Genomic DNA, 72,089 nt, shown 5'->3' on the forward strand with positions numbered 1-72,089 from the left:
TCTCTTTCAGATGAAATATTTCATTGCAATCTTTAGCTCAATTACATTTAGTGTATTTTTAATGCTCATTTAAACCTCAAGTTTTGCATTACCACGTATTATTATTAGTTATGACTTCCTTATGAGTAAAGTGTATTGACTTGAGATGTACTTAGAAGTTCTGTTTTCCCTTATGAGCAAGTATAAGACATTTCTCTGGGGTTAATACATTTGAAACTGCATAGTAGAGATTGTACTTTGCAAAAGTTATCAGCTAGGAGTAGGAAGCCTTTATCAATAAGTTAATTTCCTCATACACTAATTTCCTCTAAAAAAGGTCATTCCACAGCCAGATCCACTCAAATGAGAGCACTTCACTTGGAGCTCTGTGAATTTCATTGTTCCAGAAGAGGGAAATGAAGATAAAGGCTTTGGTTCCCTTGTTGCTATTTAATCTCTTCACAGATTTATTTTGTCTGTTTTGTCTAATTCTACTAATTTTGCTCTACCTTTGTGTGCAACCTTATATCTATGTGCTTTGAATCTACCCTGAAGGACTGGAAGTTCTGGACTAGGGTATCTAAGGTGAATCTCCCACTTGTGGCCATGAGTATCTCACTTTTGGTCATTACAGATTGTCCTTAAAAAGAGTTGACCAGAACATATGTAGCTGAATTAATCTAGAGACAAAGTATACTCTGCTTACTCTCCTTGGTTCATATTATTTATCCTCATATACCTACAGGAATAGAGAGGTGACAATGCCCCCCAAAAATCAATGTGCAAGCAGAGATTTCTTTTCTGATTTCTAACTAGAGGGGTAAAAATCCCAGAGCATCTTGTGCAGGAACACAGCTGGTGCCATGCTCTTCCCCAAAGCATTCTCATCACCAAACAGACCAAATTAGTGACATTATCCAGGCCACATAACACAGAAACTATGAGTTAGTAACAAAAAGTAAATTAAATTATTCATCTGTTTGTGTTGCCATCTTTCAAACTATACATATTTCAGAAGGTTTACTTGAAAGTTGTTAGCATGGTCCCCTATGATTACAACACTTCAGATGCTCTCCAGGAGTCTATCTCTGAGTTTAGTTTAATCAAAACCAAACCAAAACAAAAGCAAAACAAACCACCAAAAAAACAACAAAAAAACCCCTGGCACATGCTCTAAGAGCACTCACAATAACTTGGGGCCCATTTATGGGGGTTAAGCAGACTGATGATGAGATCTGCTTGCAAATTGTGTTTCTGAACTGAAGTAAAGCAGTTGTGTAGGTGCCCCCATAATGTCCCAGACTGATGTGCACCAAACAAATACTAACCATTCTTGCCCTGTAAAACCTTGACTAGCAGAAGTTAAGAAATAAATAGGTGGTGGTACCACTGTTGCACATGAACAGTAGCACCTCAGTGTATCTCTACATGAAAGCTTATTTTATTATCACTTAAGGAAGTCATTACCCTTTTATGAGTGCTTACATGCTGCTTTACAAATATGTCACTACAGCTACATTATAAAAGCAGCATTATTTTTGCCAGTGGCACTTTATGAAGCAAGGAAAGTATTTTGAAAGTAAGTTTAAAAAATGCCTGTGCTTTTTTACTCTGGAGGAGCAGAATTTATAATGTTTTCCCACACTAAAGTTAGATTTTCTTAATAAAGTTTTCTTTTGTAAATGTTACATACCGTCTGTAAATCATTAAAATGAAGTATGTATGATAAATACCATAATGTAATTTTACAGACAAGGAAAGAGGCAGATCATCTTTATTAGATCACTATTTAATATGGACTAAACCAAAACTTACTTTTTATACTGCTTGCGATTTTGTTTCCTTCTAAGTCTAGGTAATCCTGTTGGAATTATCTTCAATATCACCATAAAGCTAAATGAAATTACTCTAATGAGTAAGTTGCTGTTTGGTTGTTTGCCTTTTTTTTTTTTTCCCCCATCTGCAAATAGAATAAGAAATGCTGATCAAATAAATAAATATTACAATTCTTTTATCTTTCAGCACTTTGAGCTCTGTATTTGGAGGATCCTTCTTTAAAGAATCCCTCATGTGCAATTTGAGAGAGACTATTACTTCATTTTCTCAACCTGACTACTCAATAGCTTCCACATTTTAAAGGGTAATGTTGTCAATGATGGATACTAGGGTTTTTTTGGCTTGTTTTGTGGGTTGTATTTCGATTGTGATTTTGTTTCATTTCAAAGGGTTTTTTTGTTTGGTTTGTTGTGCATTTTTTGTTTCTTTGTTTGTTTGGATTGGTTAGGGGTTTTTGTTTTTGGTTGGGATTTTTTGTTTGTTTTTTGAATGGAATTTATGAGGCAGGAGATTTTTCCTTTACACTGCATTTAATACCAAGTTACATTTCCTGTGAAATTTAAAAGGTGGTAAATGACATATGTTTCCCTACATAGAAAATCATTGCTTTAGGAGAAAATCATTTATAAAACACCCAAAAAAACCCCCAGACATAAGTTATTCTGAGCTCCTCAAATCTGTTATGATTTCATTACTGACCACTTCCACTCAGCTTAGCAAAAAAATGTGGGTAGGCAACTGTAAAGATTTTTTTTTTAATCTCATAAATATTCATTCTAAAATTACACAACACTCATTTTCAAATTACCTTAAATGTATTCTGTGTACTTGATTCTGAAGTTTGTAATACTGAGTGGTTTGAAATCCCATAAAAAGCCAAATGCACCTCTCTCTATAAAAGTGCAAATAACGTTCTGGCAGATGAGCTTAAAACTGGAAACTGGTTTACAAAATAGTTCAAAATGTTATGCAAATTCAATTATCATAATCAATTAATAAACTAAGATATAGTGAATTATGTCTTTCAAACTGTAAGCTCACTCAGGTCTAGGCATATCTGGCAAAAATACCATAATTACATCAGATGCTTTCATACATATGCATTTAAATCAGTAAATGTCTCAGGTAATGTACTGTGACTCTCTATATAAACGTTTTTATCCTTGTTAAAACCACACAATTCAGGAATGAAAAATGCTATTTATTTATGTAAGGCTGTGCTTTCAGTTAATTACAGATATTTGTGCATCATGGCATAGCAAGCTGGAGTAGCTGGGTTAGTCTTTTAGAATTTTATGCTAAAAACCTCAAAAAGGGCTGTTGCAGGAAATGTCTTTTCTCTCAGTAGATAATGAAAGTGGGTACACACTAAGATGCAGGTTTGGCACTCTTCTGCCATATTCCTTCTCTCCTGAACAAATCCAGATCAGCTGGGGGGAAACTGAGATAGCCTTGTTGACTCTAGGATGGCTTGGATCCCCACAAGTCCCCACTTGGATCCCCATAAGTCCATGGGACCAGATAGGATCCATCCTAGGGTGCTGAGAGAGCTGGCAGATGTGCTGGCCAAGCTGCTCTCCATTATTTTTCAGCAGTCCTGGCTCACTGGAGACATCCCAGAGGACTGAAAGCTGGCCAAAATGGTGCCCATCCACAAGAAGGGCCGGTTGGATGAGCCAGGGAATTATAGACCTGTCAGCCTGACCTCAGTGCCAGGCAAGATTATGGAACAGGTCATCTTGAGTGCGGTCACACAGCACTTCCAGGATGGCCAAGGGATCAGGCCCAGCCAGCATGGATTTAGGAAGGGCAGGTCCTGCCTGACCAACCTGATCTCCTTCTATGATCAGGTGACTGCCTGGTGGATGTGGGGAGGCCTGTGGATGTAGTCTACCTGGACCTCAGCAAGACCTTTGATACCATCCCCCACAGCAAACTCCTGGCCAGGCTGTCAGCCCATGGCTTGGAGGGGAGCACACTGCGTTGGGTTAGGAACTGGATGGAGGATTGAGCTCAGAGAGTGGTGGTGAATGGTGCCACATCCAGCTGGCAGCCAGTCACTAGTGGTGTGCCCCAAGGATCAGCGCTGGGCCCCATGCTCTTTAACATCTTTATTGATGATCTGGATGAGGGCATTGAGTCCATCATCAGTAAATTTGCTGATGACACCAAGCTGGGGGCAGGAGTTGATCTGCTGGGGGGTAGAGAGCCTCTTCAGAGGGACTTCAACAGGCTGGACATATGGGCAGAGTCCAAGGGCATGAGATTTAACACATCCAAGTGCTACAGTGCTGGGGTCAGAGTGGCTGGAGAGCAGCCAGGTGGAGAGGGACCTGGGAGTGCTGGTTGATGGTAGGCTGAACATGAGCCTGCAGTGTGCCCAGGCAGCCAGGAGGGCCAATGGCATCCTGGCCTGCATCAGGAACAGCGTGGCCAGCAGGAGCAGGGAGGTCATTCTGCCCCTGTACACTGCACTGGTTAGGCCACACCTTGAGTACTGGGCCCAGTTCTGGGCCCCTTAGTTTAGGAAGGATGTTGACTTGCTGGAACGTGTCCAGAGAAGGGGCGACAGGGTTGATGAGGGGCTTGGAGCACAAGCCCTGTGAGGAGAGACTGAGGGAGCTGGGGTTGTTTAGCCTGGAGAGGAGGAGACTCATGGGTGACCTTACTGCTCTCTACAACTACCTGAAGGTGGGTTGTAGTCAGGCAGAGGTTTGTCTCTTCTCCCAGGCAACCAGTACCAGAACAAGAGGACACAGTCTCAGGCTGTGCCAGGGGAGGTTTAGGCTGGAGGTTAGGAGGAAGTTTTACACAGAGAGAGTGATTGCCCACTGGAATGGGCTGCCCGAGGAGGTGGTGGGGTCGCTGTTGCTGGGTGTGTTCAGGGCGAGGCTTGACAGGATGCTTGGTTCCATGGTCTAGTTGATTAGGTGGTGTTGGATGATAGGTTGGACATGATGATCTTGAAGGTCTCTTCCAATCTGGTTTATTCTTCCAATCTGGTTTATTCTATTCTATTCTATTCTAGAATGCATGCACTTCCCAATTACAAACCACCAGTCACTTATGTTGGGGAAAGTCTAAGGTTCCCTTGATTCCTTTGAAAATGTTCTTATTTAGAACTCAATGCGGCCCTGAGAAAAATATGTTTAACCCTTCGATTATGACATCTTCACAGGAAGATCAGCCTGTTTCTTATCTTTATCAATGATGAACTCTATGTTTTGTGTCAGATCTGCATATGAAATCTGGGATGTGGCTGCTCAGAGGTGCAGAGATTTGAAAATGGGTTAGATTCATTCAGCAAGTGTTTTGATAACCTGAAAGCAATGGTGATACAGAAATTTTTCAAAGCAAAAGTGCATATGTTAATACCATTCTAGATATCCTTAGGGTTGTGTAGCTAATTGCATAGCTTTTATAGAACACTACTTACCCTTCTAATCAATATCCAATTAGCAATTGCCATAGCAACTGTAAAATATAGGATGCCCTAGTATGTAAGGTATGTTAACTTCTAAGATGCAAAACACCAGTGGGAAATGCAAAGATGTCAGAGGAAAATTTATAACTTTTCCCTTAGTCTTCTAAAGGGAAGAAATTGATGCTGCAGTTCAGTGTTCAATTCGGAGACATAAAAATACTGATTCTTCATTTTGTTTTCATGTTAGAATCATAATAGGACCCCATTTTAGATTAATTTGTGGGGTTTCTGTCTGCACATGCATAAAGAGCTACAAAGATAATAAAGGCTCTGAAGCATCTCTGTGAGGAGGGAAGACTGTTTAGCTGGAGAAGAGCAGCCTGAGAGAGTATCTTCTCAATGATCAGCAAGAGCTAAAAGGTGGGAAGCAAGAGGATGGAGCCAGACCCATTGCAGTCATGCCTGGTGACAGAACAAGGGGTAATGGGCACAAACTGGAACTCAGAGGGTTCCACCTGAAAACAAGAAGAAAATTCTTTGGTATGAAGGTACCAGGGCCTTGGAGCAGGCTGCCCAGAGATGTGGAGTCTCCTTCTCTGAAGAGATTTCAGACCTGCCTGGACCTTTTGACCCTGGACAACCTGCTTGAGTGACTTTGTTTTAGCATGGGCGTTGGACTAGAAGATCTCCAGAAGTCCCTTCCAACCCTTACCATTCTGGGACTCTGTGAAACAGTAACTAAAATCATAGCTCAAGAAAGCAAAACCTTGGTCTGAGTAGATGCAGGAAGTCAGTTTCTTCTCAGGCCCTGTGAAGATGTTGCAGCATGACTGTTTGCAATTCATGTTCATGTAAATAAAGTCTCTTGTCTTGGCTAAGTGAAAGAGAACAGACCAGTGGGAAGGATGTTGTAGACAGATGGGGGCTGGTCTGTTCTCCGAGGCAACCTGCACCAGAACAAGAGGACACATTCTCAAGCAGTACCAGGGGAAGTGTAGGCTTGAGGTGATAAGAAAGTTCTTCAGAGAAAGAGTAATTTGCCATTGGAATGGGCTGCCCAGGGAGGTAGTGGAGTCACCATCCCTGGAGGTGTTCAAGAAAGGATTGGATGTGGCACGTGGAGCCAGGGTTTAGCTGTCATGAGCTGTTAGGTATTAGGTTATAGGTAATAGGTTGGACTTGATGGTCTCTGAGGTCTTTTCTGACCTGGTTGATTCTGTGATTCTGTGAAGTGTCATTCCCCTGTGAATTTAGTACAGCATGTAACAGTTTACTCAGGAGGTTTTTACATCTCTGCTGTCAGAGATCTGCTGGATCAAGCCATGGTTACCTGACCAAGAATCACTGCTGGTTCCACTTTCAGAGGTGATTTGGAGCATCCTGATACAACTTTCGACCAGTACTTCTCTGATACTATAAATCTGCAAAAGTATGTTGAGTGTTACAGTTTTTAATTAGTACAAAGAAATGTGAATCATTATGACAAAATCACAGGGATATTGGTCAACAACTGTCTATATGCCAGCTAGCAGGGTGCCCAGGTAGCCAAGAAGGCCAACAGCATCCTGGCCTGTATCAGGAATGGTGTGACCAGCAGGAGTGATTGTCCCCTTGAACTCAAACCTGGTGCCATACCTTGAGTACATTTTTGGGACCTTCACTCCAAGAAGGATGTCCAGTTGCTAGAGCAGGTGAAGAGGAGGGCAATGAAGCTGGTGAAGGCTCTGGAGAACAAGTGTTGTGAGGAGCAGCTGAGGGAAATGAGGTTATTTAGTTTGGAGAAGAGGAGGCTGTGGGGACATCTCATTGCTCTTTACAACTCCTGGAAGAAGGTGGCACCCAGTCTCTTCACCCACATAACAGAGACAGAACAAGAGGAAATATTCTTAAATTGCACCAGGGGAAGTTTAGAATGGATATTCGGAAAATTTTCCTAATAGGTGGAAAAGGCTTGGTACAGGCTGCCCAGGGCAGTTGTGGAATCCCAATACTTGGACATATTGAAATGTCCTGTAGATTGTTTAGTGGTGACTTGACAGTGCTGGTTTAATGTTTGAACTTGATGATCTTGAAGGTCTCTTACAACCAAAAGGATGCTGTGATAATGCTATGATTCTATGATTCTGAGATCCCAAGGTGAAGAAGGGGAACTTTGAGGAAAAGCTAGCACATTCCACGGAGAGCATTCATGGAAGCCATATGCACCATTTAAGGATTTCATTGTCTTAGTCTGACTACTCTTTGAATCCTTTTGCATAGTCCTTTTAAATTATAATCTACTTGAGCACTTTCTTAAGAAAGTTTCTCCTACCTACCATTTCTCTTCTATTGCTTTTAATAGCATCAGAATATGCTTGTATAAAATATCTATGGAAAAATGTCCCTTTGAGTTTAATTCTGTATTTTTCAGGAAGGTATCTGCTCTGCCAGGATCTCCAAAAGGGACAGTTACGAATTGTATCACCAAGACATATCTTAGGAAATTTTCAAGACCTTTTTTTTCTTTTTTCCATGTTAAAATTTTTCATTCTCAGTCACTGTTTCCCTTCAGGGCTTCTCCTCATTCCTTCATTATAAATCATGAAATAAGTATCTTTTCTTGTCATGTTAACTAAACAGTTATGGATGTATCACCAAGCAGCATATGATTTATGGATGATGTTGGATACCTTTCAAACATTACATTTCATGTGCCACATTCCCTATTTAGCTGTTTCTGAAAATAAATATTGAGAAAAATCCTTCATGTTAATGAACAAATAAGAGTTTTTAAAGGAAAATATACAAATATATGTAAAGAGCACATCACAGCTTAGGAAAGGAATATTGGTCTAATATTTTGGTTAGTTAGCTTTTCTTCACGGGGTTCTACATACGGTACTGTTGAATGTGAGCTACCTTCACACTAGAGAAGGGCAGATTCAGACTGGATATCAGGAAGAAGTTCTTTACTCTGAGGGTGGTGGAACACTGGAACACCTTGCTCAGGGAGGTAGTTGAGGCCCCATCCCTGGAGATATTCAAGGTGAAGCTCAGTGAGGCCCTGGGCAGCCTGACCTAGTTGAGGTTGTCTCTGCTGACTGTGAGAAGGTTGGACTAGATGACCTTTGGTGTTCCCTTCTGGCCTTCACCATTCTATGATTCTACAATTCTATGATTCTATGACTATGATTCTATGATTCTATGATTTTCAGATCCACTTCATGCTTCGCCCTTTTGACAAGATTTACCGCTTTTACCCTCAAAATCTATCTGATCTTGAATGTGATGTTTAACTTGCTTGGTAATTTGAGGCACTTCTAATTCAAAATTAACGAATTTAACAAAATCTAATAGAACATGCACTCCATTTATTTCTATATCTGGGGGGGGAGGGAGGGGAAGAGAAAGAAAAGGGAATTATTTACTGTTTCTTGTCATCCTACAAGTATTCTACACTAACCTTGGCATTATAAAAAACAGTTAAGGTTTATGCAGATTAAAAATGAGCTTAAGACAGAACAGAATTTCTAACTGGATTTTCACTAAGTTGTGTCAGAAAACAACATAACTTCAACTGAAAAAAAAGAAAAACAAAGTAACTTCAGCTGAACTTTGTATCCATTACTGCTCAGAGTTCAAAAATGCTTGGGAGGTGGAAGGGTTATGGTTAAGTGACATGAAGGATCCATATGGAGCTGCTTATCTTGAACTTTATCTTGACAAAGTTGGGACTGTTTCTAAGTATTGTTTCTGAGCAGTCCCTGTGTCTTTGGGAGTGAACTTGTCAGGGATAAATATCGGTATCTGAGATACACTAAGTTCATTTAGTATTGCTCTAATAAAGTCTGTTTGACCACAGATGATGTAAATCCATCGAGGTTTGTCTTCTTCAGCATCACAGTTGAAACAATTTGGGCTTGCTGATTTCTTCAGTGTGGTCTACTTCCTTACTTTCTTGTATTTCCTACTTGTTTACACCACTGTTAATACAGTGATGCTAAAATATGGTAGTATGGGGGGAAAAAAAAAAAAAAGAAAGAAAGAATTATTTAAATTCCTATACAGCATAACTTCTCATCTTATTTTGGGCTGTACCTTGGATCCCTCTCACTAAAGTCTGCATTCTTTCTACTTCTCTATTAATTTTTTTTATTATTTTCCACCTTATGGTAAACAGGTCATTTTGAATCATACAAGAATATATTTTTCCAAATGCCATAAAATAAGAATTTATGTGCATCCTTATACTATTTATTAATTTTTGTAACAGCTGTTGAATACTATAAGTACATAAATATGAGTTTTACTAACCCTGATGCAGACCTCAAGGCAATAGATATTTTCACGGACTGATAAAAATCAGAATTTTTCACATATTAAAAAAAAAACAAAACAAAACATTTCAAGAGTTTGCAATTAAAAAAAATAACTGCATACTTGGTAGAAATCCAGTGAGGATTATTGAAACATCCTATATATTTCCCATGATAATCTATATTCTTGCATGCACAAAGAATTATCCCTTCTCACATTTGCCATAATTCATATGTAAATTAGAAAGTTTTATAAGAAACAGTTAACTTTATTTAAAATAACTTTAAATGTCAGCTTCTCAGTTTGGTGTCATCTCCAAATTCAGTGAGCATACTATTTAGTCTGCTTTGTATATTATTAATAAAACTATTGGATGGTAGTTGATTCAGTCCAGAATACATGCAGGATGCTTTTCAGTAGAATTCTTGCAATTAGCTTCATCCAGTTCCCCAATATAGTTCCCCAGTCCTGACTGTCCCACCAGCTCATCAAAGACACTTAGAGTTTCCTTTCTTAATTGTCCTATATTTCTTCTCATCTATATGACATCATTTTTGCCTATTCCCAAACTTTCTTACATCTCAAAAATAATTTTGAAAAGCAACCTGAAAAAAAAAATATGCTGTGGTGTTACTAAAGCAAAAACTAACCGAGATGTTGTATTAAATAAAATATTTTCATGTTATACAATTCCTTTTGCATCTCTATGTGTGGTCTTCTCTAGACTATCTACTTGTGTTTTTATGCTTAGAGTTTGCTATACTGTGTCTTAATCTCAATAAAGAGGAAATGACAGCAAGAAATGTTTTGCTACACCAAGCACAGAAGAATGAAAAGTCTGTTTTCTCCATTCACGCTCTTCTTATCATCCGTGTATCTACAGTATTTCAACCCTGCTGCCATTCATTGGGTAAAACAGTTAATATGTCATGTGTTATTGGACCTTCTGGTCATGAAGGAAGGCATTGTTTATACTAAATTGTATTATTTTGTTGGGGTAGGATTTGCATCCTTAATATAACAGAGACTTTCTGCTGACTGTATTAGTGAGAATAAACACAACATACATGTGTTACACTCAAATGGAAGGTAAGTGGTTCTAAATTTTTTAGTCTCTGTGACCATGCACATTCTTAGGCTAAACAAAGTCTAAGAGAGCCTATTTTCTCTTGCTTCTGTCTGGTGCTAAGTATCCACATCTTGTCAGAAAATCATCCCTTGCTTTGATAAAACTTTACCCAATACCGGAACACTAAACACTTTGAAGGGGATTTGCCTGTTACAAGACAGGTTTGCTTAGCTCATGGAACATCTCCTGATGAGTTCTCGGCTTTCTGAAATAAGTGGTGTTTCCTAAAGGTATCTAGTATGCAGAAAGAAGAAATTGGGTGGCAGAGGTGTAATTGGGCATCACTGCCTTCAGGGTGACCAGTTTCAGCAGGAATTTGCATCATTCTGGTGTACATATCTGATTCACTGCCACCTCTGTGAGGTAGGCAATATCTTGTGGTTGAAAATGTCAATTGTTACAAGAGCAGTCTGAAAACATAAGAATGGATGTCTGCCCTTTATCCATCAACAACAGCTGACCATCCATCAGTGTCAGTGATTCTGTTTTGACCCTGTGTCCTGTCCTTATTATGGATGTCTAACTGCTTTTGAGCAGATTTAAGTAAAAAAAAAAATTTAAAAAGTTATATCATAAAGTATAACTTTATTCAGAAAGATATTTAGACTAACAGTCCTACACATGACCAAGAGATTTATTTAGGAGGTTGATTTTGTGCATTTATGTGCTACTTGTGACTCTATGCTTTTCTATTTTTATTGCAGTACTGCGTCATAACTCAAAAGAAAAGCCATGTTTTCAGATTATTTCACTACTGACACAGCTTTTCCACCACTTTCTGCCTAAATAATATAGTCACACAAACACTAACCAGGAGTAGTCACTTCCAGCTCTAGATCTTTCATGTGTTTTCTCTTACTACGCCATATTTACTAATGCATTCATTGTGAATGGGTAATATAGGGCTGGACAATACTGTGTCTTTAGAGCAATGTGGATGCAATAGATGATAAAGCATTAAATTTGGGTAAAGGAGAGGACATCATGTCATGTTGATGCAACAGTGGATTTTTTTTCAGTTCTTAGACTTATATATGCAGTGTCTGCACCCACAGGGACAGTTTTAAAAGACCTTTTCCTTATTTAGTTGTTTGTTTGGGAAGTCTGTAACTTTTAAAGAGGAATTATTTTCTCCTTCAGGAGAGTTAAGGAATGGCACCTCATTTACTGAGAAACAGAATAAATGAGTTCATACTGGGCTACTAGGACTGAACTGCTGACCCAAGCTAATTCATTTAAAGCTAGCTTTGTCATCAAGTATCTGGAAACTAGATACATTATCAGGAGAACTGTGAAGTTGCTGAAATATGAACCATGATGGAAAAAAGGCCCTGGGTCACCAACCCATTGAGTCACCAAAGAAGGGAGAAGGCAGCTGCTGAGAAATGTACATCCCAAAGGCACAGGGTATCCAAGAGCTGATTGCTGTAGAGAGTCAGTGAAGAGCTGGAACTAAAGACATCCAGTCCAAGCTTTGCTCTAAAAAGTACTAAATGGAAAACATTTGAGTTCTCCACTAGCAGACAATAGCAAACTTGTAATTCTGAGGCTAAAATGTGTTTAAACAGGATATGCTGTAAGGCATTAAAATATTGAGGTACCATCTGAAACTCTATTTCTATTATCTGATATGGTTGATAAATCCGAGGGATGGGTTGCCATCCAGAGAGATCTGGACAGATAAAGAGGTGAGACCAGGTGAAATTTACAAGGTTCAACAAGGCCAAATGCAGCGTGCTGCAACTAGGTCAGAACAACCCTTACTATCAATACAGGCTGGGGGATGAGATGATAGAAAGGAGACCTGCAGAAAAGGACTTTGGGATGTTGAAGGATGAGAAACTGGATGTGAGTCGACAGTGTGAGCTTGCAGCCCAGAAGGTAAATCACATCCTGGGCTGCATCAAAATTATGTGTCCAAGAGTTCCAGAGAGGTGATTTCTCCAATTTGCTCTGGTGAGACCACACCTGGAGTACTGCATCCAGCTCTGGAGCTCTCAGTACAGGAAGGACATGGACCTGATGAAGTGGGTCCAGAGGAGGCCACAAAGATTATCAGAAGGCTGGAACAGGCTGAGAGAGCTGGAAGAAGAGAACTGAAGAACAGAAGGCTGTGGGGACATCTAATAACAACCTTATAGTACCTGAAGAGGGCCTACAAGAAGTTTGGAGAGCAATTGTTTACAAAGGCCTGTGGTGATAGGATGAGGGACAATGCTTTGAAAGTAGAGAATAGATTTAGATTGGATGTTAGGAACAAGTTTTGTCATGAGGCTGGTGCAACACTGCAACAAGTTGGCCAGGGAGGTAGTTGAGCCCCCATCCCTGGAGACTTTCAAGGTCAGGCTGGACAAGGCTCTGAGCATCCTGATCTAGTGGAGGATGTCCCTGTTGATTGCAGGGTGGTTGGACTGGATAACCTTTGGAAGTCCCTTCTAACCCAAACCGTTCTATGATTATGTGATTAATACATTTTGCTATTTGTGTGTTATTGATGACTTTGGATTGCCCTGTGCCAAATGCACTTTGGTGTGATATTGAGAGGAAGGTTCACATTGCTACATTCTTCTGCTATGCTATTCTCTTAAAAGCCCTATAGTCAAGTGAAAAAACTTTTTACATGATTTTTAGGTGAGAAACCTGAATTGTGACTAGGCTATAAAAATAGAGATAGTGATACTGAAATGTTCTTTTAAAAAAATGCTGGTTTTTGTATGTATTTATGCACACACATAAATACAAAAATGTTCTCAGTGGGATTATGATAAATATTTATGCCTGCTAAAGCAAATTGCATGCCAACTTTTGTGTTCCTAAATGTTGAATGGCTGGTTGAAACTCTGGTACACATTTAAGCTTTGGAGGTTAAACTTCAGTCCCTCCTATGCAGTTGAAATCCATAAATGTTGAAATCCATTAATTTTGAAAAATATATTTAAATGCTCAATATTTGCAGAGAGGTAGTTGTTCTTAAAAGAGAGATAATTTTGTAGAAATGCATATGGAGAGGGTCTGATTTAACTCATTAATATTATTGCTATTACTATTAATTACTATTTCTATTATTACTGTTACTGTTACTATTATTATTGTTATTAATTTCATTCCATCCTTCCAGGAACTGAAATTATGGCTCCTATAAGCACCAAGTTTTTTACCACTTGCTTTCTAGTTTAGGCTTCAGAACAGGTACTATGATGCTCTTTAATAAGGCTTCATTCTTAGGTAATTAATTGCCTCATTGATAAAGTAAGCTTCACCAGTGGAAGTTGTCAGGATAATTTTTCTAGTTACACCCTTCTATAACATGAGATGCCTTTTTCTCAATGAAATGGTAAAGGGTCCTGCTTAGAAGATCAATAATTTTACAAATAATTTCTTTGTTGTTTCGAGAGAACAACGCTATTAATGATTGATCTTCACCCTTGTGCACTCTTCTGAAGCAGTAAAAACAGATTTTGCTTTGTTATGTTAATTGTCAAAGCCCTTTTCTCTCTATGTCCTTTGTAAACCAGAAGGAAACATTTTCTTATATTACTATTGATGTAATTCAGAATGTCTAGACCTATTTAAACAAAAAACCAAACACTTTTCTTGCATGTCTTATTTTATGGTCATTGTGGTCAGCCTTATGAGATGAGTTTAGGGTTTCAAATTTGTACCTCTCAAAGCACCTGCATTGGGAGGTCTAACGTGTGGAGCTGTCAGTATCAGCTTTGTTTCCTCCAAATAGAATAGAATAGAATAGAATAGAATAGAATAGAATAGAATAGAATAGGCCAGGTTAGAAGAGACCTTCAAGATTATTGCAACCAACCCATCAACCAATCCAACCCACCTAAACAACTAAACCATGGCAGCAAGCACCCCAGAAAGTCTCCTCCTGAACACCTCCAATGATGGTGACTCCACCACCTCCCCAGGCAGCCCATTCCAATGGGCAATCACTCTCTCTGTATAGAATTACTTCCTAATGTCCAGCCTAAACCTCCCCTGGTGCAGCCTGAGACTGTGTCCTCTTGTTCTGGTGCTGGCTGCCTGGGAGAAGAGACCAACCTCTGCCTGACTACAACCGCCCTTCAGGTAGTTGTAGAGAACAATAAGGTCACCCCTGAGACTCCTCTTCTCCAGACTAAGCAACCCCAGATCCCTCAGTCTCTCCTCATAGGGCTTGTGCTCCAAGCCCCTCACCAACTTTGTTGCCCTTCTCTGGACTTGTTTCAGCAAGTCAACATCCTTCCTAAACTGAGGGGCCCAGAACTGGACACAGTACTCAAGGTGAGGCCTAACCAGTGCAGTGTACAGGGGCAGAATGACCTCCTTGCTTCTGCTGGCCACACTGTTCCTGATGCAGACCAGGATACCCTTGGCCCTTTTGGCTGCCCGGGCACACTGCAGGCTCATATGCAGCCTACCATTGACCAGTACCCCCAGGTCCCTCTCTTCCTGGCCGCTCTCCAGCCACTCTGACCCCAGCCTGTAGCTCTGCATGGGGTTGTTGTGGCCAATGTGCAGAACCCGGCACTTGGATGTGTTAAATCTCATGCTGTTGGACTCTGCCCATCTGTCCAGCTTGTCAAGGTCCCTCTGCAGAGCCTCTCTACCCTCCAGCAGATCAACTCCTGCCCCCAGCTTGGTGTCGTCAGCAAGTTTACTGATGATGGACTCAACACCCTCGTCCAGATCATCAATAAAGATGTTAAAGAGCACAGGGCCCTGCACTGATCCTTGGGGCACACCACTAGTGCCTGGCTGCCACTCTCTGGGCTCGGCCCTCCAGCCAGTTCCTAACCCATCGCAGTGTGCTCCTATCCAAGCCATGGGCTGACAGCTTGGCCAGGAGTTTGCTGTGGGGGACTGTGTCAAAGGCCTTGCTGAGGTCCAGGTAGACTACATCCACAGCCTGCCCCACATCCACCAGGCGGGTCACCTGATCATAGAAGGTGAATTGGCGAGGCAGGACCTGCCCTTCCTAAATCCATGCTGGCTGGGCCTGATCCCTTGGCCATCCTGGAAGTGCTGTGTGATTGCACTCAAGATGACCTGTTCCATAATCTTGCCTGGCACTGAGGTCAGGCTGACAGGCCTAGAATTCCCTGGCTCATCCAACCTGTCCTTCTTGTGGATGGGCATCACGTTGGCCAGCCTCCTGTCATCTGGGACCTCTCCAGTGAGCCAGGACTGATGAAAAATAATGGAGAGTGGCTTGGCCAGCTCATCTGCCAGCTCTCTCAGCACCCTAGGATGGATCCTATCTGTTGCCATGGACCTGTGGGGATCCAAGCAGCTGAGGAGAGCTCTAACGATCCCTTCCTCCTGGAACAGAGGAAAACTATGCAGCTCCCTGGCTCCTTCTGCCAGCTCTGCAGGCCAGCTGTCTGGAAGATGGTCTGTCCTGCTAGTAAAAATTGAGATAAAGAAGGTGTTAAGTATCTCTGCCTTTTCCTCATCCTTTGTTACAACGTTCCTCTCTGTGTCAACCAAGGAGTGGAGGTTGTCCTTGCCCTTCGTCTTGCTATTAATGTATTTATAGAAGGACTTTTTGTTGTCCTTCACAGCAGAGGCCAGTCTAAGCTCCAAATGTGCTTTTGCCTCCCTAATTTTCTTCCTACATGACCTAGCAACATCCTTAAACATTCCATGGGTTGCCTCACCTTTCTTCCAAAGATGATACACCCTCTCTTCTTTGCTTAGTTCTATTAGACGTTCATTGTCTATCCAGGCTGGCTGTCTGCCCCAGTGGCTCATTTTCCAGCACATTGGCACAGCCTGTTCCTGCGCCTTCAAGAGCTCTCCCTTGAAGCAGGTCCAGCTCTCCTGGACCCCTTTATTTTTAAGGGCTTTATCCCAAGGAACCCTCTGAATTAGTTCCTTGAGTAACCTGAAGTCTGCTCTCTGGAAGTCCACAGTGGAGGTCTTCTTGCTGCCCCTCTTAGCTTGACCATGATCTTGAAGGTCTCTTCCAACCTGGTTTATTCTATGTATTCTATGTATTCTATGACCAAATACCGAAAATTCAGTTATCTCATGGTCATTGGCCCTTAAACACCCTCTGACCACCACATCACCCACCAGCCCTTCCCTATTGGTGAAGAGGAGGTCAAGCATAGCCTTACCCCTGGTAGGCTCATGCAGCACCTGGGATAAGAAGCTGTCCTCCATGCACTCTAAGAACCTCCTAGACTGTCTCCTCTCTGCTGTGTGGAGATCCCAGCAGATATCAGGCAGGTTGAAGTCACCCATGAAAACAAGGTCAGGTGATGTTGAGATAGCCTTAAGCTGCCAATAGAATGCGTCATCAACATCTTCATCCTTTTTGGGTGGTATATAACAGACTCCAACCAGGATGTCTGCCCTGCTGATCTTCCCTCTAATGCTCACCCACAAGCACTCAACCCAATCGTCTCTGATCCCCAGCTCAATGGCATCTAGTGCCTCCCTGATGTACAGGGCCACCCCTCCACCCCTTGAGTACATCTAGACAAATATGAGATGCACATACTGTCCATCGTATTTCCATTTTTCCTCATCCTTGTTTTTAAATTTTCTGTAGAAAATCGTGTTCTGCATGTATGATATTGATATAATCAAAATATTACAATTAATTCCCCTGGAGGTTAAAGTTACTACCAGCAATTTCAATGTGCTGTTCAAATTTTGTTTGAAGTTCATATATATTTAAGCCTTTCTATTATTCAAACAGCTGTCACCCAATAACACCCTGAATTACTTTTAGATATTCAGGGGCTTCAGAGTTACTTTTGAGGTGTATCAGGTCATGAAAGTTCTGCTCAGCATGAGCTACAGATTTTTTTGTTATTGTTGCTGTTCTTAAAATAATATAAAACCATTTACTTCTCTATTCCTAGTTTTCACTTTCATGATAGTCAGATGTAACTGTTTGTAATATATAAAAGTATACTAGCAACATAAAAAATTAGTCTCACAGGTTTAATTATTAAATATTACATTATTTAATATAAAATATTTTAAAATAGCATTTAGTTGCTACTTGTAACTTCTAAGTTTCCAAATACACTTTGAGATCTATCTACAAAGTTTAGAGATCTGTCTGGTATTAGATTGGGACACAAATATCATAAGAAAATTCATATTTTGGTTCAGAGGGATTTTTACCATGCATGGTTTTCAAATCATACTGAATTTAATACTAGAAGTTGAGTATGTAGCTGCATTGAAACAATGAAAGCAAATCTTTGGTTTTACAGTTTAAATCTACTCTTCCATATATTTTGTACTACAAAGCATAGCAGAGCAACGTTATAAGAAGATTAAAAATTATATTCACAGATATATAATAATACAACAATGTACTGCATCCCATTTATTTCAAATATATTAGTATTTTAATAGTTAATACTCTACAGATTCAATAGATATAATTTATTTGTACTTTTTGTAATAACTCTATCTAAGACTGTTTTGGCAAGTAGCCTCCGGACAGTAAGATTATTGAGGGACTAATACATTTAAAAGTAGGTAAAAAGCACTTGTAGTACCATTAACTATTAATTTCTTCTTGGCTAAACTGATGATCCTTTGACACATGGAATAGCTCACATGTATCTAACAGCTGAGTGCAATATATTATAGTTCAAATACATCAAATGCTTTATTTCTGGGAGTAGAAACTAGAAATACGGATGAGAGAACTAAAAATGACAATGGGTGATATACCCTAAATTAGCTTAAGAGGATTTGCTGGCTTAAAATACTATTGAAATTCAGTCTGAATATATTAATTTGTCCTGGTATTTTTCTGTTGTGGCAACATTTATGTTATGAAATCTAGTTGGGGGGGGGAATAAGAGGAAGAAAAGAAAAAAGAAGAAAAAAAAAGAAGTTTCTATCTTCTTAAAGGGGAGCTGCTCAGCAATTCTCTCTGTGCAGTAATCTGTCTGTTAAACATAACACACTGAACTGGCAGTCTCCAAACATTTCTGGTTATTCGTCATTGGGATGGCCACTTAATGATGAAACTGGAATTCAATCAACCAGAGACAATGGTAACTTACTGCAAGTCAGCCCTCATTTTAGATTTACCAAGCTTCCAGGTGGAGTTCGTTACAGGAAACCACCCAGCATGATCCCCTTGACAACACATTATGAAAATAGTCTAAATTAAAGTTTATTGTATTGATAGGCTTGTTTCCTGCTCCAAATGTGAAGGTTCCCTGCTTTTGCCCACATTCACTTAAACTGCAGAACATTTGCTATCCAGGGAGGTCTCTGCTGCTGGTTTCTTCTCTGTGTAGCATTCACGAATCTGCAACCTGGAGAACCACATGTTTCAAAAGAGAATTTCATAGTTATGTGCTCTTGGCTTGAAAAATTATAATAGAGAATTTTCAAATATAGATTCTTCCTTTATAAACAAGCAGCCACGTGGCACCCAGGTTGTAACACCTCTTGCTTGTACACCCCAAGCCCTGCAGAACCATCTACCTTTTCTCATGTCCTTTTAAAGCAATGCTGAGGTTTCCATGTTGTTATTTTGAGGCAGACTGTAGCCTGTGCAGTGAAGTACAGCTAGGAAGAGTATTACATTGGCTGGGCTGCCCTTACATGACCTTTAATGGTCCATTCAAACTAGACCATTCTATGATTCTTTGATAAGTTGCATTTCTGTGTATAAGATCATATGTTAAGCCCAAGACTTTCATAACAAAGCCACAAAAGTCTTCTGTTTGCTATTTTAAGTGCTTTTCTGTGTTTAAAAAGTGTGTTCAAATAATGTCGTGCTGAAATCCTGAAAGTAAATCTTCAGCCATAGTAAGTGACGACATCCTCAATATGAACTCTGGCCTTCTGAATACATGGAACAAGACAACACATTAATTTGCAGTGTACAGGTTCATTAACATGCATTTTTAAATGTAATTTCTTCTTTTAAAAGTACACATACTTCACAAGAGACAACTCTTCTCCTGCAAACACTGTCTCCTTTTTGGCTTAATAGCTTTGTGGAAGGATTAGCAGAAGTGCACTGCATTACAATTATGTATATATAAACATTTTTTTCTGATGGCTTTTTCTTATTTTTTTGTATACTTAAAGTATTTGTCAAGAAAATGGTAACATCTATACTCCTAAGTGCCATTTTAATGAACCACACCAATGAAGTGTAACATATTGACTCTCCTGAAGCATCTGCTTCTGTATCCACTGCTGGACATTAAGAGTTGTTTCACAAAAACATAAATTAGAAAAAGTTCTGGTTGATCATCTAGTGTTTGTCTTGTCAGCTTGGGTTAGGCCTGAAAATATCACCAGGTATAAACAGGGAAATATTTCATCCAATTCAGTTATGACCAGATTTTCATGTGATGGTAGATATGAAACCATTTGCCTCCACAGCTTTGGCTGAAGTATTTTATTATCCCAAGCCTAGCTGCCTCCTGAGAAAGATGAATGAATCTTTCTAAGCAATCTTTTAGGGATTAGTTAATTGATTGATTGATTGATTTAGGTTCAGGTAACACATGAAGGTTCCTAATTCTTTATTTTCAAATCCAGTTTAATCAGTCAGTCATTCTCTTCCCTCTGTGGTCTCTCTCAATATTTGCCACTTCTTATGTTTTGCAGCATTCTATTCTAGTGATTTTTTTTTTTTCAGTAGATTTCATTTTTTCATTAATGAGATTTGAATCATTTATTTGGCCATTTTTCTCTCCAGTTTACCAAAATTATCATGGCTCTAAAAATACATTCTGCCAGTGAGATTGCCACCTAGTTTGCTCTTCTCTAGGCTAAACAGTCTCTGGTCTGTCAGCCTTTCCTCCTCACTCAGCATCTTTGCAGACTCCACTGATTTTTTTCCAGTATTTCCTTACTGGAGAGCCTAGAACTTGACACAGAACTCCAGGCATGGTCTCATCAGGGGAGTCTAGGAGAACCTCCTTCAATCAACTGGCCACACTCTTCTTAATAAGCCCAGGTGACCATTGTCCTTCTTGGTTCATGGACAACTTATATACCAACCTTCTCAGGTTCTTCTTTGCAGAGCTGCTACCCAGTTATCATCCCCTCACCTGTACTGGTGCAGTGGGTTATTTGTCTCCAGGTGCAGGACTCTACACCTGCTCTTGTTGAACTTCATGATATTCCCCTCCACTGAGCTCTCCAACCTGTCCAGGTCTGGATGAACAGCAGCACAGTCTGATGGAGTGTCAGCCATTCCTGATTTTGTGCCATCTGCGAACTTGCTGAAAGCACAGGTCAGCAATGAAGATATTGAACATGACTGGACACAGTTCTGAATCCAGGGAACACTGCAATTAACAGCACTGCTACTTGATGTTCTGATTTCTCTTGACTGTAGAATGGATGATTTGTGTTGTTTCTTTAAGACAACATTGCTAAGGAAAGAGCAGAATGCATTTATGCCATTATTATGCACAATGAGACTTTCCTCAATCTCAGCCAGCTACTTAGTATGCTGAGGTTAGGAAAAGAAACCTCCCCATACCCCCCTGTCTTAATGTGTCATTGTTGGTTTTCATGGGAATACATGTCAACACTGTACAGATATAGGGGAAATTAGAACTCTTTTAAGGCTACTTTGTTCCTCCAGTTGCTAAATGAAATCTACTGGCAGTGTCCTTACAGGCTGCTCTTCTGATAACAATAAGGAACAAGTTTAATTTAAAATAGCAGTGACATCCTTTTATTATACACTTGCGTTTCCTAAGTGTTGAGCACTCCAAGAGCATGTCTAAGAATTACACCAATTAGGTGTTTACACAGTAAATGAGAACAGCCATAGTTACATCAGGATATCTAATTTGAGCCATATACAACATATGTTTTAGGGTATATTGGGAGGGTCTGGAAGACACTTCCTTTGTAACAGATTACCCAAGAGTTATCCACTACAAAGTTGATTGTTGGAAGATATTCTGCCCATTACAAGCACTAGGACACTGCAATAGTGCAATAGGTGCTCTCCTAATCTGATCTAGGGTAATACATAAGTTCGTGTAACTTTGGGGTTGCCTGGGTGGGTTTTTTTGTGTTTGTTTTGTTGTTGGTGGGGGTGGTTGGTTTGTTTTTAATTTATTTTTTTCCTATCACTTTGAGATTTTTCTAAAAGTGCAGGTGGCCCAACCATTCAGTTCTGGAAAGACATAGACTGTCATTCCTTAGAGCTTATTCACTCAATGGGGCTAAGTACATATCCACAAGAGATGAATGATATTGAGTCAGTAAAATCTCTGAAGGACTGAGAGACCAAAATAAACACACTTTCGAGTCCCTGACATCTGGTACTTAAGATAAAAATATATATATAAAAATATGTTAAAAGCTTCCTGATTCAAAAGTTTAATTCAAATAATTATATATTAAAATCTACCAGTATCATTAGCATAGTAATACAGCCCAGAACTTTCACTGGAGCATTCAATTTGGCAAATAAAAGTATTCTTAAAATAAGGTTTCAATAGTCTGCATTTTAAATACAATTACTTGTTTGGAAAATACTTGTATGTGTAACATAGGGAAGGTTTATTTGAGCTGCACAAGGGAGCACAAAGAATATATTAGACAGTCGATGATCAAGTTAAACATACAGTATATAATCCTAGTATTATACACATGATTTTGAGAAGGCATGGATATTCTGCCTTAACATATAATACACATTCATTGCAGTGAATAAACCTTTATCTTGACAGTTTGTGCATGAGCCATACAGGTTGGCAATAAGCTCGTAGTGGATATCTACAAACTCTCACCATGATTCAAAACATTTTATAGATTCTGCTTAATGCAGAAAAGAACTGTTTTCCTCTAAACACCAGTTGCCTTTATTTCTCTGTCAAGTCCTTAAATCCTATTAGCCAGTCACTAGATTCTAATCACTAGATGTTAGCAAATACAAGTTGTTGCATGTTATCAGTCTTTTTTTGATCATCCTTTTGAGATACACTGCAAATACCTAATTAAATGTCTGCCTGACTGAAAAAGAAACTGATTTGAGTGGATAAACAATGCAGTCTGTGCTATAAATACTCCTTTAGGTTATTTAGTTGTTTGGGAACAGAAGCTTCTTATGTGTTAGTCAATGAGCATGTCATGATCTTGCTCTAGCAGGGGAGTTGAACTAGATGATGTTCAGAAGACCTTCCAACCCCTGCTATTTTCTCTCTACACCTATGTGAAAGGAGACTGCAGTGAGGTGGAGGTCAGTCTCTTCTCCCAAGAATCAGGTAATAGAATGGGAGGAAATGGCCTGAAACTGTGTCAGGGAAGGTTTAGATTGGTTATTAGGAAAAAATTCTTTATTGAAACATTGGTCAGGCATTGAAACAGGCTGCCCAGGGAAGAAGTGGAGCCACCATTCTTGGAGGTTAAAAGAAGCGTAGACATGGCACTTAGAGACATGGTTTGGTCAGGATTATTGAGATGTGTGTTGTGAGAAATCTCCTAATAACATCACATTTTAATTTTATTAAGATTTTTTTATATATATAAGTCCACTATTGCCATAGAAAAGTACCATCTTAAATAGATAATGTCACAAAAGTTCTTCTGACCATCAATTTTTTTCATAGAAACAGGAAAAAAAAAACAAAAAAAAAAAGGAAAGAAAAAAAAGAGGGGGATTAAATATATCACAGTGCATGCTATCCATCTTAAATACCTTTTATTTAATGAAGTTTGAGTTTGAGACCACAGATGGAAATTCTGCTTCTTTAACAAAAGTAGTAAATGCTACATAACTACATAAACTTAGTTAAAGGCAACTGCCAACCACAGAACTCAAAGCACTTTGAGGAAAAAAAAAAATAAAAAAAAAGTAAAAGGCAAGTGTTTTATGGCCAGAGTAGCATAGGAGGAATCTATAAGCAACTTTCTTAGTATCTTGAAAGAACAGAAATAAAGCTAGGTGGTAGAAAGGGCTCCATCACTCACAGCTCAGACTCCTCAGCTCTTCAGACCTCTCATGGATGCCTTGTGGTTGCTTCAGCACAGCAAATTCTGGTAGACCTCTTCTCAGCTGAATCTCAAGTTCTCTCATTGTCTTTGCAAGATTTTCTTTAGTCTTTTGGTCTTCAATGATATCAGCAATAAGCTCTGAGAGTGTAAATCTATGTTCACCTGTCACAGTCCTGGCATGTAACACTTTCCACAGCAGGACTAGTGTGAAAGATCAGAATTTATATTATTGAGACTAGTACAAAAGCCACTGCCTAGAAAAATCTCTGCAACTGATCGATGTGCATAACTATGAAGAGGATACTGCAGTCAGGTTTGATAGTACTTGGCACCTCATCCTGGTTTTCTTCATAAATTTCCCAAATTCTATATGCTGGTGATTTTCTCTACTAGGTGTGTGCCTCAGAGTAAAGTAATTTGTGTGTTTTGGAGAGTTTTTTTGTTTGGTTTGGGTTGGGTTGGGTTTCCTGGGAGGAAGTTTAGATAAATACTTTATTATCACTAACTATTCATAAAATTTTGTAGACCCTAATAAATTAGAATATTATATTTCTATCAGGGCCATGACATGTTCTATTCCAAGAAGAAAACCAAACTGGTGTTTAAGTTGTACATCTTTTAGAAGCAGTTTGTGTGTTGTGTTCAGAAAAGTCATGACTGGCAAATAAATCTGCAAAATTAATGTTTATGTATGACACAGATTATCTTCAGACCTCTGGGAACTAAGTAGTACCTTTCCCATAAACCTGAACTGGTTGCTTTATGTCACTGTGACTGCTGGCCTCCTAATCCAGGTCAAAGATATTACTGTCTCAGAAAGCACCTTCAGTTATCAGGAGGAATGAAAAGGATATGTTTTGAATATAGGGGAAACAAAACAAGATTCACACAGAGAGAACAATTAATGTGGTTGATCTAGGAACTATCAGGAGGGGAAAAAACCTCCTAATTGTGTATTAAACATAGTTTATACCCGTAAACTAATGAATGGGAAACAGCAACTCAGATTTCATGGAGAAAACCTGGGTGAAAAAGAAATAAGATGAACCAGAAAAAGATAAAAGGAAACAAAGAAGCTGGAAAAGAAAAATAGGATTGAGAGCAGAGAAAAGCTGCTGGTCAAGTTAGTATGAGCATTTGGAAGCTGAAGAATGAAGACTGGGACTTGTGAAGAGAATAAGGGCATGGTTTGTATTAACGATGCAGGCAAAGCGGCAGGATGAACTTGAAACCAGGTCTGTAGAAAACCAGGACTAGCATCAGGAGTCTGGAGAAGAGGGATGGATTTGAGGCATAAAAGCCTAACCTGTTAATTCCCATTAGCTAACCATGAAGAGAAGAAAAATCAAGTAACACATGCTTTTTATTTCTAATTGCTTGTCCTAACTCAGTAGGAATTAGCTAATGAACTCACAACAGTCCTTACCCAATGTTACTAGCAAACATCTACAAATCAATATAGAAAACAGCATCTCTTACCTTCTTTCTGTGAATTTATTCATGGAATCACAGCACATTTGGTCAGATATTAATCAGATCTCAGTCTTCTTTTCTCAAGACTAAGCAGCCTCAGGATTCTCAGCCTCTCTTCACAGATGCTCAAGTTCCTTAATCATCCTTGTGGCTCTCCACTGGACTCTCTCCAGTACATCTCTATCTCTCTTGAACTGGGGAGCCCAAAACTGGACTTAGTATTCCAGGTGTGGTCTCACCAGGGCAGAGGGCGAGATGAACTTTCATAGACCTATTTGACAGTTTTCTTGGTGCACGCCAGGATACCGTTGGCCTTCTTGGCCGCAAGGGCACCTTGCTGTCCCATGGAGAACTTGTTGTCTACTAGGACTCAAGGTCTTTCTCCATGGAGCTGTTCTCCAGCAGGGCAGTCCCCAGTCTGTAGTTACTTGCTGTTATTCCTCCCCAGGTTCAGGACCCTGCACTTGTTCTTATTGAACTTCACAGATGTCAGATGGCAACTTTGCCCAATTAAAAGTCTGAATCAAGTGGTCAACTTTGAGCTAATATACAGCTAAAATATAACTAATATTGATATAGCTATATATATATAACACTAAAGTTTACAATAATCTGGAAAAAAAAAAAACAACCAAACCTGTGAGCACGATGCCCCACAGAAACATTCCAGCTGAGTTCTCAGTTTAATACAAGACAAATAAAGTGAACAATTGAAACCCTCACTTAAGCTATTCCATCACAAAGTGACTTTAAAGTCAAGGTTTAAATCCCAAATGCTCAGGTTATCTCTTGCAAGCTTTCTAAGAAATGTGCCATGTGTCTACCTTGAGCAAAGTAGCTCTGTGCAGTGACATTCCGTTCAGATGTTGTAAATCCCATAATTAAGATTGTAATTGAAACCTTAATTCAACTCAGTGTGAGTACATTATAGCCTTTAATTACTCCATCATGCACATTTTACTCCCTCTCTCCCTTATTTGGTGCAGAGGATGGTCATTACTGTGGGTCCAAGTGGTGCTTTTCTTGTCAAGGAATATGTTGATCATGGTATTCTGACTTATTTTATGCTGAATCCACAAAATACAGACTGAAAGAGCTTTGACTACTGATCAAAGGAGACAGAAAACTGTATCACATCTACAGCAGAGCTTGTATCTAATGGTAGACGATATCTATCACACCAGGTAGCAGCAGGATCATAGAATCACAGGTTGGAAGGGGCCTGAAGGATCATGCGGTTCAACCTTTCTAGGTAATAGTAGAGACTAAATGAGATGGCCCAACACCCAGTCAAGCTGAGTCTTAAAACTGTCCATTGTAGAGGAATCCACCACTTCCCCTGGGGGATGATACCTGGCTTTAACTGTTCTCATGGTGATAAATTTTCTTCTGGAATCCAGTGGGAATCTCCCTGGCAGCAACTTGTACTTATCATTCTTGTCTTTTCCTAGTGACTCTGTGGTGGTTTGAGCCTTAACTGGGATTTAAGAGCTCAGATGGTGGGGCAGGACTGAGAATCCCTCCCTGCTTCCCACTCCCCAACTCCTTTCTAAAAAAAAAAGGAAAGAAAGGGGGATAAGGAAAAGAAAAGAGGAGGTAAAGCTGCTGAGAAATTATTTAGAGTCAGTTTGGAAGTAGAGAGGTACAATTTTCTTTAATATATATATAAAAAACAATAACAGGAAGGGTTCACAAGGGTAAGGAACAAGGGAGAATATACAAAAAAAAACAGCCCTTTGAAGATGCAGCAGGGAGAAAGGCCAGGCCCAACCACATGGCAGAGAACTAGGAAGCCAGCAGCAACTCTCTTAGTCCTTTCATCCCTGTGAGGCAGAAGTAAAAGAGAGCAAATGGCTGCAGTGTCTTCCTTTTTATGTGCTTTCTGGACAGGGAGGGGACTGGAACAGACTAACTCAGTTTCCCAGGGAAAACCCTGCTCTGGGGAGAGCAGAGCTCTCACAATCCCTCCTCCCAACATTCAGGATGGGTGAAACCCATCACAGACTCCTTGTAAAAATGGACCGTCCATCCTTCTAGTAGCTACTCTTAATCTACTGGTACATGGTGATATGGTGTTAAGTGCAGCTGTACAAGGAACTGGATAAGTTTCCAACCACCCAGTGCTTGCCTCTACCATAGTCAGCACATATTGTTTACCAGATCAAGAACAAGGTAGAGTGATGTAATCAATCTGCTAGGTTTCACCATATTTATACTTGGACTGTCAGTCACTTGCAGCTGTATACAGAATGTTCTTAATGTCTGGGCCAGTTCGAACAGGTCCTGAACACATTGCATGGACTACTTCTCACTTTATCTGGTCAGAAGTTGTTTTTTGCTCAGGAACCCACTGGAAGCTGTTTCTCTTTTGAGTCACATCATAAAGAGGTTTCACAATCTGACTGTATCCAGGAATGTGCAGTCTCCAAAATCCCACTGCACCTAAGAAACATAGAATTTCCTTCTTATTGATGGATCTTATTGATCCATTGGACGGCAATCATCCTGCCACTGCACTCCCAGAAGCCAGATTTCTCTGGCAGGTCCTTTCACCTTGTCTTGCTTAATGGTGAAACCTGCTTGTAACAGAATGTCAATGATTTTGTCATCTTTCTCAAAGACTTCTGCGGCAGTTTTACCCCAGATGATGATGTCATCAATGAATTGAATGTATTCTGGAGCTCCACCTTTCTCCAAAGCATCATGGATCACCGCATGACAGATGGTCAAACTGAATCCATCCCAGGGGCAAATGATTAAATATGTATTGTATGCCCTCTGGGTGAAGGCAAACTGAGGCCTGCATTCCTCTGCTATGGGAATAGAGAAGAAAGCATTAGCAATGTCTATGGTAGCATAAACATTTGGCCTCTTTGGATTTCAGCTCATACTGGAGTTCCATCATGTCCAGTACAGCCTGACTCATGGATGGAGTTACTTCACTCAGGGCACAGAAGTCAACTGTCAGATGCCAGTCTCCATTTGGTTTTTGCACAGGCCAGACTGGACTGTTGAAAAGTGAATGAGTTTTGATTATGAGCTTCTGACCTTCCAATTGATGAATCAAGTTGTGAATGGGCACCAAATAGTCACTGTTGGTTCTGTATTGCCTGTGATGCACAGGCATTTTGGTTTGGCCTATTTTGAAATGGCCTTCTAGGAAGATGTCTGTTTCCAACAGCTGAAACCAGTATCCATTTGGAAGAGGAAGAAGTGAGATCATCCCCCTTTACCAGTTTGGATATGGAGGTTTTAAATTCCTGTTTCAGCTCTTTCATTCAATTTTCAATCCTTCCAGTAAGTTTCAATGGCTGAGATACAGAAACACATGTGAGACTGTCCTCCAAATGTTTAATTTCATCACCATTTTGGCTCGATTGCCGATCGGGATAGCTGCTTTGGGACAGCTCCCCTTGGATTGTGAGCTTTCTGCTCGGCTTTTCGCCTTGCTTTCGGGATTTTGTGGGTCAGGGGGACTCCTGGTAGGCAGGGGTGCCAGCAGGATCGTGCTCTCACGAGCGTGCGTGGGAATGGGAGCCTGACGTCAGTGGCTGGAGGTTTAAATCCTGCCCAGGCTGTGCACACAGCACCAGTTTGGTTTGATAGCCGTCCCTGAAGGTGTTCAAGAGGAGGTTGGATGTGGCACTTGGTGCCATGGTCTAGTTATGAGGTCTGTGGAGACAGGTTGGACTCAATGATCCTCGAGGTCTCTTCCAACCTTAGTTATACTGTAATACTGTGATACTATGATACTGTGATTTGGCCAGTAAAATAGCCAACAGTAGGAGGGGCTCCACCATAATTTCTCACCACAATTTTGCTTGCCAGTATAGTAGCATAATTAGGAGGAGCAATTTTAATGAGCTTCATGCAAGACCTATTCCCACAGGAATTTCATCAGGATTCAGGGTACCTTGATTTCCATAAATTACTCACAGCAAACTCTCTCAGACACTTGATTCCCTCATCTATCATGTTCCATTTCTGAGGGATCCATGAGAGGATATCTTTTTAGGATTGCCAAGAGGAGGCGTGCCCACTGTCTAGGTCCAGAGAGGGAAAGAGACTCAGTTCTTTTGAATATTCCTGTGTTGTGAAATTAGAGGCACAAACGAGGCCAAAATATCAACAGCTAGAATATTTATTACATAAATTAAATGGAAATAAGAAGGGGAGAGGGAGAAGATAGAGAGGGAGAGAGAGAGAAGAAGAAAGGAATTATATTACCACACCCCTCACCCCCCCAAGACAGTTTGAGTCTGTGGAGGAAATGTGCTGCAGGAGATGCTGGGTTTGTAGAGAAAGGGTGTTGAAGCTTTGGCTGGAGAAGAGAGATGGTCCTCTGGGCCACTTGGGTCTGTAGAGAAAGGGTGCTGAGGCTTTGGCTGGAAAAAGATGTGGTCCCTCTGGGCAGCGTGGGTCAGCTCCATGAGTGGCAGCAAGCGGGACTTAGGACATGGAGAGAGGGTTCAGTCTGCTTCCTTCCTTCTCAGCGGCATGGTCCTTCTGCATTTTTCATCCTCTTAAGCCAGTAGTGGTCAAGTCTTTTATACAGTTTTTAGTCCTTAGGTATGTGTCCAAGCATTGTCCCTCAGGAATTCAGGAACCAGAAAATCCTCCTTAGGTAAATATCCAGGTATCGTTCCCCAGGAAATCTTTCTGTGCATTCCTGTGTGTTTAGGCAGGGGTCTAGATGGAGTGGGGGAGGGCCTCCACCTTCCCCTTCTCCATCTAACCTGCCCACACACCCATTACACCCATTGTCTCGCCATCCTCCCTTCCTGGAAATGATTTTGTCCTGAAGGCGTGATGGCTGGGTCCTTGGGCCATTGTTGTAGGCCAACTGCAGTCAGTGTTATCAGGATGCAATCGCAAGGTGATTTGCATCCAGGATTGGTCTTTGCACCTTCTTTCCAGTGGCTCTGCCCAACCACATATTGTCTGGTCAAGCAGCAAGTGATTTTATCTTTGTTGAGTCACACAAGGAGTTTAGACACTTACACCCACAGAGAAACTCTACCAAGCAAAAGCTTAAATGTTTCTCAGTTCCACTGTCTTTCATGAGAGTTTCTGGCTGAGTTACTGACTTGTCACCTACCATTAAATCAGGAGCACCTGTGCCATAGCATCTTCCCAATGAGCTCATTATTGGTTCAGTGTCTCCTCTAATATAATTGTTTCTTACATGTTTAATTTCCTGTCTGGGTTCATTAGCTGGCTGTAAGTCATCATCATCCTCTAAATTTTCATCCTCCTCCTCTTCATTTTCATCATCCTCTTCATCTTTCTCATCCTGCTGTGCCCCTGTCTGTAAGATCTCCTGAAGTTCAGAAGCACCTCCTTTGGTTCCTGATCTACTAGGACTCATACCCTGTACTGCATCTCCATCATCCATTGGTGGCTTCACTAAGTTAGCTAGATCTTTAAGACAGACTTTCTCTTCCTCACCACTATCACCCTGAGCAATTTTCATGGTTTGACTTCTGGTCTGCACTTGAGAAAAAGTCCCTTGCAAGGGGTCATCTGAGATTGATTTGGTTTTCTTTCCCTTTGTTTTCTATGGAGAGCTTGGACCTGGATCAGATGGATCCTTGTCCTCAGGTTTCTTGTCCAGAGCAGCAACCAATTTTATTGGTACCGCCTGGAAATTCACAGTGGGACTGGCAGAAGCAGAAGGGGCTTGCACCAAAACAGTGTCACCGGGCAGTCTTTAGGCCCCTGCTGCCACTTTGGGACTCAGTATCACAGTATCACAGTATAACTAAGGTTGGAAGAGACCCCAAGGATCATCAAGCCCAACCTGTCCAAACAGACCTCACGACTAGACCATGGCACCAAGTGCCACGTCCAATCTCCCCTTGAACACCTCCAGGGACGGCGACTCCACCACCTCCCTTCTGTTCCAGCCACAGTGGGTGGAAGTCTCTGCCTCAGCAATGGCCGCTGCCTGTGGTGCCACCACTGCCACCATTACAGGTGCTGGCGGGGGGTCTGTTGCCACCAGCACTGCTTGCACAGGGTCTCCGGGTGAAACTGCCGGTGTCACTGCCTTTACTGGCCAGGGGCACAGCTGCTGCCAGCACAGCAGCCACTGCCTGAGAAGGGCTCACAGGGGATAGCATTTATGATATTTACAGGAATTTACAATTAATGAACAGCACAAGGACCCCCTGATCAAAGACCAAGGGAAACTACTATCTTCTCCTTCCTCGCCTTCCCCTTACCCTGCCATACATAAAAGGAACAAGAGACAGAGCAGGGAAGTTAGAACTTAGCCAAAACAATTGCAGCCAAGGTCAAGCAGAAGCCAGTAGAGACACAAAGTTAGTATCTCACAGCCCAAGGAAGCAAGAAGAGAGAGAAAACTAGTTTACATTACTACCTTAAGTCTGTTCTCTTTCCAATGGGATTGTTATTATTATTATTGCTATTATTATTTTCTTTTTCACACCCAATAGTGATTTGTTTGCATTTCAGTACTTTCTGTTCAAGATATGTGAAAAATTTTAAAGGCATAGTCTCTTTTCCAGGCTGATCAAACCCATCTCTCTCAGCCTTTCCTCACATAACAAGGCTTCCAGTCCTCTGATCATTCTTGTGACCCTTCTCTGGACACTTGCCAACCTGTCCATGTCTTTTTTTGTACAGTGGGGAGCAATACTGCAGGCAGTGCTCCAGATATGGGTTGTCCAGGGAGGTGATTGAGGCCCCATCCCTGGAGGTGTTTAAGACCAGTCTGGATGAGGCTCTGGCCAGCCTGATCTACTGTGAGGTGTCCTTGCCCATGGCAGGGGGGTAGGAGCTAGATGATCCTTGTGGTCCCTTCCAACCCTGACTGATTCTGTGATTTTGTGATTCTATGTGTCCTGAGAAGTGCTGAATAGAGTGGGGTAATGTTCTGTATTCCCAGGTGCAAAACCCTACATTTGTCCCTTTGAACTTCATAAGGTTCTTGCTATCCCAGTCCTTCAGCCTGTCCAGATCTTTCTGGAGCATGGCTCTCCCTTCTGGAGTGTCAACCTCCCCACTTACTCGTTTTGGTGTTGTCTACAGAGATACTAGCTTAGATCTAAATGGCATTGTGGCCCAGTGCTTGAGTTAATTAGGATTGCTCCCTAGCAGTAAAACTCAAACTAATTAGTTGAGAAGGAGAGTTCTGCTGACTCTAACTCTATAAAGTTCATTCAGTGGCAGCTCAGGTGTCACTACATAACTCTACTTTGCACAGAGCAATCTGAAGCCAAATATTTAGGCAGTCTTTTGATGCATTATTAATAATTTTATATCTTGTGTTCATGATTTTCTAATTTATGTGTCTACTGATTTATAGACAAACACCGAATTTTCATTAGCAAATACTGGATTTTCAGTTTGTCCAATTCCATTTAATGCAAAGTCCAATGAAAAATCAGTGTCTTGGAGACCAAAACTTAGTAACCATTCACACCATTTATGATCTTCAGTGTTTCAGGTATTATGTTTTCAGTTGTTTGTGAAGGGCTTATTTAGAGCAGCAAGTGTCAAGGAATAGATAAATATTAAGTTAATCTTTATGTTAAAAGGGAAGAGTTTGGGTTTATTTTAGTAAACAGGACCCAAAAAAATCACAAAGCACTTACCTAGTCAGTGCTTCTTAATCTAGAACTAAAAAGGCAAAGGAAAAACACAGTGTGATTATGTAATTAAAGAAAAATAATTATAATTTATACATGAGAGTGATGAACAGAGGATACATGGTCACCATTTTTGGTTTTCTTAGCACCAGAGGATTTTGTTTTGTAACCTTAATATATTAATTGTGTGACAAACAAAAATATAACTTAAAAGGTGCAGAAAATTCACTTACTTTAATTAAATTACTTACTAAACAGCAAAACTTGAAAAAATCCATATTATCCAAAAGTTGTCCAGTTCTTCCCCGAGTACCTCAGAATGAACTGTACTTAACTGTGATGTTTGTGAGCCATCATCTTTTTAATGCTGACAGCTAAATGTAGTAGCTCTAATCTAGATAAACTAGCTTTTTATTGATTCATTTTTTTTGTTTGTTCATTTGCTTTCTTCAGCAACTCCATAGACAAATATAAAGCCAAGTACTTTTTCTTACAGCTCTCACAGCTCACTTTAAGACAGCAGATTTGAACACAGTAATGACTGGGGGAACACTGGGATATTTTTTTCCAGAAATAGATCATGGACTACAGCACCCCTCAATGAACTGTGCTGCAAACAACTTTGTTATTGCTTACAACAGTTGTTGTGTTCAAAGTTTCAGAGTTCTATCCAATGCTGTTAATTTTGTATATTAAGTCTTTTCAGAATGGTTGACAAACTCTGTACTCCTCAAATATTTTACATTATAATATATGAAATGGTTAAATACAAACACCCAGATTCTATTGTTTATTTGATCCATTAGGATGACAGTCTGGCTCAGTGCATAAGAAATTAAGCAAAAATATCCTTGTTTTAATATTTATTTTTAAACAGCAATTTTGTTGGGACACAGAATATATTTAAGAACACTTTATTTTCATAACTTAAGTGGGCAATGAGGACTGGAACAATATTCTACATCCCTTGTTTGTTCTGCAAACAAAAGAAATTTCAACATGCTTTTAATCAGCTGGGTTGGGTGGTTTGTTTTTTTTCCCCTCCTGGATTTATAAAAATTCTACTAGTGGCCAGCTAAACAAGAATACCTTCTCCTGATCTGAAAACCAGAGTTTTCAGAGGGTCAGTGCGTCCCTAATTATAATGATGCAGTTAACACTACTCTAATTGAAAGGTTGTGTCAGCATTTCCATTATAAAGCCATGTTTTTCATGGGTTGTAGCTCAGCTGTAAAGATTCAATCTGGGCTGAAACATGTCAAAAGACCTCATCCTGCTCCATACAGAATGCCTTCAAACTCCCAATTAAACCAGCGAGTTCTCCAGGCACTGACTATTTCAAGCAAATAAGGGCAGACTTTACATGAATCATTTTACAATGCCATCATATACAAAGGACTGGCATTCAAGTAAATAATTTTGTACATGCTCTCAAAATTTGCATTTCCTCCACAATGCAAGATCACCTGAAAAATATCCTCCAAGTCAGACTATTTTAATGTTCTGCTCTGACATCTGCTCCAAGAAATAAAACATTCAGTAAAACATAAATGCATTAATTTACAGTGATTTAGGTGTAATATTTAAAGATAAAAACATTTTATGTTGTATAGATAGAAACTTGTAAAACTATAACATCTATGGTAATTTCAACATCCTTCAGAGTGTAGGCTAAATAATAAAATATAATGCAGAATAAAGAATAAAAGAAATGGTTAGCTAAATGAAGGATGACTAAAACTGTAGGGGGAAATTACATTTAAGCTATAGAGAAGTATAACACAAGGGATTGTAAAATGAGTGATTAAAATCCACCTCACAACATCCATTTGAAAGAATGTAGAAAGCATCCTGAAACAAGAAAAATCACCAAAATCAAAAGAATAAAAGGCAGTTATGTTGAGATGTGTAGTTGCACAAAACAAACAAACAAGAACACCCAAACAAAACCCAAATCCAACCTCAAAGTTAATTCTGAGGAAAATCTGAATATAGAGCTGAAAAGAGGAGAAACCAGGTGGTAGCTTTTTGATGCACCAAAGCATGCCCTGGTTTGAAAACTTTAAAAGTAACAAAAATGGCAAATACACAGACACAGGCTCATGAAATAAAGAATTTGCATTTTCAGATAATTTGGAACATCAGAAATGTAATATGGCACTTTCAGAAAAGGCTTAATCAAATGCCTGTGTCCTTCTTCCATTGATGAGATTGGCAAGCCAATTAATTACAGTGGGGGTAAGCATGAGCATGACACTGAGACTGAGATTTTTGTCTGCACCCCAAGAACAGAGTTGAGGCCTCGTGGCCTCTGAAAGAGGCAGAGTGAGTTGGCCAGGAGCTACATAACTTGGTGGGACATAATCCGTGCGTGACATTGTTATGCAGCATAATCCTTCTCAGCCATGCCCAGACATGCGTGTCTGAGCCGCGTCCGCACTTCATAGAGCCCTTTCATCCCTGGGCAGTGAGTGACAATGTTGGAAATGAATAGGTTCAAGTCATCGTATCTGCTGTGGGGGGACCCGGCAAAAGTCCAGCTGCAGAGGCAAGGGACACATAAAGCACCCAAAAAAGTGTTAAAAAATAAGGAGTAGTGGTAGCTGATAATTCTCTCTGCCCTGTGTTGAACTGCCTGTCTTGTAAAGGTAGTAAGGATGTGTCTTTCAACACATGGTGGTGCTTTGTTTCTCCTGGTGGCATCTGACTACAAGAGTATGGAAGTGCTACAGATCTGTGTGCAATAGAGAATTCTTCCTGTGGCTGTAAACTCCCTTTTCACAAGGATCCAGCTGTTTCTGCTTGTTCCTTCCTGTCCTGCAATTGCCCTCCAAGGGAGAAGATACTCTGCAATGATGAGCTCCTGAGTTTAATGCATCCTCTCTTCTCCCTCCTGCAGATTTTCACTGCAGAGTTATGTTATATGGTGTTTTTGTCTGCGGATGAGATATGGAGAAGTGCTTATCAGGAGCTGCTAGTGTAGGTAACAAAGCTCTCGATGGCTAACACACAAAGTTGTAAAGCATATGTCAAGGGTTAGGGCTGGACTGGACACTAAATGAGTGACAGATGCTCTCTACCAGCCCCTTTTCCCTCACAAGGCGCAAAGAAAGGGAATAAGAGACAGACACTGATGGTTTGAGAAAGAAAACTAAAGCTACTTTAATGAAAATAATAACAATAGGATGAAATATATAAAAAATATATGGAAAAAGCCATAGTGAGGCAAACCCCTGCTGTCAGTTAATTAACATTAGCCTGATGGTGTGGCAGAAGTCCCGGACTAGATCCAGTGGCAGATGGGAGCCAGATTCAGGAGATGGATTCAGGACCTCATGGATCAAGTATGAAGGCAAAACTTATAGGGTCCTCCTTGGATGAAGGCAACTGAAAGTAGAGCATGAAGGTACAGCTTGACCTCAGCTGTCCCTCAGCTTTATCCTGAAGATGCCATCCATGGGCTGGAATCCCTTATGGGTCAGCTAAGTGTCACCTGTCCTGTCTGCTCCTCCCTGCACGTGTTACCTCTAGGCTTCTGCAGCCCAAGGTGGGGCTCTTTGTCTGCCCAGTAGCAAGTCCAAGACAGACTTTTTGCAGACCAGCCCTTGGCAGCAACTCTCCCTGCCAGTGCTGTCACTGCTAGAAGCAGCCCCTGGCTCTGTAAACCTGCCCTGAACTTCAGAAAATGCCAGCAATGAGCAAGAAGCTGAGCTAAGTGCAGAATTGGCTGTGTTCTAACTCAAACCATGGTAAGATCTGTCATTGAAATTCAATGAAATTAGTGCAAGGGTTGGCAAAGCATCTGAATTTCTCATGGTCTTACAGAGAAATATAAACTAGGTACTAATTTTACAGACAGACAGTGAATCAGCTTCCTGTGACACTACCTCTTACCTAGATTAAGATAGCTTTTAAATTCACATTTTCTTACAAACTCAAATAAAATGGAAAAGAAGCCTTTGGGTTGAGGAGGGTAATTTCATGAGACTGTGCCTGTATGGGGACTTGCTAACCATCTGGATTTTCCCTTGTGGATGCTAGTATTGTATTTTAAATTATGTAGTTCTGAGAGCAATAATCCAGTTATGCTAAATAACTTTTTTTTTTTTTCCTGGTGCTCTAATTTACCATTCTGCTGGTGCTACCATTCCTCTAATAAAGATGTTTTCAAGCCTTGCAATTGTAAAATAAAAAGAAAATTTGTAGCTTTTTACTGCATAGAGAATGAAAATACAGTGAAGCCTTAGAAGACTTTAGAACAGGGTAGCTTAATTCAGCGTTATAATAGCATATTATTTTTAATGGCTTCAAACTAAATGCACAGTTCATTTCAAGATGCAAAGCTAGGATGACTTTATAACTAATCAATTTAATGAAACAGCAGTACCAATAATAGGCATGATGCTCTCTATTAGCAGGTAACTGTATTCTGTTCCTGGTATAGAAAACCTTTTGGGTTTTGGTGTGTTTGGGGGTTTTTTGGTGGCTTTTTAAAGTGCAACTGAATATCTATTACAGAATCCAGCTTAAAAATTGATATGGATACTATTTAGTCACATTGACTGTTATAGTTTCAGAATCCACTACAAGGAACTGCACTTCTGCCTCGAGGCAATTAAATTCTGCGTTCTTCAATCCAATCCCAAAAGTTAATTAGTTATGGTAGGTGGTATTCAACAGTTGCAACATTTTACATTCCAGGTGGCTACATTTCACTGATGAATACACGCATCAGTTTAATTTTGTGAAGCTATTTTGAGGTTTATTTGCATTAATATTAAGATATAAAATTAAGTGAATAATCTCATATTCAAAAACCAAACCAAAACAAGCAAACCTCCACATAAACTAAACCAACTCACCTGCTCAACAAGTGATGACCTAGTTTCATATTCTTTTTTTCCAGATTGTTTGATAATTAATGCATTAGCAGATCTGATTCCAACATGGACAGACAATGTAAAGTACCTAGTGAAGGTAGTAATTAGCCCACCTTGGGATACAATTCACATGAATGAGCCAAACTCTTTCTTTCTGCTTTCCTTCCTCCAAATTGTTCCTTTCTCCAGATGGTTGTTAAGAGCTGGAAGATTTTGTTGTACTTTAGTGTGACTGTTATTATGCTTACTGCATATAGTATTCATTATTTTTCAGTTAGGTAGGTGAATATTTATTCTTTGAACATGGTATTGCAGTGACCTGGTACTATGAGGTCCTAGTCTTTGAGTCAGTCTTACATCTCTCATTTGTATCTTTATCTTACTGATGAAGCTGTTTATCATTTCATTTTCTCAGTTATATCCTTTTGATTCTCTTTAGTACATGTATGTTCCTCTTCTGATTCTCTGACGCTATCCAGACCAGTAGTTGAGATTTATCCTTAATTCTCTGTGGTGTGGTCTTACCTCATCTGTTGGCATATGACAGCCAAGCATAGTCCTCTGGAGAATCTATGGATGGTTCTTCTGTATGGTGGACAAAATTTAATCCTGCTCTTTTCTCCCTTGTTATTTCCATCCCAGTTATTCCATTTACATTTATCACTAGTGTAGTATCCAGAAGTTTCAGGTACCTCACTGATTGCTTTACATCTGTCTTTATATTTACTGGGAATCTCTCATAGCCCCTTAATAAAAATTCACCTTGCACAAAAATTTGCAAAATATTAGAATATTTTTCTCTTGGAATATGACTAGAATGTGAATGCAGATTCCCCTGAAACACAAATCCTGATGGATATTTTTGTATCCCTAATATTAAAACATGTGTTTATGCTCTATACTCGGCTTGCAGATTTGTCTTCATAGTCACTGGGATCTACATCTAATTAAGTTTATTGGACACATGAAACTGCTGGCCCCGAGATGCATTAGATATTCACAAACATTTCATTGAGATTTTCAGGCCTTCAGTAATATCCATTGTAGTCTCTTGGATGCACTCCTCATTGACATGATATTACCCAACATCTTTTCATTAGGCCAAATATTCATTGGAAATTAAGGTTAGATATGAGGGTTTTAGCTTTAATTTCATATTATATATACCATGAGGGTGAGCAAACATTGAATCAGTTTAAGAAGGACATTGAGACACTTGAACGTGTCCAGAGAAGGGCAACAAGGCTGGTGAGAGGCCTTGAGCACAAGCCCTATGAGGAGAGGCTGAAGGAGCTGGGATTATTTAGCCTGGAGAAGAGAAGGATCAGGGGTGACCTCATTGCCCTCTACAACTACCCGAAAGGTGCTTGTAGCCAGGAAGCGGTTGGTCTCTTCTCCCAGGCAACCAGCACCAGAACAAGAGGACACAGTCTCAAGCTGTGCCAGGGGAGGTTTAGACTCAAGGTGAGGAAAAAGTTCTTCACTGAGCGAGTCATTCGTCATTGGAATGTGCTGCCCAGGGAGGTGGTGGAGTCGCCGTCCCTGGAGGTGTTCAAGGGGAGATTGGACATGGCACTTGGTGCCATGGTCTAGTTGTGAGGTCTGTTGGGACAAGTTGGACTTGATGATCCTTGGGGTCTCTTCCAACCTTGGTGATACTGTGATACTGTGTGATACTGTGATCAGGCTGCCCAAAGTGGTTGTAGTTCCTCCATCTTTGGAGGTGTTGAAGACCTGACCTGGCACCGCTATGATACCTTGATCTAATTAGACATGTTTTTCTCAGGATGCTATATTAGGCAACTTCTGGAGTTCCATTCCCAGTGAAGTCATTCTATCTCTATGTAACCTCTAGGCTGGAATACCTCTTTCATACCTCTTTTCTTTTACCATGTGTCATAATATATACCCTGATCCACATCTGTTTTCCTGATGAATAGGATTTTTCCCTGTCTATGTTTCTTGCATATTACCAAATAAACTTTGCTTCACTGAAGGAAAACTTTTCTCTTGTTTTCTTCTTCTTCTTTTTTTTTTTTTTCCCTACAAACTTAATCTTCTTTTGCTTTTTGAGGGCATTCTCTGAACAACTACTTCTTAAAGCTGGTGTCACATACCACACTGGTAATCCTGTCCTTATTGTTCTAAAAATTACTCAGTGTCAAAAAAAAAAAAATAAAATCTATTTCCTCTCAGCTTCTAAGTTTCAGGTAAAAGGTAAAAAAGGATAAATAAAAAGTACTTCTCTAAAGCATCATTGTATCTGGAGTCATAACATTCATCAGACACTTATCAGTTGCTCTAATGCTTCAAGTATTATTCTTCACAACAGCTCTCACTGATGTCTCATTCTTTCTCCCCAGTGAGATATTAAAAAGCCTTGCCACCCACTCATTTCACCACTCACTTTTTTACGTACATTTGTGGCTGTCTACAGACTCACTTCATGCTCCCACAAATTTTGTGTAACCAATCCAAATTTCTTGGGGTTAAGGTTCTTTTTTGCAACACCCATTTTAAATACCAACCTGGGTTTTGTCATAATAATAATATCTCTTGTGTTTTAGAGATCAATCCTAAAAAAAATTCCTGCTGCAGCTCTACTAATATGAGAGATGTGTCTTTAGACCTCTATAACAATGACTCATATACAGCCATTGACTTTCCAGGTGATCCTCTGAGCTCTTTCATCTTGTAACTTGTGACACAAATTCCAGCATAGCAACATCTTTGTTGTCAAATGGACAACATTTCAAATCATATCCCACTCTAAAAATGTGTTCTCTGTCTCCATTTGTTTCCATGCAGAGCATAAAATTAGACAAGTCAGTCCTCCTTCTTCTTGGCCCACTCCACTTATGGATCCTTCTATCCAGTTATACGATGCTCAGGATGAAAATACTGCTGGGAAGCTTTCAGCAAGGGCAGAAAATTCTGCTGTTGTTATTCTTTATTTAATGGAAAGGTTATCAGCTGTGTGAAGGTCTCCAAGGTTACTCTGACAGCATGAAATATTTAAAGAGGGCAGACAGGTATGTCTTTTCCACATGACAGAACATCTCCTTACTATCCAGAATCCTTCCTTCTGGTGCTGAGGAGAGGTCCACACCTTTTTCTTAAAGGTGTCAGAGAATGCTTTGATGCAGCTCTCAGCTTTCCAATTTGTACAGAGATTTTCTTGTTAGTTTGTGGTTTGGGGGAGGGGTTGACTTTTTTATGTCCTCCTCCCCCTCTTTTTTTTTTTTTCAATGTGTGTACAATTTTTTTAACAACCCAACACCTTTCCAAGCCTGTAGAACAAAAAGATGGGAAGGCAGAAGACATTTTTCTTGCCACTGTCCTTGAATTAAATGGAAAAATGGAATCACAAATTTAAATCCTGAGTCTAATATAATTTCTATCAGGCCTGGAATAATCAAAGATCTTTGTTGAAGCTTTTATTACTAGCTTTTAATAGATTCATATGATCCTCTTCTTTCCTTTTTAGAGGCACACTTTTGAAATGTCATCCACAGGCTGACTCCATACTTGTGTTTTAGCAGGTGATATCAGACTGGCATCTTCTGAGCTCTGTGTTTGTTTAAAGAAGCAAGAGACCTAAAAAAGTATAGGATAGTAAGGAAGATGTCATCAGTTTCTAGAAATATTGCATTAAAGATAATAATACTAAAAAAAGTGAAAGTAGAGTAAGAAGGAGAAGAAGAAGATCCATAGAGATCTTGAATTAATTTGGTTAACTTGTACCATTCTGTATTATCAGAAGTCACTCAGGCCTTTGTGTTTATTTGTGTTTTGTTTTGTTTTGTTTCAGAAAAAAAGGATATAGTATTTCTTTTCAGGATTTCTTTTTACTTTAAACTTGAATTGATAGTGCAATTTTCAGAATAAAATGCATGCCTTCAAAGTTTGTTTTTTTTCCTTAAATATAACATTGCTAGCAGAACATGTTTTTTCATGAAATAAAGTTTTGGAGGCCTTACACCATAAATCTTGAAAATACTTGAGGGAGGTCTTGCAGCACATGCTAAAATTTCAAATTCCCTAAATAGCAAGAATTATGCTTCCACTCATAGAGCCTTATCAGTGCAGGAGTGGTCTGTGTAGCATGCTGATGGTTTGCAGCTGTACAGTTGCTTTATACAGTGTAGTATGAGAATAACAAGCACAAACCCACATATTTTTTATGAGAAATGTGAACAGGGCCTTAGATTTAAACACAAACCAAGGGAGCAATGTTGCAATCAAGGGAAAAGTTTGCTACCTCAAAGCAAAAAACATTTGAGTTTCCCATGCCAATGCCACAATTTATTTGTATAGGTGGTTGAGACACACAACAAATATAAGAGGCAGATGGAAAACACTTGTTTTTCATGTCCTGGATCAAGAATTTTACGTGAATACATAAAATTTAACATGACCTGTCTAATGGACATGGTTTCACTGTGAAATAAGATGCAGCCAGAATATATATGCTATGAAATTTCTGAATGATATATCAAACAGTCCAGTATGGAACAGTTAATCCTTACAACTTTTTTTCATTTGGATGTCCAGTCCATTAAAATTTTTGCAAGCTGCTTGTGCAGGGATGTGAAAGTATTGTATGGCTTTCATCTGTTAAGATAAATGTAAACCACATATTTTGCTAACAGAAGTAAACCTGTTCATATCTGTCATGATATTGTCCACCAAGGGAAGAAGAGAATTTGTTGAAATGAAATCTGCAAGGAATTCTATCTCTGTGGCTCGAAAAAAATGTTTGGAAGCACAAACATCACAGTGGTCCTGCAGCTGTAGTCTAGTGCATGGAATTCATCCAGATCTCCGTTGTGGTTTCAGCTGTTCGTGGAGACATGGCCAATCTCATCAGAGTCCACCTGACTTGTGGTGCACAAATATGGAAGCTCATGTAGCTCAGCATTATCTTGGACAAAAGTGTAACAGCTACATGTAAAGATCTATGTAAATTTCCTAATCAGAAGCAGGAGGAGACAGCTCTTCCTTCCTCTCTGTGCTGCCCCCTTATCATTATTTGACTGAGAATGCGGCAGACTCATGTCTGACTTGGTCATTGTGGAACATGATGATATCAGTAATTTCAATAAGTGCAGCCCCTTGAACTTGAGCAGGAAAGGTTCTGTATGAGGCATTTTTTCAAGGAGCTGGCCCCTGAGCACCTCCTGCTGAATTTAACTTTTTGTGTATCTAAAGGAAGAGCAGGCAAAGAATGAGTGCAGCTGTGGTTTAGGGCACTACTGATATCCATCAATTGTCTACTGACCTCCTGCACTTTGAAATCTTTAGATATGTCACAGCTCTGTAGGTCTCGTGTCACCCCAGGACTGCAAAAGTGAAGAATGACTTACACTCCCTATGTCTTTTGCCCTGTTTTTCCCAGAAAATCTCAAATTTCATGTTTTAGTGGTAAAACATGGAATGTAAACCCCAATTTTATATATATATATATATATATATAAAAAAATTAAAGAAATAAATATATTATTATTAATAAACAGGGGTTTCTTCTTTTCTTAATAACTTTCCTTCATCAACCTTGATTTTTGCTTAATAAAGATTAATGCGGCACTTTCTCCCTGGAAAGCTAAGTGTAATACCAATCTTTATACCACCATCCATATTTCTGCTAGCTGGAATGGGGGGTGTCCTGAAGACAAAGTGTATTGTCACATATTTAATGGGCATGAGTAAAAGTGCTCATAAAGAGAAATTATTATATTTTGCTGTTCCTGCAAGTGTCCACTTTCTGCTGACCGTCTGTCTTATAAGTGAATGGCAGTGCTGCTCGCAGTGCAAACAGTTCCCATGCCACCGTTTGGACTTCTTGTGAACCTGGATAGGAAGGTGGATTTACTGGGGAGGAGTAAAACTTTGACCTATCAGCCTAGCCAGCAATCCACTGTCCCACTTTGTATGATGGGTTGCACTCCTTTCAGTTTCTCTATACCAGTGTGACTTCCTTTGCTCATATTTATTTTTATAGGATATAAAATCCATATGTTTGAGGAAACTGGAGTACAAAAACTTTGCTTGTGGAAACCAGATAATGCAATACAAGTAGGTCTAAGACAAATCCTTTATCTTCCATGCATTTGTGCCATGGCATTTCATGCTCCTATCTGCATTTTACAGCTGCAATGTAGAATAGCACAGTAAGAAATCAAATCAAATAAATTATGCCTGCTCTCAGTCTTGATTTCATTAAAATCTTGAAAATTACTTTGGAGAAACTGAATATAAACCTCAGATTAGGATACCCTTCCTAGGAAGAAATATTCACTAGGTAGTATAAAATAGAAATCTCTAAATAAAGTCTGTCCAGTTACAGCTGGAGGTTTTTTTGCTGCTGTTGCTGGAGTATTTAGCAGTGGCATTCAAATCAAGCTATTAAGCACAGGGTGATTTTTCAGTCTGCCAGACATTTGAGTTTCATTTTATTTTATCACATCTCTAATTTGGAACACCTTGAAGCTCTCCTTACTTGGGACTATTCAGTTATTGCCACCGAGTGTAAGGGACAGGGCTGTCATATATATATATATGACATATGTAGTTAACGGCGTGTCGGAAAGGATAACGCACCTCTGAGAAACATTTACGCTTCCTGCACTTTTTGAAGCTTATCCAATTAGTTGGGTTTTTTGGTGGTGTTTTGGTTTTTGGGTTTGTTTTTGTTTTTTTTTTTGGTGGAGGTTGTATGGGAAGTCAGAACTGCTGAGAAGTTAGACTTTGTTTTGTGCTTTCTTTCAAGGATGTGGCTTGTGAATGAAGAACTTGTCATGGATACAGCTACAATTTAGAAAGGAGGCAAGGTAGAGAGTTTGCTTTGATTTATCCAGAACAATGGTGCAAATCCTTGTTTCTTTTTGTTTGTTTTGGTTTGGAGTTTGTTTTTTAGGAACAAACCAAAAGTATATGTTCAACTCTAATTTGCAATGAGCTGCTACACTAAAACTACTAATATCAATACTGTTGATGTTTTCAAGTGACCAATGTTTTAATAATCTGTACCATCAGCTCAGGGCAGAGCTTTCCTCCTAATTAAGAATGTTTGACCACAAGAGGGAGTTCCTTGCCAACTGTTTACTTATCATGAAAGTAGCAAGTGCAGAGCAGTGTTGCCTGAAAAAAAAAAAAAAAAAAGAGCTAGCAGATAGGATATCTGCTTTCTCTTGTGGAAGGCTAGGAGTGCGAAGAGTTGAATTTATTATGTCAAAAATCAAACAAAAGCCCTCTGAATTCTGAAAAACTCAGAATACTTACCATGCTCTAAAAATAGGTGTGAATGTCTAAGTTTTATTCAATAATGTATCTTCCTTTCATTTAAAACATGCTATAGTTATCACCTAGGAATGCAGAGGAATATTATAATCAAATAAAATAAATTTTTTACAAAGGCACAATTGTCATATATAGTTGGTTTTATTTGCATAGTGTTAATGTGTGCTGTGAATTATTTTTAAGAGCTCTATATCTAGAATAAGGAAAATAGTAAATTTTACTCAGTGGAATTGACTGTCTATTTAGTACTTAGCCAAAATACATTGCTTCAAAGTATTCAACTTAATAATTCTCATTTTGTTGTGAGGTTTTTTGAGGGGATTAAACTGTATCTCTCTTAGACTGTCGATCTTAACTACTGTAACTATTTTTACCTTGCATGAAGCATTTTTGTGACTGTACATTGCAAGGTCCTACTGAAGAAAATATTTCAGGGGGAAAAAAAGAGGTTTTTTTCTCATGCTATATTAAATTATTTTTATTGAAACACACTGTGCAAAGCCATATTTGGTTTTAATGTTTTCTTATGTGCTGGTTTGTTGGTTTTTTGGTTTGTTTTTTTTTGTTTGGTTGTTTTTTATATACCGTGAAGATAAGGGTCAAGTTCATAAGAAGGGTACTAGTAATCTGAAAGAGTCATGCAGCATTATAAATAAAGAATTGGGGTTTTTCCCCCCCATTTGTTCTTAGGGAAAATATGCTTAGAAATAGGAAAATCCCACATAAGTCTTCTGTGTATTTCCAGTAGATAAAAGAGCAGACAGAACTATACCCCAAAACAACTGATGTGAAAAATACTAGTTAAAAATTTCCAGTAAGTGGAGAAAGCAAACAATCCCCCCAAAATACAGGAAAACAGACTTCAAGTGGTCTGTGTATATAAAGAGGCACTTACCAATAACACGTAGAATAGTAAACACGAGCCCACCCCTGACCATCCTGTGCTCCCTAGTGGTTTTCCTGTCCTTACCCTCAGCATCGGATGAGTGGGTGGCAAATGCAACCTGTTTTCCTATGTCTCTTGTGATCCTTAAAGAGGCTGTATAATCATTTCCAAACTCCAGCAGTTGTTCAGAGCTCCTTCTGGTTTGTATTAATAATCTTGTGGTTTGTATGGCATTTTCATTGTGCCTTACAAGCATTAGTTAGCTAAACTTCACAAAGCCTCTGTAAGGTAGGTAAAGGCTTTTGACTTCATCTTACAGTGATGCTCCTTGGAGGAAGAGAAGAGGCGATACCCTTGAAAATGTTAGGTATACCCAATAGCTATTTAGTCAGTTCATTACCCAATTTCTATGTATATTCTAAGTGGTCCCTTAATTGTACCCCTAAAACATAAAGATCTAGGCTGAAAGACAAAATGTCATAAGTGAAATAAATGAAAGCTATGAATGCTGGAAACCTTTGTCAGCTTCTCCTTTACCTTAACTGGCTTGTACATTCTTGCTTTTGTTTGCACTCTTTTCAGCACAATTTTTCTTCAGGCATTCTTGTGGTGAATGCAGCAGGAGTCAGTCCTCATTTTTATGTGGCATGATGGCAAAGCAAATATTAATCAAATTAAATGGCACAGGATAATTATTGGGGTGGGGGTGGGGGGGCAGGGAGTGGGAGAGGGGGAATAAAAATGGTGACTAACACATTTAGTCCTATATTCTGTAGAGCTTGAAATTCCCCAAAATGTAAGTTTCTCTTCTTAAGTCGATCAAGTTACACATATTAACTCTGTAGAGATGTATTTTTTAAGGCAGATGCACTCTTCTTTTTTTCTGTTTTTTTTTTCCTTGTTTTTCTTTTTTTCTTCTTTTTTTTTTTTTTCTTTTTTCTTTTTTTCTTTTTCAATGGTCCTTGGAAAAAAAAGTTTTAATGTTTAATGTTTTTATTTAGATATAAGTGTTGCAGGATCAATTAATTCTAAAAACAATTTAAAAAATAGAAAATAATTAAAGGAAGAAAGAAAGAAAGAAAGAAGGAAGCTCTGAGTTCTCTGAAATATCTCACCTCGACATAATAAGCAGGTCAGTTCAACTAGGTTAAGTTCAATGATGAGAAGGTTTTTAAAAATTAAATACTATTTCCTCCACCTTTTTTTAGTGATAGTGAAAAACAAGGGATAAAAAAAAAAAAGAACTACTGTCAAAAGAAGGCAGGTTTCAACTTCTTTGAATATGTCTATCTGAATGCAAGGCAGAAATTTAAATTATTAAGCTTTCATCAATATCTGATCGTAGAAATGTTCAATTTTCTTTCTTTTCATATTTTTGTTTTTCACTTCAGAACTTATAAGATGTTGTTCTGTTCATTATTTGAACTTCTGGAATATGTAGCAGAAAGTAACATTTTTATCTGGCTTAGCGTAACACTATTCAGAAATTGCGGGGGGAGGGAGGGGCAGTGCTGAGGTTTAGGTTTTGTTGTTTTGGGGATTTTTTCCAACATTGGCATAGGTTTGAATTTGGTGTGGTTTCTTAAGGTCCTAATAGAGCAGCAACAAAGCAAATAAAAATAAACTAAACTTTTTTCTCTTTTTTTCAAAATATAGGAGTTATTCTGTGCAAGTAGCATGGAGGTCTTGATCAGTGAAGAATTCTCCAAGGAAATATTTGGAGAAATTACTGATCTTATTTTCCTCTCCAACAGTTACTCAGAAAATTTTCTTTTAAACTGCACTGGTACTCTTAAAATGCTGTTTTGAAACAGGCAACATGATTCTACTAGAGCAGAATATTCCAGCATGCCAGAGTACTTTAATGCTGTGATTAAAAACATATTTCACATAAAATATTTGAAATAAAAGTAAACTTCAGCTGCCATATTCATGAAGTTTTTAAAGTGGATTGCAAGTCAACTACACACCCCCATAACCTTAAAAACAAATCATAGGAACTTCCATTTTTGTGGTTTTAACTCTGATGATTTTTCCATTTTTTAATTTTAAATGACAATTTAATACAGATGTGGAACAAACTTGCATAGTTAATGTAATAGTTTTCCAATTTGATCTACTTTTCTGCAGTGTAATCAGCTGTCATGCTTAAAATTTACAAATTCCTGGCATTATCAAAACCATGTAGCTGCAGGTTGGGGGTTTTTCAGTTGTTTGCATCAACAAATTGGTTGTGGGGGGTAGATTGTGGGGGGTGGAAATAGTGAAAGCAATCTTGAATTTCTCCTTTTTAGAAATAAAACAAAAAGTTCTCTTTAAGGCAGAAAATATGTTTTAATATTGCTTCACCTCCAAGGTAAATTAGCTTGACCATTTTATTTCTGACTTACAAAAAAATATATACAAATCTATTAATCCGAGTACATCTGAAGATTTAAAGACATCAGCTAATTAACTTTACCATCAGCAGTTATTCTTAAGAGACAAAGGCAGTTATTAGATGTCTTGAGCAACTCAGATGTAGACTCAACTTTTTAAAAAGTTGAATTTATCTCCCTTTCTGTTCAATTAGTTTAACCTAATTTCATAGGAAGCAGAGCAAAGAGCAAGAACATTTTCTAGGGGGGCTAAACTAGGGGCAGAGAATGTCTAGGCACAAAGTTTTTAGACATATCTATATGCTTATTTATAGTTTCAAGTAGGTATTTCAAGACTACCTTATACATTCTGTTTTATGTTTTAATAAAGCTATTTGGTTTATATATTAAAAAAAATATATTTTTTTAAATGTTTGGATATAAGCATAGCCAAAAAAGTGTAGAGTTAACAGCAGAATGTGTGATTCTCCCCATGCATCACTCCTTTAATTTTGTTGTGATCTGAAAGAAAATTCATGAGGTTTTGTATAAAATTATTAGTATTACTAATTGTTTTAAAGACATTTTTTAGAAGCAACACATTTTCTAATAATTCTGCATTTTAATTTGGGAAGCACTGGGAATGCATTTGAGATCAGGGAAACTAGAAGTGGGATCTTGACACAATATTTACAAGCAGTGTACAACAAAATAAAACAGAACTTTGAGAACTACTATCTTGTCATTCTGTGCAACAACAAACTGCAGAATCATTAGTCACTGATAGACAAAAAAGTTTGAACCAGAAGTTAGACAACATGGAACATAACCTGGTATCTTTTAAGTAATATGTCTAAAAAATGTCCAATATTTTGAAGCAGGTGGCCAGAGACACCATGCTCTTCCTCTCCTCTCATAGAGGGTGTTTTCAGCTTGCAGATTCGGCAAAATCATCTGTTCAACTTTGGGAATATGTCCTTAACATGATAATACAAATATCTAGTGTATGTGAAGGGAGGGCTAGGTGCAAGAAAGTGGGGTTTTTTTAAAGGAAAAAAACAAACCAACAGATAAGTCAGGTGGTTTTGTGCCATGAAAAGCTAATGGACTGGCTTCGTTTCCATAAAATAGTGCATTTTTTCATATGTTCTGAAATGGTTCATGGATCTCATATGAACATGCCTAGTGTTTCAGGAGCATTACCTCCTCAGAGCCATAACCGCGGTGTGTATCAATAAAGATAAAATACAGTAGGACACTGATATGTGTGGATCAGCTGGAAAACTCATAGAAACCCCTATACTTTACTAATCTTCTATCCACTGAATTTATGGATAGAAGTCAAGAGAGTTCATTCTGAAAAAGTAGTTGAGGGAGACTGTTGTCTGCTGTAACTTAAACCAGGTACTAGATTGTCTTCTCTAATTCCTTCAGAGCCGCATGCCACCATATTTAGCAGATTCATATTCATATACCCTTTCTACACTTTGTTTCCAGAAAATACCCCTGTTTCATTATTATTAAGGGCTGGCTGCTAGAGATCATTTTACATTTAGTATGCAAAAGATACTGGACATCCTGATCTATCAGAACTTGGAATTTAAAAATCCACCTTTGGACCCTTCATTTTAAGCTCAAATAATGTTTCAGAATGCACTTCATCATTCGCTATGTGTATTTTTTAATTTCCCACTACTCTTGCTCATTTTTCATAGAAATGTCATAGAAAGACATTGGCTTTTCTCATATTCATATTCATGTTCATTATCACTACAATGGTCCTGATTCTGAATTTTTAAAAAAATATTGTCTTTTTCTCTGTTTCTTATATTTTCATAGAAAGACTAAGGGTAAATACTGTGCCTAAAAAAATCTATAACTGTTCTTAAACAATATTACAGTAATAACACTGGTGGCTTTTCACCTGTATGAGTTGCTCACAATCCCTGCACTTTTTTGCTGTAATTTGAGATCATAATAAGTGCACGCAGCAGAGTGTAAGATATTTGAGGTGACTTGTTCTTGAAATGAATGGTTAAACAATACATTTCATATTCAATCTGTGGTTTCAGCTTAAACAGCATCCCAAAATTGGTCCCGTAAGAATGACATTGAGACACTTAAATGTGTCCAGAGAAGGGCAACAAGGCTGGGGAGAGGCCTTGAGCATAAACCCTATGAGGAGAGGCTGAGAGAGCTGGGATTGTTTAGCCTGGAGAAGAGAAAGATCAGGGGTGACCTCATTGCCCTCTGCAACTACCTGAAAGGTGGTTGTAGCCAGGAAGGGGTTGGTCTCTTCTCCCAGGCAACCAGCACCAGAACAAGGGGACACAGTCTCAAGCTGCACCAGGGGAGGTTTAGACTCGAAGTGAGCAGAAAGTTCTTCACTGCGCGAGTCATTCGTCATTGGAATGGGCTGCCCAGGGAGGTGGTGGGGTCACCATCCCTGGAGGTGTTCAAGAGAAGATTGGACGTGTCACTTGGTGCCATGGTCTAGTCATGAGGTCCGTCGAGACAGGTTGGACTTGATGATCCTTGGGGTCTCTTCCAACCTTAGTTATACTGTGATACTGTGAAATCTTACAGAGACCTACACCCACCCTTATTACAGGGAGTTGTAAAGAGCAGGAAGGTCTCCTCTTTGTTTCCTCCAGTCTAAAAAAGCCCAGTTCCCTCAATCACTTCTCAGAAGACCTGATGTCTAGGCCCTTCATCAGCTTTTTTGCCCTTCTCCAGATCCTCAATGTGCTTCTTGTAGTGAGGGGCCACAGCTGAACCCAGTATTTGAGGTGCTGAGCACAGACACACAATCACTTTTCTAGTCCTGCTGGCTATGTTATTGTTGATCCAGATCAAGGCATGACTAGCCTTCTTGGACACCTGGCCAAACACTGGCTCATCTCCAGCTGACTGTCAAACAGGTCTTTTTCTTTCAGGGAATTGTTCCAGCCACTCTGCCCCAAGCCTGCAGCATTGTCTGGAGATGCTGTAAACCAAGTGCAGGACGCAGCACTCGGCCTTGTTAAACCTCACACAGCTGACCCCAGACCATTGACTCAGCCTGACCAGATCCATCTGCAGAGCCTTCCTACCCTCCAACAGATCAACACTTCCACCCCATCAGGTGTCATCTGCAGACTTACTAAGGGTGCCACAATCTCCTTGACCAGATCATTGATAGAGATGTTAAACAGAACTGGATCAAATACTGCACCCTAGGGAGCATCAGTGGTGAATCAGCTGCAAAATGAATTTGACTCCCACTCACCACCAGTCTTTTGGGCCTGGATTTAATTTTATATTGAGGAAATATTGCCACTGTTTAGACACCTGGGGTACTTTTATCTTCCTGTGTGCTTACCATTAAACAAATACTAGTTCTCTAATTAAGTCTTAAGTAAGGCTGACTGTTTCTGTATGGTTCTAAATTGCCTTGATATGTGTAGAAGGATGAGTTGGATCACATGTCAGTAGGAGGTAAAATAAGCAGGACCAAGATATTTCTATGCCATGTAAATGCAACAGTGGTTGTATACTAGGACTCTAAGGCTAGTCTGTTCCTTTGATAAAACTGGAATATCTTTTAGTCTTTGTGCATATTTTTATGCAAAGATGTAGCTTTCAGGAGTTGGTGTGGCATAAAAGTGCTACACAAAAGCACTCTGCAAAGTGCTTTTGCCTCATCCTCAAAGAGGTGTGCATTAGATTCCTCAGTTCTTTTTTTTTTTTTTCAAATTATATCTTATATTCTTCTGTTCCTGACTGCTTTAATCTATTTCAGCTTTCTTTCTTTAGCAGAGATGAAGAGAAATTTTACATGGAACAAAAAAAGCATTTTTTTACTTTCCTGCCAATATTTTCTTGAGTATTTTTCCTCTGGAATATGGTATTTATTTTCAAAATATCTGTGCTCCTAAAAAAAAAAAAAAAAAGGTAGATATCATTATTGTGAATTTACTGACCTTTGAATCATTATGAGACTTATTATATAGAATTTCTTAATTCTTTATTCACCAGTAGCAGTTGGAGTTCAAACTTCCATCCTGGTTCTTTAATTTTTCCTTGACATTTACATCAGCCTTTCTCTGCCATCATTTTTTTCTTTGTTATAGCAGATAACTGAGTTCTATGGCAGCTTTATACAGATGTTTTCCAGGTAGCTGTAACAGGGATAGCCAGCACTGGACTATAACTTTTCTTTTTTTGAAGAGGAAATACTCTTCATTGCAAAAAAAAGGAAATATATTTTGACTTCTCTTGCTAAAGTTTCCATTGAGTTGTAGTCATCCTCTGACATAAGAGAGAGAACTGTAGTAGAAAGTAAGTTAGCTGATCAACTTCATATTTAAACATATAGATAGAATTTAATTTCAACATTTATAGCATATTATGAGATTAAAGACTTTTCTTCTGTGACTGACACTTCTGCACTTCTCCATGCCTTCATTGCTCATAAAATTGACCACTTTAATCTTCTAGTGCCTGGCATGATAGATAGTTGTCTAAATCATCTGCAGATGTTCATCGTCTGAATGCTGCCATCAGAGCTGTTATTAACAAGTCTCACTTTGCAGCTCACATTTCTCCCACTTTGCAATCTGTACATTGGCTGATTTTTTTTGGCAGTATATTGCTTGAATTGGCCACACGTGTATATTGGTGGGTTTTTTTCATTATTTATTCCTACCTTCATCTATATATAGTATCCACAGCTTCTTTTACTGGTTTTGTTGTGGAGTTTTTGTTTATTTGTTTATTTGCATTCCAATTACATTTTAATTGTCAACTTAGTATTTTCTCTTAGACTTTTAGGCAGCTGATGGATTTTCTCCTGCTTGATATCCATGTATTTTTTCAGCCAATCACCCTACAAGCTGGTTTTATTTTAAATTAGGGTTTATTGTGAAGAAGATTTTCATTCATGGCCCCATGGTTTTTATCAAAGACTTTCACACTGGGCTTGTATCAGCTCCTATCTTCTGGTCTTCAATCTTCATGTACGCTTTGGCACAAGCAGTTTGTATGCTTATTGTAGTGTGCTTCTATCTGTGTACCAAATCATGGCTATGAGTATTTAAGTAGCTAGCCATGTACATGAATTCCTATTTGTTGTAGAAATTCCTGATCTGCATGGGAACCTCAGAAACTGCACATACAAATTAAGCATTCAACTATGCATTTATATTCACATGCACAATTGTAAAATCCACTTTGTATACACCAAGCTCTTAAGATTGTATTACAGGAACTGCTAATAATGCATTTATGGTAAATTGGCATGTAAGCTATTTTATCGAAATCTTTCAGAAGGCTTTGCAGAAATAATGTTTGAATTCTAGTTTGTATTGTTTCTTTTGGAGATGAAATGAAGTTCACCTTGTCTGAAGTTAGAAGACAACATATTAACTGTAGTTCTTCACTTTGGTGATAACCTTTATGCCAAAAAAAAAAAAACAACCAACCAAACCAAAAGTTTGAAGTAGACCACTCATCGTAAATCAGTGATATTGACTTGACCAGACATCCTTTCTTTTCTCCTTTTGTGCGCATGCATGCCTTTGCCAAGTACAGACTACATACCACCCAAGGATAATTTACCTGTTTCTAGAAAAGGTTATTTCTTTAAATTGGAGATTCAATGTGTTATGCAGCTCATTTTGTGGCTCATACCTTAAATTAAGCCCTGGGGCTCAGCTGACCTAAAGATCCTGATGATATGAGAAGTTTATACTGTATCTTACCTTTTGCCATAATGAATAATGAAAGGAGGCTTTATACATTGTGACAGATGAAGTTCAATGTGTTTTTGTTTGTATTTGCTCACAGGATGTATGTCTCTTAAAATACCAAACTAAGTATCCAGACACTGGGTGATGCAGCAAGATACCTTTTATACCTTTTAGATACAAGAGGGGCAAACCAAACAAAAAAACCTAAACCAAACCAACCAACAAACAAACAAATGAAAAACAACCAAGCAACCAAATAAATGAAGGGTTTAGGTACAGGAAATCTGGTATCTGAATGATAGATCACTTATCCTGTAGATCAGCAGTATATACATGTCAGGATATGAGTGATACCGTTCCAGTCCATTTTCATCTGTGGGTAGGGACGTTTTCCACTAGAGCAGATTGCTCAAGTCCCTGTCCAGACAGGCTGTGAACAGTTCCAGAATGGGGGCATCCATGACCTCCCTGAGCAACCTCTTCAAATATCTCACCACTCTCACTGTAAAGAATGTCTTCCTAATATCCAGTCTAGATCTGCCCTCCTCAAGCTTAAATCCATTCCCTTTTGTCCTATCACTGTTACCAAATCCCTCCCCAGCTTTCTTGTAGGATCCTTTCAGGTACTGGAAAGACACTGTAAGGTCTCTACATAGCCTTCTCATCACTGGGATGAACAGATGCAACTCACAGCCTGTCCCCACTGGGATGTGCTCCAGCCTTCTGAACACTTTACTCTTAGTATTAGTATTAGTGTCAGTATTTATTAGTATTATTTATAGAACAAAGTGAATAGGAGTTATTTCAGATGATACTTTCATTCATATCCAAAACCAATGTATTGTTCACGGCACTTTGGACTGATGTTTTCAAGCACAAGAAGGAAAAAGTGTGGTTCTATATGCCAGCCTATTTATACATTAAATATTAACTAGACAAGAGCAGAGGTATTTTGGAGAAAGAGACATGGAGCCCTTATTCCACCATCTCTACGTTAGTTAACCCCTTTACTATTAGGATTATTTTTTTATTTATTATACATCTAGGTCTAGCACTCTCCCTCTCTTTACAGAAGAGATGGAGTGTGCCTCCCAAATACTTGTACTGTAGTTGACTTTCTCATAGTGCTGCCCTTTGAGTTCAGTAACATCTAGAATTCCTTTTCTAATTGTATCACTGTTCTTACAATCATAGAATTTTTTTGGTCAGAAAAGCCTTTTAAGATCATCAAGTCCAACTCTTAATTCAGCACTGCTAAGTCTACCTCTAAACCATCTCCCTCACAGTACCACATCTACATGTCTTTTAAATCCCTCCATGGATGGTGCCTCCACAGCTGCCCTGGGCAGCCTGTTGCAGGACTTGACAACCCTTTAAATGAAGATTTATTTATTTTTTCCTAATATTTTTCCAAATATTCAGTGTGAACCTTCCATGGCACAACCTTTAATCACAAAGGCACTCAGCCAGCATTGTAGATTAACTCTTACCACACATGCTAAATAAATTAAACAATGAACAATATTTTGTCTTTATTATTAAGATAAGGTGACTTCCAGGTGCTTGTCAATCTCTGAATTTTTATTAGTGTTTACACTGGACCAACTGCTGTCCAAGCTGTCAGCTCGTGGCTTGGACTGCAACACTCCATGCTGGGTTAGGAACTGGCTGGAGGGCTGAGCCCAGAGAGTGGTGGTGAATGGAGGCCAGTCACCAGTGGCATCCCCCAGGGATCAGTATTGGGCCGCATCCTCTTTAACATCTTCATTGATGATCTGGATGAGGGGATTGAGTCAGTCATTAGCAAGTTTGCAGATGACACCAAGTTAGGAGCAGATGTTGGTCAGTTAGAGGGTTGAAGGGCTCTGCAGAGGGACCTCGACCGACTGGACAGATGGGCAGAGTCCAATGGCATGGCATTTAACAAGTCCAAGTGCCAGGTGCTGCACTTTGGCCACAACAACCCCATGCAGAGCTACAGGCTGGGGTCAGAGTGGCTGGAGAGCTGCCAAACAGAGAGGGACCTGGGGATACTGATTGACAGCTGCCTAAACATGAGCCAGCAGTGTGCCCAGGTGGCCAAGAGGGCCAATGGCATCCTGGCCTGCATTAGGAATAGTGTGGCCAGCAGGAGCAGGGAGGTCATTGTGCCCTTGTACTCTGCACTGGTTAGGCTGCACCTTGAGTACTGTGTCCAGTTCTGGGCCCCTCATTTTAATAAGGACATCGAGACACTGGAACGTGTCCAGAGAAGGGCAACAAGGCTGGGGAGAGGCCTTGAGCACAGCCCTATGAGGAGAAGCTGAGGGAACTGGGATTGTTTAGCCTGGAGAAGACGAGGCTCAGGGGTGACCTCATTGCCCTCTACAACTACCTGAAAGGTGGTTGTAGCCAGGCGGAGGTTGGTCTCTTCTCCCAGGCAACCAGCACTAGAACAAGGGGACACAGTCTCAAGCTGTGCCATGGGAGGTTTAGACTCGAAGTGAGGAGAAAGTTCTTCACTGAGTGAGTCATTTGTCATTGGAATGTGCTGCCCAGGGAGGTGGTGGAGTCACTCTCCCTGGAGGTGTTCAAGAGGAGATTGGATGTGGCACTTGGTGCCATGGTCTAGTCATGAGGTCTGTGGAGACAGGTTGGACTCGATGATCCTTGGGGTCTCTTCCAACCTTAGTTATACTGTGATACTGTGATACTGCGATACTGTAACACCACATCTCTTTTGACTCTGATACGTCTGAACATCTCTGTTTATTCAGAACCTCTCAATGATTCCTATATATTTTTCACTGTTGTAAGCTGAGCATACTTGGCTATGACTGAACCATTTTGTTTGGTTTAGGACTCAAATCTTAGCAGTGATGGGATATATTTAATATAACCCCAGCTTTCCCTGAGACAGAGCATTCAATGTGGTTTCTTCTTAGTTCAAAAGCTTAAATCACTACAGAATCACTGTTGTAAAAGGTCACATTCCCCTGCAATATTATTTTCAGAGAGTGGTTCCATATATAAATCCTGTTATGTTTACTACGCTACAGTCACTCAGCCAAGGTGTGAGCACAGCGAGGGAATGAATCTCACAAAGGTTCTAGACACATTTAACTATCGTCCATGAAATAACTGTTCACATTGTCCAGCCTTTCAGCCCACCTAGTGAGTATGCTGTAACTGTTGCGTTATTTCTGAGTGCAAGGAAAGTATTAAGCACTAAGTGATAAGTACTAAATACTAAGTGATTTAATAACCTGGAAAAAAATAAAGTAAAAGATAAATACTTAATTTGAAAGCATCTTGCAAAATCACTTCACATTGAAGAAAGATACACAAAGACAGATGCAGGTGCATTTATATACACACTTATTTATATAATGTTAGATCATATGAAGAGTTCAAAAACTGGACTTAAACCTTGAACCATTAATTTTTCTTTGGTAGACAAAGTACATTAGATTAAAGCAATACCTTTTATTGGACCAACAAAGAGCAGTCAGCCTTTGAGACCCAAAGGTTGCATCTTCGGTTTTCACCTTATTGATCTTGCCCACTGTTCCTTACAGGCCAGATCAACTACAAATATTTTCTGTATGCCTTGGATGATACCTTTCTTCCTTTGAGATTTAATGTTTCTTTTTGTGATCAATAGTGAGAAAAGACTTTGTGTAGAGAGCTAAAATGACAAAAACATAAGGACAGGAATTCTTTTAGAGTGTTGTTTGGCTGATTACTCCAGGAAAATCAGAATTATTATTTTTTTTTAATAGTGAATATTGCAACTAAATGTAGAATCAACTCACTTTTGTTGCTTTAGTATATGACACTTTTGGTTTCTTTTGAAGTCCAGAGATTTTGACTTGGAGTCTGAAAACACCAAATGCTCCCATTAAAAGCACAATACTTGAAAGCACTAAAAAGTCTAACCTTGTCCTCTTCTCTGTTCCTGCCTACCACATCCTGATTTTTTTTTTTTTCTGTAACCTTTTTGCTGTCCAAAAAAGATACAGGGGAAGCAATGTCCCTAATTAATCTGTTCCCACACATTCACAGTGGTAAGAATTTTGCACTGCTCTTAATTGTGCCACATAGTGATTATATAAATCACAAAAATTTTAACATTTCAGTCAGGAAAAAAAAAAAAAAGAAAAAAAATAAGTAAAAATTTGAAGTAGTTTTCAAAATGTTTTTTTGTTTCTTCCAAGTGACAGGCCACTTTACAATAAGAGCTGATAGATGTGGCACAAATTAAGAAAAAAAGCAGTTTTTATTTGGTCCCAGCTGGCAGATGTTGACTGAAGATCCAGTTTCCTGTGCCTGGGAAAGAGGAAGCAGAGGAGAGAAAACATGTAGAGCTGTCATCAGAGATAACCACCTGGAAGAACAGATATGACCATAATAAGTGTCTGAATAACTGATTGCTAATACATGGAGAGCACAACACTTTCCCCCAGACCCTTTCTCTCCAATTCCATTTCTGAAATTCACAGTTTGTATTAATCTAGAGAAATTAAACAAAAGATTTCTGCTTGAAAAATAACATTTTTTTCATCAACATGCAATAGGTGAGTACTGTGTTAAATGCATCAATTAGTATTTTGAATACTGGGAGGTTATATGGTTAGTAAAACACATTTGTGATTATTAGTCCATCTAAAAATCAGTTGTTCATGCCTTGAAGCACTAACTATATTTCAGCTGAGAACAACAAAACCTTCATTTTCTTCATAACTGCAACATACAGGAATTCTGATTTCATTAAATTTCAAACTATTGAACAAATTGAACACCTTCCATACTTCTTACAATATTATTATTCAGCATAACTATTCATCGGAGAAAGCATTTAAAAGTAGTTAAAATAAATGTTAGAAAAAACAAAATTAAATAGTAGTGCAGGATTTGTTACTTGGGATGCATAATTAAGTTTGTGCTTAAGAATTTCTTCCCAAACTTTGTCAGTGTTTTACAGACTGTGACAATGTGTAACCTAAAATCTTTAAATAAAGAAGCACGGGTGTGCTGTATGTGTTGCTTTAAAATATAGAAATGAGCACACTCAGAGGTAGAAATGAAATTAATGCACTTAACATCAAGGGTCTCCTGATGAAAATACAAAGTTAACTTTGGAGGAAACAAAACCAGTAATTCACTGGTCTTGAAAATAAGAAATTATGCACTTAGGATAATAAATATAAATTTTGACAATGCTTTATTTTAATGGCACATGAATTAAAACTGCATTACAATGAAATTGCTGCAGAACATCCACATTAATATCAAATGAATTCATTATGACCAGCACAGTTACAATGAATACTAAATGAATTAATAATAATGAACCACTTAAAGTGTTACCTAATTGTTTTATTTCATTTTTATGTATATTTTTGTCCAAATTTAACTGTTAGGTTAATAGAGAATGACATCCAGTAATTCATTTCAACACTGAGTGTTTGTAAGTGATTACTTTCACACCAGGCTCAGTCAAGCTTGCTGCATATCCAGCATTGATCAGATGTCTCAAAAAGACCCACCTCTTGCCCCGGATATTTTGAATCACGTTGGTGCAAAATGATCAGTCAAGATGTATTAAAGATTTAACAACTCTTAATGGTCGATGATAATCGTGTTCCTTGAACTGATAATACATCTTTCCTCCAAGAACCATAAGTGCTTTACACAGGTGGTTATTAGCAACATCCTACAAACAAAGAAACCATGATGGAAGCACACTAGGCTGCTGGCCTGTGATAACACAGTAGCTTAGCTGCATTCACCTGCCCTAATCCTCCCAAAAGTTGTTCTGTTTTTCTTTGCCCACGAAGGTACATTGCCACCTCTCATTCACTGCATTGGACAGACCATGACACGTGCTTTAACTTTTCTGTCATCATAAATGATCAGTATATGCCACATAATCTTATGAAACATACCTTGTAGCATTGTAAGTCATGTTAGAAATTATACCTTCAAAGACAAAGCACATGATTTTTCCATTTTTTGTAGCAAAACCTACATCTTTTTATTATCCTCCTCCACAACATAAAGCTCTTCAGAAGGAATCTGAATGAGTTAGGAACAAAAATATCTGCTGAAGCTTTCATAATGGCAAGAGGGAAAAAAATAAACTAAAACAAAACAACATTGCTTTATCAGAGGTTTATTTTTCAACTTGTTGATTCACTTTTACTTCCAGAGAGAACACCCAAAGGAAGATGTCTTTTCTATTAGAATTAAAGGGGGAATATGTTAATTAAGCTGGTAGCATAGCTGAAGAATGATAGCATTAGAAGGAAAAACATGAAAACATCCTGATTTCAAGTTACCATCTGGACAAAAAATGCCTTTTAGAGGTTCTGGATAAGAGGAAAACCCAAAGCATGTCAAAATCACAAAACAAAACAGTGTATTTTTAAGCCCAAGCATTTGCCTTCATCTGCTCACCAATTTTTAAGAAGAAACAATATCTCTTGTGTTCACAAAATACAGTGTATGCTTCTCTTTCAAGGTTTACCATAAACTCTTGAGTTTGGAGTGTTGTGGGGTTTTTTCAGGGTGTTCTAAGATGCAAAAGTCCTTTAGCTGTCAGAGAGAATTAGGACCTTTAGAAAATACTATTTTGCCATTAATTTTTTCAGTAGCTCTTCCCAAAAGAATATTGAATTAAGTTTGTATGGTTGGGCAGTACAGGAGATTTCATGCACTGGCATCTGTCATTCATCAGTATTGCATGCGTGGAAAAAACCAAAACATAATAACACTGGTTTTTTGATATTTTTTTTCCCTAGAAAAAAGTTGTATTCTGAAACTTAATTACTGCACATTTATTCCATTCATTTTCTTGGTGATTACTCTACATAAAAAGAGAAGGGGCTAGGACATCCGGACCACCAGTAAAGCTTGATACACTAACACAAACTGAGGGAAGAGTAAAGCCAAGGAGAGACTTCAGATAGGAGTTTCAAAGCAGGAAACAGTGACTCACATCTGCATATTTCACTGGTGTACCCATTCAGGCCCTGAACACAAGTTTCATCCTAGACATAACATTTGTTCTGTATTTCCACAGGATCAGGATGTGTCTCGTATGCACAAAGTCAGTAACATAATTACTGGACCAAGCAAACCAAAAGACACCGAGGTCAGACAGGGAGGTAGGAAAGGAAGATTTCTCCCTGTTTAATCAGTCACTTAACAAAAATGGAGTGTAAATTGTGATGTTCTGGGGAAGGGAAAGAAAATCACCTACCCTTTGACTACTATGGATTATTTCCGTAAGTCTTCTGCTTTAGCTGAGAATGAATAGCATAGCATAGCATAGCATAGAATTAACCAGGTTTGAAAAGACCTTTGGGATCATCAAGTCCAACCTATCACCCAACACCATCTAATCAACTAAACCATGGCACCAAGTGCCTCATCCAATGCTCTTTTAAACACCTTCAGTGATGGTGACTCCACCACCTCCCAGGGCAGCCCATTCCAATGGGCAATCTCTCTTTCTGCAAAGAACATCTTCCTAACATCCAGCCTAAACCTCCCCTGGCACAGCTTGAGACTGTGTCCTCTTGTTCTGTCACAGGTTGCCTGGGAGAAGAGCCCAACCCCCACCTGGCTACAACCACCCTTCAGGTAGTTGTAGACAGGAATAAGATCTGCCCTGGGCCTCCTCTTCTCCAGGCTAAGCAACCCCAGCTCCCTCAGCCTCTACTCATAGGGCTTGTGCTCGAGACCTCTCCCCAGCCTTGTTGCCCTCCTTGGGACACATTCCAGCAACTCAACATCTTTCCTAAACTGAGGGGCCCAGAACTGGACTCAGTACAATGCAAAAAGAAGGTCTAAAGGATGGGAGTTGAAAAGTATTATTGCTTTTACATTTCTAAAACCTGATGTTATGAAGGTGAGTAGTAGTTGAAGACAAATGAATCAGTGGTATGAGAGCAGAAAGAGTCAAGCAAAAGACCTGTCTTTCTTTCTCTCTCTCTTCTTTCCAGTTACATTTCCGCAGAATCCAGATAATCTAATACAGAATTTGAGAGCAGAAAAAAAAAAATCCCTGTAGATTTATATTTTCTCTGAGGGGTCTTTTGATACTACAATTGTTTTGTAGTATAAAACCTGTAATTAGCTATTTGGGTTTTGCCTAAACTTGGGGGTACTTGACTTTAATTACCAATCAAATGTAACACTGCATCTGCATTCATTCAGTCATCAGTACTAACTCACACATACAAACCTTCTTTCATCTGAAGACAATAGAAAATTCTTTTTATTTGTTCTCACTCAGTTCTAACTGAAAATAACAGATGCTGCTAAGAAAGTTTGAGTGTTATGTTTATAATAGTTCTCAAAGCAAAACAGCCACATCCAAGAGAGAGGAAGGAGACTGGTTGCAAGCAGGATTTAAATGGATTTTTTTTCCTTTTTTGTACTACAGTGCCAGAATTTAGGGATGAAGTGAGGCAAATATACTTGACCAGTGAGTAGGAGTTATGAAGAAGATGTCTGTATGGTGTAACTGAAAAGTAACATATTTTTGGTCTTATTTCTTTGTTGACTTCATGCAATCCCTCCTCAGGGATGAGGACAGAAAGCAAGCATTTATAAAGGTAACCACCATCCTTCTGCCTTGTTCAACCACCCCTTTCCCTCACCTGTTGTCTGCAGTCTTTGGGAGCTCGAGAAGTTACTGACACACCTAGAGCTCAGCCCTGTCCTTTTGAAAATCTGTATCTTCTCATCCTCTTTTCAACCCACTTTTTGGAGGACTGTGTTTTCATACAGAGGCAATTGCAGCGAGTGACCAGGTGCATTTTGGTACCACCTGAATGCCTGGTTTCAGAGTCAATGAGTCTCATTTCCTACAAGCTGATATTTCCCAGACTATTCATCTTTCTATCCACAAGGTACAAGTTGAGTCCTGACCATCTTTAATCAAATACTGAAAACCAGATCTCACTCTTCACCTGTTGTTGGGGTTTTTTTGTTTGTTTGTTTCTTTGGGTTTTTTTTGTTTGGTTGATTGGTGTTTGGTTTTGTTTTTTTTATTAAGCTGTAAGAAAATATTTTTAAGTGTCCTCTTCACCCCTTCTTTCTCAATATGTATGAACCCAGAGAACTGGAGAGCTGGGCAGAGAAGAAACATGAAGTTCAAGCACAGCAAGTGTAGAGTCCTGCCCCTGGGAACAAATAAATCCCTAGGTCAGTACAGGTTGGGGGTTGACCTGTTGGAAAGCAGTTCTGTGGGGAAGGGCCTGGAAGTGCTGGTAGACAAGTTCTCCATGAGCCATCAATGTACCCCCACGGATGAGAACACCAGTGGTCTCTGGGAGTGCATTGAGAAGTGATGTGTCTAGGTAAGAAGTAATGTGTCTAGGTCTGGGCTCACCAGTTCAAGAGAGATAGGTTACTGCTGGAAAGTGTCCAGTAAAGGCTATGAAGATGCTGATAGGTCTGGACATCTCTGTGAGGAGGAAGTCTGAGAGACCTGAGGCTGTTCAGACTGGAGAAGAGCAGCCTGAGAGATATTCTCAATGCTCAGCAAAGGGCCTGTGGTGGGCAAGAGGACAGTGTCAGACTCTTCTCAGTGATGCTCAGTGACAGGACAAAGGGCAGGAGGTTCCATATGAACATGAGGAAAAATGTCTCTGCTGTGAGGGTGCTGCAGCCCTGGATCAGGCTGCTTGGAGAGACTGTGGAGTCTATTTCTCTAGAGAGATTCCAAATCCATCTGTACATTGTGATCCTGGGCAAGATGCTGTGGGTGACCCTGTTTTAGGAGGCAGGTTAGACTAGAGGATCTTCAGAGGTCCCTTCCAACCCCCAAGATATTTGGATTCTGTATTCTTTAATTAAAAATGTGCTTTCACAAGCTTTGTATCTGTAACAGGCCAGGCTAAAGACTGTAAATTCACCAACCAAAATAGCAGATTTTGTTATATTTGTTTTTTCCTGAAGGCTGGAAAAGAGTGCAACCAATTAAACAAAAGACAAACAAACCAAAAAAAGGAAAACAAAGTGAACATTGCCTAATAGAATATTTGAAGGCAGTATTGCATTGCTGTGTCTTATTCATAAAGGCTATCAGGTACCCTTTAGAGAGGATTTACAAATCCTGAGTGTGGTTCTACACCAAATGGCATGGGTGTGTTTTACATTGATATGAAGTCATGAACTATAGAATTTTTCCATTTTTTGCTGACTGGTAAAAGAATTTGAAACCATTACTAAGATTGGCATGAAAAGACAGAGAAACCAAATTAGTAGAAATTACTCTCTTCTAACACTTTTTCTGTACAAGCTTATTCAGCATCATAGCTGCATCTTTCTGACATCCCAAGTATTCTGTAAGAATCAAATTCACAGTCTTCTTGAATTATAAAGATATTATGCATTTTTATCATGCATATGTTCATATCTTTATTTCAAACAGTTCTTAAATTGAGATATTTTTAATACCTTCTGTCAGCAGACAGAAGTTGTTCTAGGGTTGAGCGCAGTTTGTTTATCCCAGAGATGCTGGGGAAAAAAAAGTTTAACCAACCTTTATTTATTTATTTTTATTGTTGAGAAGAAGCAGTAATGCAAAAAAGTCTTCACATATGAATAAAATATTAGGTTAGAGGCCTAATTAATATAAAAAGATGCAGTGAAATAGAAAGGTGGTATCCAGCAATCCATATATCAATGCCAGTTATCATATTTCATTGGAAGACACTAAAGATTGGAAACCAAGCATGCCAATTAATTAGTTTCATTTCCATTTAATCTGAAAGTTGCATATATAAAGGAATCACAGGATCACCAAGGTTGGAAGAGATCTCAAAGACCATCAAGTCCAACCTGTCACCACAGACCTCATGACTAAACCATGGCACCAAGTGCCACATCCAATCCCCTCTTGAACACCTCCAGGGATGGTGACTCCACCACCTCCCTGGGCAGCGCATTCCAATGGCTAACAACTCTCTCAGTGAAGAACTTCCTCCTCACCTCAAGCTTAAGCTTCCACTGGTGCAGCTTGAGACTGAGACTCAAGGTGTGGCCTAACCAGTGGCCCCAGTACAGGGGCGCAATGACTTCCCTGTTCCTGCTGGCCACATTATTCTTGATGCAGATTGACTGTATGGGCAAAGAGAACAAGTAGTTCAGTTAAAGATCAAGAGTGGCAGAAGAAAGAAGTAGATGAGAAAAAAGGAGGTGAAAGTCTTCATTTATTGCATTTAAGAAACACTTTCATTCCTGTTGATTGCACTTGCACCTAATTAAGAGCTTAACTTCCATAGCTGGAATGATTGGTTGTTTGGTGTTTTTTTTAATGAATTGTACCAATTTGGGGAATCTAAATTAATTTTTAACACCCTCAAGACATTTTAGTGTGCTTTCCCTACTTTCTATAACACTGGTTGTTTTTTGATGAGGAGATTTGTTGACTAGAAGAACTAAGCAAACCTTAGGAACCTGCCCTTATATCTTCTGCTCATCACTTTCTATGCTGTGATGGTTTAAGCCCAGCCAGCAGCTACACATCAAAGAGCTGCTTGCTCATGCTTCCCCTCACCCATTTTGGATGTGAAAGAGCATCAGAAGGGTGAAAAAATATTAGAAACCTTGTGGGCTGAGATAGGTGAAATAAAATAATATCAGGCATTGGAACAGGCTGCTCAGGAAAGTGGTGTAGTCACTGTCCCTGGAGGGGTTCAAGAAACATGGACATATTTCAGGACATAGTTTAACAGCCATGTTAGGGTTGGGTTGATGTTTTGACTCAATGGTATGGTTAGAGAACTTTTCCAACTGAAACAATTCTACAATTTTATGAATAATTTTTATAAATAATAATTAATATATTTTTTAAAGGAAAAAGAAAGAAAGAAAGAAAGAAAGAAAGAAAGAAAGAAAGAAAGAAAGAAAGAAAGAAAGAAAGAAAGAAAGAAAGAAAGAAAGAAAGAAAGAAAGAGAGAAAGAAAGAAAGCAGAAGGAAAGAAGGAAGGAAGAAAGAAAGAAAGCAGAAGGAAAGAAGGAAGGAAGGAAGGAAGGAAGGAAGGAAGGAAGGAAGGAAGGAAGGAAGGAAGGAAGGAAGGAAGGAAGGAAGGAAGGAAAAAGGGAGATAAATAAATCCCAAGAAAAATAAATTGTGCTAATGAAAAAAACTTTGTTCTCCACAAACTGACTGGTGCTCAGACTGTTCCTTAGCAGTGGTCCCCAGCCAGTTTTCTCCTTGGTTTGTATACTGAGCATGATAACATATGCCATAAAATATCCTCTTGGATCATTTGGGTCACTTGTTCCAATTGTGTTCCCTCTCAGCTCCTTGTGAACCTCATCCTGGTCACTGGTGGAGTAGGATGAGAAGCTGCAAAGTCCTTGACTTACCATAGGTACGGCTCAGCAACAAATAAACCATCCATTTCTGATGAATGTTATTCTCACCTGAATTCAACATATAGCTGTGAAATAGATGCAAGGAGGAAAATTAACTCTGTCTTAGTCAAAGCCAGGCTATATGCAAAGATGGATGATGACTAGTTATCATTTGCATGCAATAGGAACAGATTTTCTAATAAAGGAAAAGGTGCTGGAGCATGCAATTTATAGAAATAACATATCTTAGAATCATAGAACCAATCACAGAGTCACAGAATGGTTTGGATTTCAAGAAGCTTTTACAGGTCATCCTGTCCAACATTTCTACATCTAAAACCGGAGCACGTTGCTCAAAGCCCAAACAACCTCATCTGTAATGTTTCCAGGGAAGGGACATCTACCACGTCTCTGGACAACCTGGGCCAGTATCTCACCACCCTCACATTGAAGAACTTTTCCCTTATCTCTAGCCTTAATCTTATCTCTTGTAGTTTAAACCCATCAGCCCTTGCCCTGTCACATCAGTCCCTGATAAAAAGTTTGTCCCCATCTCTCTGATTATCCCCTATACATACTGAAAGGTCACCAGAAGGTCTCCATGGAGCCTTCACTTCTGCATGATGAACAATTCCAGCTCTCTCAGCCAGGCCTCAAAGCAGAGGGCTTCCATCCCTCCCAGCATTGTTATGGCCCCCTCTAGCCCTGCTCCAACAGGTTCCTGTGTGTGCTGTGCTGAGGACTCCAGAGCTGGCCCCAGCAATGCAGGTGGTCTCAACAGGGCACAGGAGAGAGGCAGAATCACTTCCCTCAACCTGCTGCCCATACTGCTGGGGATGCAGCCCATGGCACAGCTGTCTCTGGGCTGTGAGTGCACTGTTGCCAGCACTCCCTCTCAAGTACATAATTTGCAACAAAAAGAACCCCACCAAAGCCAGTTAAGATTCTAAAAATGTCAGTTCATCGAATTAGCAACTATGAAAGTGAAACATATAACAGCTTTTATGTAATACTCTGTTTTCTCAATGTTTTGATAGATATTACAAAGGGTTTTAAAATTGTTAAAGTACCCAATTTATGATTTTATACAGGAAAAATACAGTTTTTCACTTAAAATTAACCCATACCTCATGCAAAATTTAGACTGATATTACAAAATTAATACTGGAAAAGATGCATTTGAATTCACCCATCAGTATTTCTTTTTTCAATTTGTTTAAAAAAATTCAAGAAAGGTTACCTTTTTATTATTATTACTGTTCTTTCCTAAAGATTCTACTTTCCTAGAAAGGAAAAATTAACTGTTTTTCAATCATATTCCAAAACCTGGGTTTTTTAGGCCTGGTTAGAGCCACAGATATTTAATTGAATGTTTCTCCTCAAAATGTCAGCAGAAAATTTGTTAATTAGGTTCCAGTTGCAAAGCTGTTATTCAAGAAGAGGAAAATATATATTTAATTTCAGATAGAAGAGTGTGCAGCATAGACAGATAAAAAAACTTCATAGGGCAGAAAAAAAAACCTAACAAAAAACAAAAAACAACCAACCAAACCTCTATGCTATTTTATTTTAAAAATGTAGTGAAAAATAATAGCCAGATTTCTTCTTTAACTAAAAATATATAGTGGTATAGGATTTATCCTTTTTGAGTGCAGACATAACGCTGACTAGGCTTGAAGAGTTACAGGGAAACAGGAGCTTTATCTGTAGTTTGGAGGGAAATAATAACTTTGCCTTTCAAGATGCTTCAAGATACCATCCTTGATCCAAAAATAATAGTCTTGTTCAGACCCAGATTCTAGACATGAGTACATACAATTACTTCAGTTACTGAGTTTGTTCTCCTGCATCGCAGGATCTGCACATCCAATAACTTTACAAATAAGGTTGTGATACTCAAAAATCCAAGATAATAATCCAATCTAGAATGTTTAAAGGAGTGACTAATCTTTCAAGAAGCCAAATTCATTAGGAATCTGCCATACTAATCTTGAAGTTCTTTGGCTGCTTAGCATTACTTACTCACTTATGCTCAGAACTATTCTTCAGAACTATTCTTCAGAACTCTTCCTTTATACACCTTCTTCATTTATTTTATCCAACTTCAACTAAGCCTTTTTTTTTTTTTTTTTTTTTTTTTTTTTTAAACAAACCTCATTACTTTTGGCATGAACTTCTGGACAAGACCTTCTGTGTCATTGCAATGAGCTGAGAGATGACTTTCTGAAAGGAACTTCCAGAAGTAAATGATCATGAAAACAGCAATCTAATGCCAAAAATATGCTGGTTGCTACCATCAGAGATTATAATTATTATTTTTTGTCTAGTTTATATGCAGTGCATCTTTAATGGTGATGAAACTTCTTTGTATTCAACAAAACTGCACAAAAACCTGCTCACCAATGAAGTCCATCTAAGCTTCTTGTACAGAGATGTAATCAGTGCACTACGGAGCAAGTGTACAGTGAATCATTCAAAATCAAACACACTGGGTCATTGTAGCTGGAAATTTACTCTCAGATGATCAGTTTCTAGTGTGTTACTCTAGAAAACTACTGCAAAGATGTAATTAAATGGCCCCGAAGGAGTCTTGCACTGTGATGTGCTTGCTGTTTTGTCCTCTTGTTCTGTGGTGACCTGGAACTTGGAGTGTTGCATATCCAAATGTCACTTCAGAGGGCACTATCTGAACCTTGGCTGTTGAACATTTGGCTTATTTAGCTCTTTGCTATCTTCCTTCCTTCCTTCTCTCTGGATGCTGTGGGAGACTCCCATAGAGAAGTACTGTTCTCCTTAACTAATTGAAGAAGAAAAAGTAAATATGGAAAATAATTTTTTTTAGGCAGTTGTTAGGGAGGTCTAATCTTTTTGCAATTCAGAGAGAATAAAGTATTTGGATTAGAAACCAGCATGTAGAGCAAATTCATAGTGATCCTGTATAATTTAATATACAGAAATCTCTAAAGGAGAACCTGTAATACGGCTTCTTTTACCATTTGGTTTTGCTTTTATCCTGATATTGCCCACTTGAAGTCAGCTAATCATGAATATACAGTCATCTTTGTAGACCCCACAATAAAGCAAGCAGAGAAGTGATCAAGCATACAAAAGACCCCTACAAATTAATTTAAATTCTTATTGCATGGATATTTTTCCTTTGAGTTAACATGCCCTGATTAGAAAGCCTGAATCATGTTTAATATGCCCATGTTCACAGTGGGAGTTTTCAGTAAGTACAGTAAACAGGATTTGATGTCACTGGCTAATTTCTGAGCCTCCCAGAACAATCAGTGTCTGTATTTAAAAGCTCAAATCTTCTTTGTGTTTTTAATGTTCAGAAGGTGTATCAAAACTGCAGACACAGACAGAGCCATGGCTGGGTTGGGAGTGTCATTGCCAAAGCAGGCAGTTCAGCATGTTGATTGCTTCTACTACTCAGAAACATCTGGAGCTAACACTGAACTATAAGAAGCTAACTGAAATTACTGCAAAAGTCATCCCTGATTTTCAGTTCCACATAAAGAGAGCTTTGGTATTGTGTTAGCCATGCAGATATGTTTCTTCTACCTACAAAGATGTGTTGTGTTATAAAGTCTAGAGTAAGATGCCTTCACTGGACACAAAATTGTTGACGGTTTGACTCTTTGAAGAAGCCTCTGACAATATTCTCTGCAGAAGGCAATTGGAAAAGACTGTTCAGAGAATTGCAGAGTGTTAGGGCTGGAGGGCACCTTGAGAGATCATCTAGCCCAACACCCCTACCAGAGCAGGATCACCTATGCCAGATCACACAGGAACTCATTCAGGGAGGTATTGAATATCTCTAGAGAGGGAGACTCCACAACCCCCCTGGGCAGCCTGTCCTCCTGTTTGTATGGAACTTCCTATGCCTCAACTTCCACTCATTGCCCTTTGTCCTGTCATTGGGCATCCCTGAGCAGAGCCTGGCTCCATTCTCTTAGCATTCACTCTTTAAATATTTATGAAGATGAATGAGGTCACCCCTTACTCTCCTCTTCTCCAAACTGGAGAGCCTCAGCTCCCTCAATCTGTCCCTGTAAGGAACATGCTCCATTCCCCTAATCATTTTCATGGCTCTACACCATGAAATTGGTGCTTTGGAGTATGTTAGCTCCAACTTCTAGTTTGGTTGATCAGGATCCATTTCTATGTGTCTTAACCACATCATTAGGTTATGGCACCATTTGGGCTTTTTGACAGATTACCACTGTCCTCCAGCTAAGCTCTGAGTAGCAAAAGTCCAGGTGTGTTCTTTAGCCAAGTTTTCCTTTTGGCAAGATCTGTCAATTTTGGATTTTAATAGATATTTGAAGTAATTTGTTATTATAAATAGGAACTGAAGTAAAACTATTATATTAAATTTCACCTGTGCTGTAGGGCCAAAGTTGAGCTTTATTTTCATTATCATTTGTGCATTATGCATTATGTTGCTTGTGCCAGTAAAATTGCTGTTGAAGTGAAACAGAAGTTGTCTGAAAAAGGAGAAAAGAGAAGAGCTAAAACATCCAAAGACCGAGAAAATTTTTCTTTCTCCTGCTAACTCTGATAACAATTAAAAATAGAAAAGTACTGAACTGTCCTCTCAACTAAAAGGAAACTAAAAATTGGCATGGATACAGTTTTGTGTGCAATAGGCAGCATGACAGAAAGGGACTCATCAAAAGGGTGGAAAAAAATAGATGTTTTCTTATCTTTTTTAATTATTATTACTTTCTTCAGTGGCGGTTTTATCTCTTATTTCACTTGTATTGATCAAATATAGAGAGGAAAATTACTGATTTTTTTCTGTCTGTAACATGGGGATAACATTATACTATATGTATGAAGTATCATTTTTCTTCAAATACATACTCATGCCACTTGACACTAGGATGCTTGTGTAAAACTTTAAATTGATGGTCTTCTCAAGAGTTCCAGGAAGATAAAATCCTGGAATTAAACCTCTACCAAAGGCAGACAATAATTCAGGCACATTAAGAACGCTGTGGCTAGCAGGTTGAGGGAGGTTCTCCACTCCACTCTGCCTTTGTGAAGCCAAAGCTGGAATATTAAGTCCAGTTCTGGGCTCCCCAGTTCAAGAGAGACAGGGAACTACTGGAAAGAGTCCAGTAAAGAGATGATGAGGGGACTGGAGGATCTCTGAGGAAGAAAGATTGAGAAACCTGGGGCTGTTTAGCCTGGAGAAGAGCAGACCAGACAGCGAGGGGATCTTCTCAATGCTTCGTGAGAGCAAAAGGGTGGAGGGCAAGACGATAGGGTCAGACTCTTCTCAGTGGTGTCCAGCAACAGGACAAGGAGCAAGAGGCTCAAACTGGAACCTGGGAGATTTCATCTGAACAGAAGGAGAAAATCCTTTGATATTAGGGTTCTGGAGCCCTAGAGCAGGCTGTCCATAGGTGCTGTGGAGTCTCCTGCTCTGAAGAGATGCCACATCCACCTGGACATTGTGACCCTGGGCAAGCTGCTGTGGGTGGGTGATCCTGCTTCAGCATGGGGGGGGTTGGACTAACTGATCTGCAGAGGTCCCTTCCAAACCCCACCATTCTGCGATTTAGTGACTACTTTTTGGAACTTCAGGCAAAGGTTGTTAGAATCTTGGAATTCATTACATTTGGTTTTGTTTTTGTTTTTTTTTACAATTTTAAAGAGGCTAGAAAACATTTAGTTTTCAAGAAAATTCACTTTTATTTTTGAAGTGAAAAAAGAGATAATTCATTATGCCCTGCCTTGTTCTCTTTCTCCTTCAGCAAGCCCAGAATATGCAAGCAACTGCAGAACTATCAATGTCAGAGGTGACTCAGGGACATCACTGAGGTGTTTGACTCTTACCAGGAGCCTGTGCAAGGTATT

The sequence above is a fragment of the Dryobates pubescens genome, chromosome Z, assembly GCF_014839835.1.
Source record: "Dryobates pubescens isolate bDryPub1 chromosome Z, bDryPub1.pri, whole genome shotgun sequence".
NCBI classification, from domain to species: domain Eukaryota; kingdom Metazoa; phylum Chordata; class Aves; order Piciformes; family Picidae; genus Dryobates; species Dryobates pubescens.